The sequence below is a fragment of the Bidens hawaiensis genome, unplaced genomic scaffold (genome assembly GCF_021521415.1).
Source record: "Bidens hawaiensis isolate Kalapana, Puna unplaced genomic scaffold, B.hawaiensis_p1.1 tig00035432_1, whole genome shotgun sequence".
NCBI classification, from domain to species: domain Eukaryota; kingdom Viridiplantae; phylum Streptophyta; class Magnoliopsida; order Asterales; family Asteraceae; genus Bidens; species Bidens hawaiensis.
Genome location: NW_027496153.1, coordinates 64189 through 136277, shown reverse-complemented (window position 1 = coordinate 136277; position 72089 = coordinate 64189). Strand labels below are relative to the sequence as shown.

The following is a 72089-nucleotide window of genomic DNA, read 5'->3' as shown; positions in this document are numbered from 1 at the left end:
TTTGGGCCTTATCACCAATTAAGGTATTATTCAATGCCACCCAAGGTTTAAGGGGTTTTCACCTCTTCTTAAGATTGCCTGTAGCGCACGTTTATTCAGCCTTAGTTCGAGAGGCGGGGCCAGGACATGAAATATAGTGACTTGTTACCTCGTTATCCTCGGCTATTGGTTTGAATCCCAAGGTTTAAGGGGTTTTCACCTCTTCTCAAGATCGCCTGTAGCATGTTTATTCAGCCGTAGTTCGAGAGGCGGGGCCAGCACATGAAATATAGTGACTTGTTACCTTGCAATCCTCAGCTATTGGTTTGAATCTGGAGTTAATGGTAGACGTACCATCCCTAAGGGCCTCGTCGCCTGTTTATTTCTAAGGCTTAAGAGGTTTTCGCCTCTTCTAAGGTTTAAGGGGTTTTCGCCTCTTCTAAGGTTTAAGGGGTTTTCGCCTCTTCTAAGGGCCTTGTCGCCAGTTTATTTCTAAGGTTTAAGGGGTTTTCGCCTCTTCTAAGGGCCTTGTCGCCAGTTTGTTTAGGCCTTGTCGCCAGTTTATTTAGACCTTGTCGCCAGTTTATTTGGGCCTTTTCGTCAGAATTTCTGAATTTATTTTCAGGATTATTTTAACATTGCATGTCTATGAGTATATCCCCAGAATCGAAGGAACACCCTGAAAAATGATCTTATTACAAGGATAAAATGGTCTAGACATTATTAGGGTTAATTTCTATATGATTCTGGTATGATTTACTATTTGTGAATATTCTATATTTCATATTACTTGTCTTATTTATAAGATGAATTTTATGACTTGGTGTTGGTTTATGGAATTGAAACTTAAACTACTATTAAAGAACATTTTCATTTTTTTCTCTAAATATTTAATAACAGGGATTTCGAAGGACTGATCTATTCTCGTAATGATGTCAACTTTAGCCGGTGCTAAATCATAAAATTTTGGTGCTACATAGAAAACAGTTTATCATTGGAAAATTTAACAGCTGAATTTGGTAAAAAGCAACTGTCAAATTTTGGGGACAATTGTTAGGGCCCAAATTTTATAGTCGGATCTGTTGTCAGCTCAAGATCCTAAATTTGCTCAGGATCCCGAATATGTTCAGGATTCTCGAATAAGTTTAGTATCCTGAGTATTAATGCAAATAAATAGATATTTTTCTCTTGGTGTTGATTTATAATTGCAGATATTAGTTGGTGATTTACTCCATGCGAAATACACGGTTGGTGGTTACATAAAACATGTGGAATGAGTTATAACCGCTAGGATTAAGGGCCTAGTAATGGTTAATGGTTAAATATTGACTATTATGCTGAAATCTCGCATTTATAGTTAATATTAGCACGTGTGGGACCATGTTTGATGAGTAACTCCCATAAGAACCGGTCAAAGACGTGGGATGAACATTGATGAACGAGGATAGACTCAAAAGAAGAGTGCCCCAACGGCTATATTGGAAGACTCTTTCAGTTCCGGGATACTCGGAGAATTAGTCTAGGGTTTCCGGATTATTCGGGATTTCAGTTGTAACTTTTTCTTATTTAAAAAAGCTGATAGATACGTTTAGAAAACACACTCTCACGACTTAGCTACTAGCAATCACTGTAAACACTTAAGCACTCGATATTTTATCAGCTCCACCACTTGTAACCACCTTTTTGTTATTAATAAAAGTGACGGTGATAGTTTTCACCGACCGGGGGTTTTTTGGGCCGGAGATTATCATAATCAAGGGCTTTTTCTCTCGTAGTCACATCGCTGTGTTCAATTGTTTAATCATCAAGCACTCCACCTCACGCACTAATTTGATCAAAAGTTACGTTGTTAATTTTTGACCGAAACAATACCGTCATAAATCCCCAACTTCCTTTGTGGTATCATCTTTGTGTCTTGTGGTTTCAATATATAACACATACGGAATATTAGATGCGAACTATTTGGTTACTGACAAAATACCAATTGAAATGGGGAGGAAGTATCGTAACTTCTCGGCTTGATGTGAATTAGTTTAAAGACATGTAAAATCATATGTACTCAAATACAAACATGAACCTTTGCTCTCGTGATAATTGCCTTTGCAACAAATTACAAACGTTGAGTAATCGTCTTTAACAAAACAATTTATGTAAAAACATAATTTATTATAAAGTTCAACACTTATTCCAATGATCATTATTAACTTGGGAATCAAATTCATTATTATAACCAAATATAAATATACCAAGTTGGAATAATATGTTTGCTATCTTATTAGCTAAGCCATAGATCATGCAAACATCGAGTTGCGATCTTGATAACCATTTAGGCGATGCATCGATTTTGAAAACACTAAATGGTATTATGTTAGATTCCAGAATATAAAGGGATTCACACCCTATTTTAGTTAATAAATAAGTAATTTCCATTGAGAGCAAACTTTGCATGTTTAATCATCATGAAGAATCTCATGGTTTTTCAATATATTACACATCATTGACTCGGTGTGATCCAACCCGTCATGCCATTAGATAATCATGATTCATAAACTTCAGGTTTATGATCGTATATGTATTATGCTTTCTTAATACAAAATAGTAACATACGAGAGAACAATGTATAACCCTTTCAGATTATCATGTTACATAACTTTTATATATTCATACTTTTGTTCTCATTTGTGATCAATCCCTTTACCACTTCTTGTGGTCGATCTCATTATTTACATGAATACTCTTAATTCTGATGGTCGATCTCAATATTAACATGACCATCAATATAATTTTCTCACTTATGTCTGTTGTTAGGGCACGGAAATTTGACACTGTGGATACGTTATCCTGACATATGTTCTTGGATCAGTTATCCTTAGACAGATCCTGTCAGGATCAGTGGTCCTCAGTAATGGGTATCATTAACAATTGTTTCTTGTGTGTAGGTTGTTATTTAATTAATATAACAGCTCCTAGACTTGTTCCACCGGATATCTTGCTATTGGACTTGTCAAACACGTGGTCAAATGGCTGTAACATGTTTAGTGGGAGAAGTGGCGGATTTATAGGACTTCTTGTTGAGTCACAAATAACTGAGTGCTGAGGATATGTTATTATTGAAGACGTATCTGGATCAATTATCCTTCTGAAGAGTTCCAGAGCTATGTCAGGATCATGGATCCTCGCTATTTGGTGTTGTTAACGGTTGTTTCTCATATGAGTGTTGATATTTATCAACATTAACGGCTCCTAGACTTATTCTTCCACTTATTTCGCTACTGGACTTCTATGGCACATGGTCAAAGTTATGGGAGTGGCTAGTGGAAGACTTGCGGATTTTTAGGAGTTATTGTTAGTCAGTTATTATTATTTTTTGTATATAAAGAGATTGTGATCAGCTAGGGTTACACACTTATGACCTCACACACTTTAGCAGCTCTCATAATTCTCTCCAGCAGCATACACATACACACATAGCAACTATTGTATTTCTGATCATAATCTCCAACCCTTGTAACACCCTTTTTGTTATTAATAAACTTGACGGTGATAGTTTTCACCGTCCGGGGGTTTTTTGTGCCGGAGACCGAGATAACCATATACTCATCGACCAAAGGTTACCTTGTTGATCATTGACTAAACTACTTCAACCAAAGATTATCTTATTAATCATTGACCGGAGCTATTTTACCAACGATTGCCTTGATAAGTTTTGACCGAAGTAAGACTATCTTGGTTAAGGGCTTTTTCCCTCGTGTTCAAACCATTGTGTTCACTGATATCACACTTATACACTTGTTATTATGGAATTGGCACCTTACCTCATATAACAGATTTGGATACTTGATCCTTAGCCGATTTTTGTCCAAAACAATTTGGCGTCCACCGTGGGGCAATTGGTGCTATAATCCAGAAAATACCATATCAATATTCAACCTTTCATACCCATATCACCATCAATGGCCTCTCAATCAACCTCTGCTTCATCAACCATGCAATTCTCGGTTTCTCTCTCATCAAGAACTTTTCCGCCGATGCCTCCTCCAATTACGGGAGCACCAAGGACCACCGCGGCTGAAAACAAGACACAAACTCCAGTCTTCCAAAGCTCAAAAACCGTTGCTGCCGCGCCGGTGGTTAATACTAACAATGATGTTTCATCTATGTTTTCGCTGGTTAAAGCATATATGGAGTAGCAGAACAAGACCAACCAGAGGATCCTTCGTGAGATAGAAGATCTCAAGAAGACTAAGAGGCCAGCGGAGGATCACACTCCTCTGATGCCCAGGATGCTGGATTTCACCAGTCCAGGATCCATGGCTCAGTTATCGCAAGGATCATCTATCCTCCAACAATGGTCCATGGGCCAACAAACTCAGGGATCCTCATTCTTCCCACAAGGATCCTTTATCTTTCAGCATGGATCCATGGGTCAACAGACTCAAGGATCCTCGATCTTTCACTCAGGATCATCCATCCTAGATCAGAGATCCATGGGTCAGCAGATTCAAGGATCCTCGATGTTTCAGCAAGGATCCTCAGTCCTTAATCCAGGATCGATGGGTCAGCAGATCTAAGGATCCTCCATGTTTCAGAGAGGATTATCAACCCTTCAACAAGGATCCTCTGGGGGTGTCACCAAGGATCCTACAACTTCCAGCCTCAAGGATCCTCCTATCAGGGTCAAGGATCCTTAGGAGTTCAACATCAACGGTCTTCAGAAGTCCATGAAGGAGATATAATCCCCATGCAGACCACAGCTTCTGGTGGACCAACGCCTGTAGCAGACGCTTCTTACATCAGCCACTCTTCTGGAATGCCGACGTTCACGCAACAAACAGGTAACTTGTATGATCCTATATCCTTAGATGCTAACCATGGTTCCATTCAGGATGCAGGTATCAACCAAGCTATAGCCAAGGAACTACAAAAGCTCAAGGATATGATATCCAGTATTCCCGGGGTGATACATCCAATCCCCGAGATACCGGAGGGAAGCCACAAGTTATCAGGATTTGCTCCACCCATCTATTATGCTGAAATCCCTAAGCGATTCAAGACACCCAACATGAAGATATATGATGGGACCACCAATCCTGAGGAGCACGTTGCACAATACAGAGAAAGAATGGAGATCAATCCAATTCCTGAAAGGCTCAAGGAGGCTTGTCTATGCAAGGGTTTCGGATCCACACTAACAGGATCTGCACTTAAATGGTTGCTAAGTCTTCCTCCCTATTCTGTTATTTCTTTTTCACATTTAGTTAACTTGTTCAACAGCCAGTTTTCTTGTAGTAGGAAATTTGAAAAGTTAACTAGTGATTTATATAGAGTTACCCAACCTTATGATGAGTCCCTTAGGGATTTTGTTACAAGGTTTGGCAGGGATGCCCTAGAGATTTCTAATCTTGATATTGCTACAGCTGTTGAAGCATTCAAGATGGGACTTCAAAGGGGCTCCCTATTTTATGACGATCTTGTGATGACTCCATGCAGGACTTTAGATGAAGTCAGAAACAGGGCACTCAGATTTATAAGACTAGAGGATGATAAAAAGGATATAGGAAAGACTGGGTACTTCAACAAAATAGGAGTCACCCGGTAAGAAATCAAGGATCCAGGATCCTGAAGAAGCCCCTTAGAAAGCATCACCACCACCACAAGATGCGCACGTGATCAACTTCGTCTCCGGAGGCGCAGATATATTTCGAAGTTCCTCTCCGACAGCAGAGACCCTCGTTGAGAAGACCGAATTGAATAATGGGGAAAGACCGCTTATCCCCACTACATCAATAACTGACAAAAGAATCTTTTTCGATGAAGAAGATAAATCAAGCATATATGATCCTCACCAGGACGGTTTGATTATTACTTTATTTATAGCTAACTATTATGTTCGCAGGATCCTAGTTGACGGTGGTAGCTCGGTCAATATCATCCAACATGATGTACTTCAGAAGATGAATATACCAGATTTAAAAATCATCCCAAGAACATCGGTGCTATTTGGTTTTAGTGGAGAAACCAAGAAAACATTGGGGGACATCAACCTCCCGATATACATCGAAGGGTTAAATTCTTATCAAAGATTTTGTGTAATTGGTAACCTTTCTTGTTGCAATGTTATTTTAGGCAGGCCTTGGCTACATGGAATGAAAGCAATGGCTTCTACATACCATCAGTGCATCAAGCTTCCTACCCCATGGGGAGTAATAAGGATAGATGGCGATCAAGTGGAAGCCAAGAACTATTATTCGTCATCGATGAAGCCAACAACCAAGCAAACTGTATCATAGCAACCACAACAACATCTTGGGGACGTTCTGGAAGCTCGGTAGAAAGACGTTAAAAAAAGTATCCTTGGATCCCGAGGATCCAGATGTAAAGGTGTTCCTAGAATCCAGTATCCCCAGCAAAATTGAGAAGGATATAGTATCCTTACTAGGGCGAAGAAAATCCACCTTTGCCTTTAAGCATTCAGACATGACAGGGGCAACATGTCAAAGACTGGTCAATATGATGTTCAAAAACCAATTAGGCAAGACCATGGAAGTTTGAATGGACTCAAAAGCATGAAGATGCGCTGAAGGCTCTTAAGGATTATCTATCCTCAACAATAGTCTTGATGAAGCCAATTTATGGTGAGTCGTTGTCTCTATACTTAGACGTTTCAGGTAATGCTGGCAGTGCTGTTCTGGCGAAGGATCATGAAGGTCCACATCATCCGGTATATTATGTAAGTAAAAGCCTCTTAGACGCAGAGGTCAGGTATTCTCACATTGAGAATTTAATTCTTGCTTTGATTATTGCCTCAACCAAGTTGAGACATTATTTTTAAACACCATACTATTATTTTGAGAACTAACTATTATGTTAAGGATGTGCTTAGAAAGACAGAGTTGTCAGGAAGGATGGCCAAGTGGGTTGTGAAGTTGAGTGCATATGACATTCAGTATGAGCTTAGAACAACCATTAAGTCACTAGAGCTTGCAGACTTTGTGGCTGATTTCAGTAGCGACATGTAGAAGGAAGCTGATTTGGAAGTTCAGCAACTAGAAGAAACAAAGGATCCTTGGACCCTCTTCACAGATGGAGCATCCAACGTAGGAGGAACAGGATTGGGTATCCTACTGAAATCGCCACAGGGGGGCATAATACCCCAGTCCATTGCATATGCATTCCAAGCCACCAACAATGAGGCAGAATACGAAGCACTTATCGCAGGTTTACTTTTAGCCAAAAAAAATGAGGATCAGGTATCTTCAAGTTTATATAGACTCTTTACTTATAACTAATCGCTTTAACGGTTCTTACACCGTAAAAGGTGAGAATATGGTCAAATATTTAGAAATTATGAAGGAATTAGCAAAATCCTTCGAGTTGTTTAGTATATCACAGGTACCTAGAGAAGAAAATACTGGGGCAGATGCCTTAGCAAACTTAGCATCACCATTGAAGATCCCGGATGATGTAAAGATACCTATCATCACATATTGTCTCCGGCAAGTGGAGAACAAAAAGCTGTGGAAGTAACTATGGAATGCACAGAAGAACCTAAGGATCCCTCATCCTTACTAAAATTAGGATCTTGGATCCTCCCAATCAAGAAATTCCTCCAGGATGGAGAAATCCCTACCACAGAAAATCCAAGTCCTTCAAACTCAAGGTATCCCAATATATTTTATTAGATGATATGGTATATAGAAAATCTCTTGCAAGCCCATATCTGAGGTGCATCGAGGATCCTGAGATCCAAGAAGTACTCAAGGATTTTCACGAAGGAGATTGCGGTAATCACACAGGTGGAAGAGCGTTATTTTCGAGGATATTCAGAACTGGATACTTCTGGCCAACAATGAAGAAGGATGCAGTGAAGTATTCAAGGAAATGTGATGCTTGCCAAAGACACGCGAACATCCTTCATCAATTGACGGAGCCTCTGTATCCTATATCCTCTTCATGGCCCTTCATGAAATGGGGTATGGATATTGTGGGCAAGCTACCAAAAGCACCCGGTGGAAAGGTCTTTATGCTTGCTATGACTGATTACTTCTCCAAATGGATTGAGGCAGAAGCATTTGTACAAGTCCAAGAAAGGGAAGTAATATCTTTTATTAAACGAAATATTATAACTAGATTTGGTATTCCTGCTGAAATTGTTTGTGATAATGGTTCTCAATTTATTGGGAATAGAACCACTAACTTTTGTGACAGTTGGGGCATCAAAATGATTACTTCCACTACAGTTCATCCTCAGGCCAATGGCCAAGCAGAGTCTAGCAACAATATCATCATCAACAATCTAAAGAAAAAGCTATGATCCAAGAAGGGAAAATGGGCTGAAGAACTTCCTTATGTTCTTTGAGCAGACAGAACTACACCCAAAAATGCATCAGGCCAGACACCCTTCTCTTTGGTGTTTGGATTAGAAGCAGTAATTTCAATAGAAATGGTGGTTCCTACTGCGAGAACCAGCATCCGTGATCCTGAAGCCAATGAAGAAACCCTTCTTGAAGACTTGGATACTATAGAAGAACTCAGAGACCTAGCAAAAATCAGAACGGAAGCTTATCAACAAAGGGTAGCTGGGGCATACAACAAAAATATCAGAATCAGAAGATTTCAAGAAGGAGATCTAGTGTTAAGGAAAGCCTTTCAAAACACAACAAATCCGACTGATGGGAAGCTAGCGCCCAAATGGGAAGGACCTTATCAAATTGAATCGGAAGCAGGAAAGGGGGCATACCATTTGCTCACAATGGAAGGCAACGGGTTACCAAGAGCATGGAATGCCATCCACCTCAAGAAATATTTTTTCTGATCAGGATCCACTATCCTGAGTGGATATATTATCCAAAAAAGGATCTAGGATCCCGATATCGGTAATATCTATCTGATCTCTTATTCTTTACAATTTTCTATTATTAATTCAAGGATAACATATTCTTAACAATTTATCATTTCCAAGTTTTTAAGTAACAATGCAGATTTCAACAAGAGGTTCAATGTCTAAGAGGTTGGTCACCTCACCTTTACATTTAAGGTACTATACTATTTCCCTTGGCCTTGCCCACGATTGGGTATGACCCCCGATGTTCATATCCCCTACGGTTTAAAGGTTTTCACCTTTCTCACGATCGCCAGTTGCGCACGTTATCTGATGTATAGTCCGGGGCAGTGGGACCAGTACACGCTTAGTGGCTGACAATTTCGTTGTTTCCGGCTATATGGAGGATCCTACGATTTATGGTAGACGTACCATACCACCGGTTTATAAAGTTTTCACGTTATCTCACGTTTGGGCTAAATCCCGGTTTGGGCGAGTCCCCAGTTGACATCCGTATCTTTGGGCCAGTCCCCAGTTTGGGCTTGTCCCCAGTATTTGTGCTTGTCCCCAGTTTAACACCAGTATTTGGGCTTGTCTCCAGTTTAACACCAGTTCACGAGCTTGTCCCCAAATTACACGGGCTTGTCCCCAGTTGCACGGGCTTGTCCCCAGTTTATTTTATGGGCTTGTCCCCAGTTTATTTTATGGGCTTATCTCCAGTTTATTTTATGGGCTTGTCCCCAGTTTGTTGGGCTTGTCCCCGGTTTATTTTATGGGCTTGTCCCCAGTTTGTTGGGCTTGTCCCCAATTTATTTTGTGGCTTGTCCCCGGTTTATTGGGTTTAATCCCAGATAATATCATAAGTTATTTGCATCAGGTATCATAAATTAGATTCTAAGGATCATCGAAGGATCAATACTTATGGATTCAAAATCATTTAATTCAGTTTTATAAGGATTGCAAATGATCAATACTTATGGTAAATTAGGTCTAACCAGACCTTACGGTATGATTTTTGTTTATCGGTTTACACTTACTTGATTTCAGTTTATATCTTCATAGATATAAGGATTCATTATTCTCAATCTATTTTTATAAGGATTTGAGATCCTGGTTTATTTTTGCAAGGATATTTTATCCTAAAAACTTTTTACTAAAGTATATTATTTCTTAAAACTTCCAATGAGACTTAAGCTATATCAAACAAACTTTCAAAATAACAAGTAACAAGTAAGTAGTCAAAAGATTTATATATTAATTAAGATAAGCCACGAGGACTTATCCAAAATTCTTAACCCGGACTTCACCATACGAAAGATGGACCATCTATCCTGGTTAAACATGTGTTACTAGCTGTTCATGATTTGCAGGAAGAATAAGAGGTTTCGGATATATAGCTTGAAGGGAAGTTCTCAAGGAAACTCTATATATATATATATATATATGATAATTATATCTAGCTTGTCAAATCTCATATGTTTTTGCAAGAAGTCTGAATTCAAAGGCAAAATGACAGCTGCGATATTATCACAACCGCCATTTTGGGGGCAATTGTTAGGGCACGGAAATTTGACACTGTGGATACGTTATCCTGACATATGTTCTTGGATCAGTTATCCTTAGACAGATCCTGTCAGGATCGGTGGTCCTCAGTAATTGGTATCATTAACAATTATTTCTTGTGTGTAGGTTGTTATTTAATAAATATAACATCTCCAAGACTTATTCCACCGGATATCTCGCTATTGGACTTGTCAAACACGTGGTCAAATGGCTGTAACACGTTTATTGGGAGAAGTGGCGGATTTATAGGACTTCTTGTTGAGTCACAAATAACTAAGTGCTGAGGATATGTTATTATTGAAGACGTGTCTGGATCAATTATCCTTCTGAAGAGTTTCAGAGCTATGTCAGGATCATGGATCCTCGCTATTTGGTGTTGTTAACGGTTGTTTCTCATATGAGTGTTGATATTTATCAACATTAACGGCTCCTAGACTTATTCTTCCACTTATTTCGCTACTGGACTTCTATGGCACGTGGTTAAAGTGATGGGAGTGGCTAGTGGAGGACTTGCGGATTTTTAGGAGTTATTGTTAGTTAGTTATTATTATTTTTTGTATATAAAGAGATTGTGATCAGCTAGGGTTACACACTTATGACCTCACACACTTTAGCAGCTCTCATAATTCTCTCCAGCAGCATACACACACACATAGCAACTATTGTATTTCTGATCATAATATCCAACCCTTGTAACACCCTTTTTGTTATTAATAAACTTGACGGTGATAGTTTTCACCGTCCGGGGGTTTTTTGTGCCGGAGACCGAGATAACCATATACTCATCGACCAAAGGTTACCTTGTTGATCATTGACTAAAGTGCTTCGACCAAAGATTATCTTATTAATAATTGACCGGGGCTATTTTACCAACGATTGCCTTGATAAGTTTTGACCGAAGTAAAACTATCTTTGTTAAGGGCTTTTTCCCTCGTGATCAAACCATTGTGTTCACTGATATCACGCTTATACACTTGTTATTATCGAATTGGCACCTTACATCACATAACAGATTTGGATACTTGATCCTTAGCCGATTTTTGTCCAAAACATCTGTCATCAAAGCGATCAATACATAGTCACATTCACTTTAGGAGTAGAGTAAAACCAGAAAATTTCATAGTTTTTGTTATTTTCTCAAACTCATGAATGTGAAAGTCATCTCAAACACTTCATATTCCTTAAATAATATACTTTAGGAGCATAATTGAGGTGTGACAAATAAGAATTGTCTTATCTAAATTTTCTTATAAACAATCTTGTCTTCACATAACATTAATTGTGAAATAATTACTTGACCGTGTGTTCGTGTTATGTAAAGTTCATGAGACGAATACTTTATAGCATTCAATTATGAGATTCTTGGAGAATATCATTTTGGGTATCATAAAACTATATGCAAACTCTTTCATAAGAGTAATAATAAACCCAACTTCTGTTTAGTTGTTGATCCACATAAATATATAAATAATAGAATATAAAATACAAGGTATATGTAAACTCATATGACACATAAAAATACATGATCTAATATATCATCATGTAAACTAGTTATAATAAAACTTTATGATTTCAAAAATGCTCAAATCATTCACATATACTAGGATCTTACATATAAATATATTATATATTTGTTTTACTTGCATTAACCAATATCCTCGTCAAGTTCATGTGATTAAATAAAATTTGTCTATAATAATAAATTATGTTATTGCGGAAAACATAAAATATTACTCACAATAAGTTAATTTACAAAACCATGTTTGTCTAGAAAGTAAATAGAATAAATTCAAATTCTATTAAAAATACTATTTAAGAAGTTGATGTTTGTTACCAAACACTCAAAAAATAATTAAGAAAAACTGATTATTTTTTTTTAGAGATTACAAAATAAGCTAGTCAACCAGAGGGTCACATAAAAAAATATCAATAGACAAATTCATAAAACATAATAAAGGATTTATAAATTTTGTACATTTTAACGATGATTATCAATATAATAAAATCTCGTAACAAAATAGTTTCCAAAACAAGCGAATGTTTATAACTCTTGTTTAAATCTTTTAAGTCATATCACTTTTATTAGCACAAAACCTCTATCAAAATAACCATAGAATTTAACAAGCTTAATTAATTATGAAAATATATCACTAAGAACCATGATGTATTTATACCCGTATGTAATTTACCTATTTGGATGATATTAATTTATATTAGATTCAAATGATAATTCATGTTACCTTATTCATATTAGCGTTAATGTACGATAAAATATTAAATTATCTTCCAAATAATACTTTTTTTATAGTATATGCCATATCTTCACAAATCAAAATAAATATCAATACTAATTAAAAATATAATATAAAAATACACGACAGATTGATTTGTAAAATATGTGAAGCCGGAATAGTGTAAATCATGTTTTTATTTTAAATTTTGAGATGTTTACATAAATTTTCAAATATAATCCTTTGGAATTTGGATGATCATATTATTAAAACTTATGTAAACAAATATATATCATAAAAATCAATATTAAATCTAGAACTAATACACACGGAAAGCACCAAATAACCTAACATGAATAATATTAAAATAATTATTTTAATCATTGATAATTTGTATAAAGCATAGGGCCGTTCAAACCGCTCGCCGATCGAACTCGTTCGCCGCTCGCTCGGAAATTGCTCGGAAACTGCTCGCTCGTTTTTTCGCTCGATTGTAAACGAGCCGCTCTGCTCGGTTCGTTCTGTAAACGAGCCAAGCAACGAGCAAGAGTTCGCTCGGTTCGGCTCGAATATTTTTAGTTTGTTTTATTATATATATATATCATTATATATACACTTAGAATTATATATGTACAAACATATATTTAATTTTATAAGTAATATTAAGATATTGAATTCTATTTAATTTAATTATATATATTTAAAATATCTAAAAAATAAAAAATAATAATACAGCACAACACCATCACAACATCAGGCCTTCACCGTCTATCCACACCGTCGCACGTCACTGTATCGGAAAACCATAATCGCTCGTTAATGGCTAATCACAAGCTTCTCTCCGTCCTAAAGTTTAGTTGTCTCGTATTCTTCATTTCAATCTGAGCGAGCCGAGCCCCTCGGTTTCAATTCGATCCGAGTTCGAGCAACGTTTTCCCGCTCGTTTACTTAAATTCGAACCGATCCGAGCCGCTCGGTTTCAATTCGAGCCGAGTTCGAGCAGACGCTTGCTCGGTTCGGCTCGGTTCGTGGACAGCCCTAATAAAGCATGCAAAGCAATCAATATAATAAATGTTGTGAAAGAAATTATTCACACGTGTTGAACTTAACCAAAAATTTTGGATTAATTTTGAGATTAACAATGACGCCCAAAATAAGTGGTTTCACCGTTTAAAAGATTAGTCCCTTAATTCAACCCAACCCAACCCAACCCAACCCAACATATAAAATGATTAATGAATATTAGAGATTTTACTTGCTCACCTGATTCGCATATAACCCATAAGGCCAATGTCTTCGAGTGTTCTGAGTGGGGATTAGCATTAAGACTTGAGAGACTTGTGTTGATAACGTGTTTTGAAACAAGACTAATAGCATAAACATGACAAAGAGATGTAGGAAGAAAGACTAAGATTTTATTAATTATATTTTTTATTACAAATAGGTACATGAGATTTATATATAGGGTAGGAAAACTTGAGAAGAAAGTTAATCTATATTAGGTATTGATAACCACAATATTATATATTTATAACAATCGCAACACTTTTAGACTATATTATATTTTCCCTTATTAATAATCAATAATGAATTATTTCTTCTTTACTTTATTATCATTTTATATCAGGTATGTATTACGTGCAAAAGAACTTAATAGCATCAAGCAATTCTAGATGGCTTAGGATCCTTATACATCTTCACACAGTCATATACCACTTTTTGCCTATACGGTTCGTATAGGACTATACGAGTCGACAGGTCGTATAGCATCTGAGTTGTGTCAGTTTGTGTCAAACGTTCTCGGTCATTAATGTGTTTATCTCGTATAGCCCAATACAGTCTGTATAGGCCTATACGGACCCAATACAGGCTGTATAGGCCTATACGAACCGTATAGACTGATTCTTTTTATATTGTTGTAGACACTTTTATAATGTGTTTTGTTATCTTTATTCTGAAAGTTAGAGAGAGTTTAAATGCATAGTCTTACGAGGATATATTTACATAAAGACTTGAAGATAGGTAAAGTATTGAAAGTTTGAAAAAATAATAGGAGAAAGTGAATTTAAATTTACATAACATACTTCGCTAAGTAATTTGTAGTTGCACCCCGAGAATCTTCGTTTAAGATTATATTATAAAGTTTTATTGCAAAAGTTTTATATACAGCCGTATAACCCTATGCGACCCATATATGTTTTATCGTGTACCAGGTGCTATACGAGCAAGTAAATATCTATATGGCTCGTATAGGTTGCAAAAGTTGTTTTTTTTGTCTCTCCGTACACTTGTCAGCCATGCGTAGCCTATACGGCCTTTATAGGCCTATACGATCCGCATAGGCATGTCAGTAAGCATGGAGGTGGTGTATGAAGATCGCATCCCTTCCAGATTTGGTGAGTTCGGTCAAGAAAACGACAAGAGACATAGATCACTCGCCTATCAACAAACAAAGTTGTCCTCTTTGTCTCCCGAAACAAACTTTAGAACTCCGTTATCAGGCATTACAATTGGTATGTTTGGCTCATTCAGATCGGAATGAGTCATATCTGAATGAGCCTCTGTCCCATTCACCAACAACAATAAGTCTGAATGATTCAGACCTAATTTTAACCATTCAAATGTTTTTCTGTTTGAAACCAACCAGTCTGAAGTCTGAATGAATCAGATGTAAACATCTGAATGGTTTCATTCAGATGTAAACAAACAGCCCCTAAGATTATACATGCTAAAATATCAAGTCTTTATAAATTTATTTACTCCTAATGTTAACTCCCTTTTTTCCTTCTTTTTTTTTCTCTTTTTTACGGATACAACTAACTACAATTGTAATTATAAGACACCAACACCGACATCTTTGAACAAACTACCTTCTGGAAAGCGTAGTTAAAAAAGGAAACGTTTAAGAGTATCTGACATACCTAATTGATTCGACACAAGATCCAAAGCCGGATGATTCTAAGATATTAACATCAATGTTTAAGTAATTTCAAAAGGTAATGAGAATTTAGCCTAACCCATGAATCTATAATGTTCCTTGTATAACATCTTACCATTCAATATGATTAGAGTGTTAAATCATAAATGTATATCAAGGAAAAGGTTTTGAATCATGGTGATTAGAGTGTTAAATCATAAATGTATATCAAGGAAAAGGTTGGCGTCCCAGTGAAGTTACAAAGATGTTATTAGTGGAGTTAAATTATCAGGTTCGTCGAATCATCAATTGATACTAAAAGTTGGCAACCCAGTGATGGTATAAAAGTGGAGATAATATCTGACAATAATATTGGAAAACGTACTTTTTATCCCTAGAATAACTATGACGCCTTCATACCAAAGGATTTCTGTCGAATTCCAAAGAAGACAATTTGCACTTATTGTATGTTTTGAGGTGAAAATAAATACGAGTCAATGACACAGTCATCTAGAGTTTGTTTCTAAGATATCTGGTTTTTACACATGGTTTGCAATATGTCGCATTATCAAGAGTAAAAATAAGACGTCCTGAAACTATTTATTTTTTATAAACATTGAAAAGTGTTACGGATAGAATATTTAACTACTAATCAGACTAGTATATAATTATTATATTTGGCGTGCATTTTATTAAAACACAAATTGACGACAAGCTAAGACAACAACCAAAATGCTAATGTAGCACACAAAGTCTAGAAAACAAAATTCCACCAACTGCCATATAGACATGGTAACTTGTTAAATAGGTATAAAACCCTAAGCTTAAAGCATTAGGTGATCGAAACTTAAGTGCGACTTAACTGGAACAGTAATGATACTTTATTACTATTCCATGAAATTTTCCCTCAAATATATCTATACTATATATAATACACCAAACAAGGGTAAATTAAGACACCTATTTTTAAGTAATTTACAACATTTAAAGCATGAGGTACATGTGTTAGTAAGGGTAAACATGTCTTTTAAACACAATCCATTCAACTTACAAGTTTGGTCCCTCATCTTTAATCATATTATGTTTTTAATTTAACTTGTAAACTAACTTTCCACCCATGATTTTTAAACGACTATAACATTTTCATACATTAATATTTTTATAAACAAATTGCACCATAAAAACGAGCATTTTATTCTCTTTAATTTGGATATGATATTGTTGTAATTTTTTTCATTATAAATAAATTAATATGTTACGTATGGGTGTTCAGTGTCAGTTTTGATGGTTTTTAAGTTAAACTTGTGAGTCCAATCGTTAATACTGATTTTTTGTCGCCCAAAACCAAACTCAACCATTGAAAGTTGAAACCGAATCATTACTAACGGCATGGTTCCAGTTTGGTTTCACAATTTAAACTTTAATAATAAATTTAGTTTAAAATAATTAATAATTTAACTGTACCATCAATTTTAATTAAAAACCAACATAATATGATACTTGAGACGATCATAAATAAAAAATGATAATTTTAGCTACATAAATGGTAAATATTAATGGAAGATCTAGGACGTGAAATAATAACAACAAAGATTACAAAAGAAATCATATTGCAATTAGGTTAATTTACAGTCTTTTCTGATTTCATATGGCCGGTTGCCGATATAAACCGCGAACCAACCATCACTACGTTTTGAAAAATTTGAAACCGACCAACAAACCAAAAGTAAAAAAGAAAAAGAAAAAAGAAGTCAAACCAATTACCGATTTAAACGATTTCAAGGTTTTAACCGAACCATAAACACTTATATTTGTACGTGATTAACATGTTCAAACACCTGCTGCATCGCGCGGGCACCCGTCTAGTATTGATCATACACGCGCACTGTTGGTGATTTTAACATTTTTCACAGCCAACCCGCGTCCCAAATGTATGATTCACAAATTATTACCTAATAAAGGCCATATTGTCTCACATTTTCTCTCACCATTAAGAGGTTTTTGTTACATATTACCATCAACTAAGACAAGGAATTGCGGTGAATGTTAAAACAGGAAGAGTAGCATAAAATATGAGGCTTACAAAAAGTTTAAAAAAAAAATCATTTTACATGCACATTTCTTCTACCTTACCAACTGCCTGTAGTCTCCGCATCACTGGACTGGTAAAAATCATCAGGTTTCACTATATTCACATCCTCGAATTCATTGTCGTCTGAAAGTTGAAAAAAAACAAATAAATAACACACTATCTTAAAACAATACTTAACTAAGAAATTATTGTAATAAAAAATAACGCATTAATCGTTTATGAAAAGAAGAAAAGTGTTAATGGATCACTGGAACTTAAAAGGTGAACAGTTTCAACTATGTCTGTAAACGAACTGAACGTTCAGTGAACAGTTCGACGGGAAGTTCATTTATTTAATAAACGAACAAACATGAACAAAAAATTGTATTTGTTTAATTAAGCGAATGAATATGAACACATGTTTCGTTCGTTATGTTCATTTATGACAGTTTGCATTCGTTTACATATTAATAGAAAATAATTAAATATTATATGGATAAGTCATCTACTTAATGGCTTTATAGTTGTCCGTACGTCATATTTGTTTATTTAAGTGTGTTCAATTATGTTTGTTTGTGTTCATTTACGTTTGTTCATATATGCTCATTTATGTTCGTTTTTCTTTGTTCATTTATGTTCGTGAACTGGTCATTTAAATTTTAAACAAACACGAACATGTTCATTTTTTAAACGAACGAATATGAACACAAATATTTGTTTGATAAGTGTTTGTGTTCGTGTTCGTTTAAAGTCAAATTAACGAACACGAACATGCCCTTGTTCATGTTTGTTCGATTTGTTTACACGCCTAGACTTTCAACCAAGCCCATTTTGACTTGTCATCCATTCCACTTGACCCGATCATATCGCCACCAACAAACCAAATATATCCATAAGATGCTGAATAAAGAAAACAACAAGAAACTCAAAAAAAGTTTAAAAAAAAAAATAACCTTTTCGCAAGACGAGTGCCACAACAGCATCATTCTCAACCTATAAAAAAATATTAAACAGATTAAGAGTTTCTAGTTATGCCCTTTGGAGGCGCTAAAGTTGAGTATTTGGGTCACAGGATCTCAGCCCAAAGAGTTGCAGCTTGCAACATCCTTAAATATTAAACAGATTAGAAGGTTTCTAGGTTTGACGGGATCCTATTCATTCATAGATTTGGAATTCTTACAAAATCTCTTAACCGAATTCCTAAAAAGGATGCTTTTCATTAGACTACAATAGCGCCAGATGCATTTGAAAGACTCGGAACATTTCAGAGTCAAGACCGATGCATCTGAATGGGCATAGTTGTTAATAGCGAATAGTGGTCAATAAGGGCAAGCTACCCATACACTATGTAGCGATAGCGATGAAATAGCGGCCGCTATTTGATGTTTAGCAATAACGTAATAGAAAATTCTTTTAAAAAAAATTAGGGTTTTATTCATGAATTTAAGTTTTTACGATGCAATTGGTGAAGATTGGTGTTGTTTGGTCAATTAAAATGCCTAAAAAAAATTCGGTTTTTAATAGTTAAAAAAAGAAAAAAAAAACAACCTAATTGTCACTATTAGACGCTATTGAGAGCCAAAGATCAGATAGCGCCGGATCATCGCTTCGGTATTCGCAATAGCGCTCGTTATGAGCGCTGTTAAAAACTATGTGCATGAATATAGTATAGAGGACTGTTTAATCTAAGATCAACACCCTATTGCATTTATCAGCAAATATTTATCTGCTAGACAGAGCACACTCTATCTGACTACTCATTATTAATAAAGATCATCACAACACCTTTACAACACACCTGGCTTTCTAAACTTATAGGCTATGACTACTAAACAGCCTATAAACAAGGCAAGGAGAATATTGCTGTTCATGACAAATAAGATTCAGCATAAAAAGAAAAAGACTCAACACCTTTCGATCTGCCAATGTCTTTGAATCATCCAACAGTTCTCCGCTTGACACTAAAATGAGACGCTGATCGTTAATCGGTTGATCAATGAGGTTATGCAACTTTTGCTTAATGTCTAGAATCTTCTCAGTAGCATCACACTGGAGGAAATAAGTTGTCTTATTGCGCTTAACACGAATATACATCGCCTGCATTAAAGTCAAAAAACATTCATAAAATTTGTAGCTAAGAAAACAGAACGAACAGTTATTCATAACATTATAACAACTTCTTGCATTACAAAAGACAGAAGCTTTGCCATAATAATTACATAATAATTTATTAACGAACGAGCAAATAATTTTGTTAAACACGAGAAAACAATATTACTGGTATGACCAGTGTTCTAAACATCGCTAGGCGCTAGTCATGCGATGGGTTACCGACTAGTGATTAACAGGGATTAATCAAATTGGACTTTTTATATGTAATTTTTCGAAATTATATATGAAGTTCATATATTATGGTTCAAACATAAACAATTAAACGTAAACAAAACAAAGAAAATAAATTCATCCTTTAACATACTAGCTCATGGATCTGGTCAGGTCGGGAACATGGGTAAAATACCAGGGTCCGGTTTTGAACCCCTTTGCCCGATTACCTATTTGTTGGTTCGATTAGGTGAGATCGCATCACCGAACCGAAATTAGCGGACAGCTGAATTAACTGACAAGTGGTTATTGGTTACTTTGTGTACCCTCAGTTAATCTAACCGAACCGAACCAAACAATTCATTTTTTTATTATATATTTCTAGCTTTTATACCTCCATTTTATGTATTTATACCACCATTTATGTATTTATTACTCCATTTCATGTATACATAAGTAAAAATATTAGCCCATATCTGATTTGGTTATTAACCAAGCAAACCAAAACCAAAAAAATAAATATATAAATAAACCGAACCGATTAACCGATCAGTTAATTTGGTCGAGTCTATTAACCTAACCTAACCTAACCAAACCGAAACGAACCGAACCACACACACCCCTAAATTTACAATCAACACCACTTTACCAATTGCTTTCTTACACCCAATTCGACAATCAAACTAACAATGTAACTGAAAAAGATCAAAACTTTATAACAATTTAACAATCCAATTGCAATCAAAGAAAACCCATTTAACAATTTTAACAAATTGAACTTTAATCAGATTTGAAACCCTAGTTTTTTCTTGATAACAATTGGAGCTAATATTATTAATATTAATCGAATTGAACAAAGAGTGAAAGTTAATGAAGAGAATATAACGAACCATTATTGAATGAATTGAAGCTCCGCCGTTGATCTTACACTGCAATCGGTAACTCGCCGGAATTAATTTAGGGCTTCTGGTTTTTATTTTTAATTTTATATTGAAATAATACACAAAAAAAATAAAAAGATAATTATAATGTGAGTTTGATATGTAACCCTTTAACATATATTAAACCTTGTTTTGGTCCCTATAATAAAAGTAATAGTTTTTTTTAACAATGTTTGAAACCACCTCCAATACATTAGTAAGCATTTCTGAGACGTGAGACGGGATATCAACATTCTTTTTTTTTTCAAGTGCGTTTGGAACTACCTCCGGTACTTGAGTAAATTTTCTGAAACTGGATGTCAACCGTCCATACTGATTTTGACGCTCCATGTTCAACTCACACAAGAACACTATCAAAGAGGAAACCTACATTTGTGGAAAATCCCATTGAATTAGGTTTTAAACCGAAGACCATAAGATCTCAAGTCTTAACCATCATCTACATTCTAGTGAACCAGGAGGCTATAACAGTTCCGAAGTATTAAAGATTATTGGTGCTAACGTGTTGATATATTTGGAAGGCTTGAGACGATAAGATTTTCAATAGTAATTGCTTTTCATGTCATGGAATTTTGAGAAAAAAACTTAAGTTATTTGGTTTTCTTTGAATGAAAAATAGGTTATAGTCTGAATCGCTATAATGGTTCGAATGGTTTGAGTTTTGCATGCTTTGTGATTATATTGGCAGGGTGTGTATTGTTCTGACATCATGTTAGTTGTTAGGATGTTTTGTTTTGGTTCTAGTCCAGTAGTTTTTTGTAAAAGAAAATAAAAACTACAAGGCTATATTTTGAATGAAAATTTCTATATAAATCGTGTCTTGTGTTTTCAAGGGGCCACAAAACAAACACAACTTTAGAACTATTTATAGCGTGTATGTGCCATCATACAAGTCCATACAAGTCATTTGTTGTATGGTCATATCATTCAAACTCCTTATACGAGGTCGTATGTGTAAGTCCTACCCTTTAAAACCACACCTAACTCGGTTTCCACCTTTCTTCTTAGTTGAACAAGACCATTGGCGACCAATGAATATAAGTCCTCAAGCTAGGATCCGTGGAATAAAGGATTCATCTTTTATTTCCCCATGCAAGTACGCAACTACGACATCAGGTCACCAACATCAACAACCCTTGTTCAAGAAACTACCTCCAAAACCCAAATTCTGCTACACATAAAGCAAAATCCATTAAAAACACATCTAAAATATATCATTAGTACATGCGTGATATAAACAGAATTTTACGGTGTTCTCTACTAGTTTCATATTTTGAAAGCATCTATTACATCTTTTAGACAAAAATATATAATTGTATTCTTTTATGATGCAACAAATAATGGAAGTGTAATGGGTTTAAAGTTGTGGTGGACTCAAACGTGGGCTCAAGTATGGGCCTTATGTTTTAGTGGGCAGTGCATTTGATAATTTGTTTACTAGTTTTTTAATAGGTTAAGTTTTTTAAAATTAAAACGTCTTAACTAACTTTTTTTCACTCATTGGGACAAAATTTTGTCATGCGTGTTGGGGTTAAAATAAAAAATAAAAAATCTTAGGTATCACTTGTATTTAAATTATGGGAAAATTCCCTAAATAACCTAAATGAAAAGAGAGAAAAATAAAAAGATCCAAAAAGTCTCAACTTTTCCAATATGACCCAAGTAATTTGTACTGGGGCGACGCTTTGGAAATATAACCGAGATTCAAAAACCATTTAAAAGCTGACACGTGGCAAAATTCTAACAAATCCGACCATATTTTTGAAAATCTTGGGGGTTTCGTCCAAATCTTTTTTTTAAATCTTTTTGTAAAAAGCAGTCTCTCCAGACGGTTTTTTTATGTTCTTATCTGGTTCGTTCAAATTATTATTATCCCTAACTTATTTCACATCTTCATCATCTTTATCATCTTCATCTACATCTACATCTACATCTACATCTTCATCATCATCATCATCATCATCTTTAGTTAAAATGTGTACCTGCCATCAAGAGAAGATCGATGGATATTGAGGGAGTCAAAGGGTTGCTTGCATTGTGGACATGTGGGTTCCTTCTTATATGTAGCACATTGGAGGATACACATCACACTAAAGAGTAAACAAATTAAGAAAATCAAATTTAATTTTGTTTGTATTTCCCTCAATCAAGTAGCAACTATCAAACAATATCCTGGCTTACTACCGTTACAGCAAACCTTCCAGTAGCCATTGATGGAGGCTTTAATAACAACACACTGGATAGATTCCGGCACACAGTCACTAGGGTTTCTTCCATCATCTTCATCTTCATATCTTTCCTTAACCTCTCTCCGGCAGCCGTATTCACATCTTTTGTGCACTAACTTAAACCACAACAGTTTTCGTAAACCGGTAGTGACGTCAGCGAAGGGGAAGGATTGTAACAATCGCCAAAAAGTTTCGTTAATAAATCATGTTTAGCAATAAAATTTCGTCATTTTGAGAAAAATCTTCTTTATTAGTGATCTATACGTTTCAAAGTCAACAAAAAGTGCAAAAATCACCACGTAACAAATCTGACATGAAACGACCCCGGGTAACAAATCAGAAAGTGAATAATTCATTAAAAGGGTTAAATGATCTCGAAAAATTTAAATACATATTAAAGTAGTCGAGATAATATATAAACGTAATTTAGGAAGGCTCGAATCGCGAAAACTGGAAAATAATTATGCACGAGCCAGTACAAGACCCGGAAAGGACCCAACCCCAACTATTTTCAAGAAAATAGTTTTTATAGTCCATACTGCCAGGAATTTGATTTCGTTCAAAGACTGACAAAAATTATTAAAAACGGGATCCGTTTGAATATCTAAATCACACAATACGTTAAACAGTTAATCGAAAACAACCCGTTTATAACCCAACCCTTTCATATATACCCCCCCCCCCTTCTCCTAGTCGTCCCCCACCCTCCCCATGACACCTCACCTCACCAACTCATCCTCCTAATTATTATCCTTGATGTGTTGTAATCAAATTAAATAACACATCTGCCCTCTACAACTCCCACTCATCAAACCTATACTCTCCATCCCTCTGTCTTAAAAACCATCGACTGAACACTCTCACCCCACACCTTCAATTCAAAATCAAACAATAACACACACATAAACAATAAATCATGGAAGGTTAGATCAAGAATAAGAAGATTAAGATATTAAGAAGGGTATAGGAAGGAAGAACACCAATATCACACCATAACATCATCAATCACATCTTCCAAATCTCCAAGAACAAGTAAGTTTGATTTAAGATTGATTATTATGGTTGAAAGTATTAGGTTTGTTGTTCTTGATTGAAGCTTGAAAGTTTGATTTAAGTGTTAATGATCTTTTAATTATTTGATAAAAACTTGAATAAACTTGATGTTAGGGTTTGATGTTAGAATGGATTTAGGATAATTATTGATCATTAGTTTGTTACTATAAACTTGAATCATTGAAAAATTGTTGTTAGGGATGAACAAAACAAGAACTTGTTCATAAGTGAAAAATTGGGGATTTTTGTATATGGGTTTAATTAAGGGATTTTAGATGGATTGATGAATCAATAAGTGTTATGAAATAATAAAAATTGAGAATGAAATAGGATATATGCTAGTAAAATCATTAAAACCTTTTATTAGTTCTTGAAGATTGTTAAAGTTGCTAAATAGGGAAACTTTGTTGAATGATATATTAAAAGATCAAAAATTGGGATAGAACACATAGGATGCATGAGACCATATAAACTAGTTGAATGAATTAAACCTAGAATTACATTTAATCAAAGTGGAAGAATTAGATTAAATAGAATTATCAAATATTAAAGGTTACTAAAATGGGAAACTTTGTTAGAACAACACTTAGAAAATTTATAAAAATCCAAGATCCTTTGATTGAAAGATTGATTAAAAGATTGATAAAGATGGGAATAATATAAAAGTGATTAGTATAAAGGAATAGAATCATCTAAAAGCTAAAACTTGAATATGTTGAAAAAGACATTGTTTAAAATCATGAAATTTAGATTCTTCTAAAAGAGAATAAGAACATTTACTTAAAAGTGAAATTTTGGATTATTGTGAACTTATAAAATAAGTTAAAGATCTGGACTTTTAAAAATATTTAATAGTAATTGTATATATAAAAATAACAAGCTTAACTAGTAACATTGTTAATGAAACCTAAACTACGAACTAGGAACCTAAAACTCGATTAAACGTGTCTTATGGATTTAACTGGACAAAACTGCAATTTATGGTAAATTATATGTTATTATATGTGTGTTTAGTTCATAAGATGATTAGTATAGACTTGTGTAATTTATTTGACTCGTCGGTAACTTAAACGGTCGAAAAATCGGCTTTTTAAACAAAACCGACACAACTATTAGGGACTGCTTTAGAACAGCCCCTAAAGTGTTAAAATACCCATGTATAACATAACTTAATACATGAGAAAATGACAAGATGATAAAACTTAGTCCTAAACGGTTCGTGTCGCGAAAACCGACACGAAAACGTTAAAAAGTTGTTATTTTAAGAAAATATTAACAAAAATGAAAACAATATATTTTCACAAGTTAACTTGTAAAACTTGACTAATATTTATGTAACAAGTTTTTTCTATAATGTAAAAGGTACATTTTACACGAAAAACTAAAACGAGTCGTTTTAAGCATAAAACCGACAAAACCGACAAGTTTTGTGCAAAATAAAAGATTAATATTTTCTTAAAAATTTCCAGCAACTGAAACTTAAAATATTTTATTATATTTTAATTGTTTATTAATTAATTTAATTAATTAAATAATAGTTAACGGAAAACCGAACTATGGGTGCTCGCTTATGTGCTTATGTGTTTATGTGCTTATGTGTAGACTAGAGTAGGATTAATAAATTAAAAAGAGTTTTGTATAAAAACTAAAATCAAGTTTTTATTAACAAAACGTGTTCTAATATAGGACACGAGATTTTTGGGAAAAGTTTCAAGACAGTGAGTTTCTCTATCGAACCCCCCTTGTTTTTAAATGAAATCGTTTTTAATGGGTTTTATAAATGTTTTTGGGGGAAAAGCATATACTTTGTTTATAATATTGATTTCATCAAGATTTTACTTGTTAAAGCATTTTATTTTACAAACTGTGTCAAATACGGGATGAGTCTAGTTGGCTAAATAACGGTTAACCCTAGAAAGAGGCATAAAAATATTGGTAGATCTATCGGGGTGACGCCCCCCACTTCCAATCGCGTTGGGTTAAAAGTGGGAATATTTTGAGTCTGGTATGTATCGTGTTATCAACTATGATAGTCATACGCATGTTGTATTCTTTGCTCGTCTACAACAACACGATTTGTTTAAGAAATAAAATACTATTGTTTTGTGATATAATGACGGTAGATCATTATACACGGGTTTTTTTATATGATTTGTATGAAGTAATGACGGTAGATCATTACACACGGTATTGATGTTATTATATAATGACGAGAGATCATTATATGGATGTTGCTTTCTATATATATATATATATATATATATATATATATATGGACTATTTTGTTATAAAGGGAAACTCACCAACACATTGTGTTGATCGATATTTTTATGTGCTTTTCAGGTAAATAATGGCTTCGTGACAATGGAGGAAAAGAGGCAACGGTGTTTGAATATGGGAATAAACTGGGATGTGTAATAACCGTGTTTTTATATACGTGTAAACTTTCGTTTTTAATAATAATAAAGTTTTTTTGAAAAGTCAAACTTCGATTATTATTTTACTATACTTTATTATGATTGGCTATCGACGACTGTCACAACCCAAACGACTTGGTCAAAAGTCTTCCGCTGTTTAAATTAAGGTTTTCGGGGTGTGACAAGGATAGCGTTTGGAGCATCGATAACGATAACGCCAACGGAAGTCGTGGAGACAATACACGAAGGAGGAAAGCACCGAAGAATTCGACGGTGAAGAGATGGAGAAATAGCGCGAGTGATGACGGATGAGTGTTGGTTTCTGGACCGATGTTTATTATTATATTATAAATAAAGAAGATGAATATGAATATGAATATGAAAATGAATATGAATATGTTGATGAAGAAGATGTAGATGAAGATGTGGAAGAAGTAAGGATTATAATAATTTGAATGGACCAGATAAGAAACATAAAAAAACCGTCTATAAAGACTGCTTTTTACCAAAAGATTTAAAAAACAAGTTTGGACGAAACCCCCAAGATTTTCAAAATTATGGTCGGATTTATTAGAATGCTGCCACGTGTCAGTTTTTAAATGGTTCTTGAATCCTGTCGGTTATATTTCCAAAGCGTCGTCCCAGTACAAATTACTTGGGCCATATTGAGAAAGTTGAAACTTTTTGGATCTTTTTATTTCTCTCTCTCTTTATTTGGGTTATTTAGAGAATTTTCCCTTAAATTATAGTGTGCATTTAGGTGGATCTATGCTGGTATGTTGGATTTATAAAAACAATTGAAGTATATGCATTTTATATTTTGAAAATTTATTTTGATGTGACCCAATTAACCTGCAGCGAACCGTCTTTAAAAATTTATATTTTGATGTGCATTTTATATTTTGAAAATTTATATTTTGTAAACAACCAATCCTTAAATATACCGTCCCATGTGAAAGAATTTTTTGGATCCGTCAATTTATGTATATATATCATAAAACTTCATGGGTGTCAGCTGACACCGATCTCCGACAGTTCATCCCTGGTTATAGACATGGTTCTTGGGATAACCGAAATAGCTTATGTAAAACCACTAAGATGTGTCGTTTAAGTAAATCAAACACACTTTATTTCTGATCGATTCAAATATAAATTTTTAATAAAATCAGTAAGCGACTACAAATAGTCTCTAGTGACACTTCATAGAATAAAATAAGCAAATTCACTCGATAATAAAGCTAACCATTGACTTTAAAACGAAGGCCGAAAAAAGGCCCCACTGGGAACTACAAAACCGGTTAAAAGATTTAGACCAAATTGACAAACCGATTGTTGGGTTAAAAAGTCAACATATGCTCATGTTAATGATTGTTGGGTCGAGAAGTGAACAAATGGCTACATGTTTGATTTCGGTTGACCGAGTTATTTGATTTCGGTTGACCGAGTTAATCAAATAAAATAACTGACCCATCCTTCGATAACTGATTTAACATATAAGGATCGGTTACGCTTCTTTAGACTATATGTTATGTTTTGATTAGTTAAAGCGTCACATCACAACTACATACATAATAAGCTTTAACTAACCAACCATTTAATAATGATGTTGTGGTATAACTGGATATTAAAAATAAATAATGACCGGCTGAATTGGGGGGTGAACCCACATTTTTAAGCCTCTTGGGCGTCACCGGGTTGAGAAGGGGGGGGGGGGGGGGCTTGGGAAAGAGCTGTGCTTTGATGATGGTTAATGAGTGAAGTAGGAGGTGAACGGCGCCCCATCCTTACTTACAACACTTAGTCTTAAAAACTTAGTTCTTTTATTCTTTATTTCTTTGTGGTTCGATGTAACTTAGTCTTAAAAATTAAGTTCTTTTATTCTTTATTTCGTTCGATATAGACATCCACCAAGACGGACTCTATATGGGCTTTGAGTTTTAGGGGGTAGTTTCATGGTAGTGCAATAACTTAACTAAATCTAGAAATCTTTAAAAACCACTAAAATTACGTAACTAAATTTAGACATTTTATGGGTCTAGTGTATTCACGTGATCTTTCTATATATCCGTCTCTATAACTTAACTAAATAATACATTTATTTTTAAATTTTATATTTAAAAAACCGTTAAAATCTCACCTCTTATATGTATGCATATTTAGTTATAAGACCATGTGTAGTGGTCTTGGAGCATAACGCCCCCACCTCATATACTATCAGTTGAAAGAATTTTTTGTCCGAAAAGGGGTACTTCACACATAGCGACTAAACCCGATTTGCCCCAAAAAAAACCCATAGCACCCTACACCCCCCCGGGAGGGTGGGGGGGGGGGGTGCTATGGGGCACTTTGAGCCCATGAAGGTGCCCACAACGTTGGATCTAAGACTATCTTCAACGCTACATCCACCTTAATTGTCACATCATCTACCGCATTATATTTTTACAAATCCTTAAAAACCTCAATTTCATCTCTGACTCTACAAATATTCTTACCCTTTTGATTTCCATCTCATCACCTACTCATTACACACAATATATAAATAATTTTTTTAACTTTAGGCCCACATTTTCACATGAATAAATACAAGCACATGCCCTTGTATAAGAGCACTTTACCTAAGGATGGCAACCTCCGAGGGTAAGGACGTCCAAAGGTCTCCAAGTATTATCTCCTAAGTGCCCATTAAAGATAGTCTAATACTTTTATTAGTTTTTCTTTTTTTTTCCTCCTCACACACATTCGTAAAAAGAAAATATTATATATAATAAACTAGTTTTTATCCCCCGTATTACGGGGTTGTTTAATATGATTTGTTTCTAATATTTATTTATTTTTTGAATTTCTATTTTTTTATTGTATGAAAGTTAATAATATACTTATGGTTTGATTATAAATTGTTTCACAAATAAATGAGATTTTATAACCCGGTTTAAAAGTTATATGGGTTTGATGAGACCTAAGACTCGTTTACTTTTTTTACTATAAAATTGGTTTTTTAATTATAAATAATATATATCTTTTTCTTAAATAAATCAGATATTAGTTTTTAGTATATCTCTACTTTATAGGATTTTATATCAAATATTTGGTGAGATTAGTTTTTAATTTAATGAGATGCTATAATCCGTTTAAAAAAATATGAGTTTGATGAGACCCATACCCATGAATTCGGGTAAAATGCATGAGAAGTCTCCATTTAAAAATCAAACAAATCTGGTGACTCCAAAAAAGGGGGAGCGACCACATCGTGACACATATGATTTTTAAGGTTTCTGTCACAGCCCCAGACCCCTATACCCCGAGAGGGAAGCCGTGAACATTGATTGGTGGTATCGGTGTTAATTATTTTGCAACAGAAAGTTTCATCAGAACCGTAGTTAGGAAAAATGATCAGAGTTATAAAAAAACACCACGATTGTCATAATAAACTGGGAATTTAATCCTATATCCTATTTTATAGGATTTTCACATGAATAATTTGGTGAGAATAATTTTTAATTTAATGAGATGTTATAACCCGTTAAGGAATATCTGGATTTGGTAAGACACATACCCGTGAATTCGGGTCAAATGCATGGGAAACCTCCATTTAAAAATTAAACAAATCTGGTGACTCGAAAAAAAGGGGGAACGACCACATCGCAACACGTAGGATTTTTATGGTTTCGTTTATATATATTACTAGTTTTTATCCCACGTATTACGGGGGCTATTTTACATTACTCGTTTTTAATATTTATGTACTTTTTTAGGTTTAATTTTATTTATTGTAATGAAATTTATAATATACTTAGAGTTTGATGATAAAAAGGTTTCACAAATAACTAAGATGTTATAATCCGGTTTAAAAGTTATCTGTGTTTGTAAGACCCAAAACCCGCTTATTTTTTTTACTATAAAATTGTTTCTTAATTATAAATATTATTTTTTTTTTAAATTATATAATAATTTTTAGTATATCCTATTTTATAGGATTTTCACATTAATAATTTAGTGAGAATAATTTTTAATTTAGTGAGATGTTATAACCTGTTTAAGGAATATTTGGATTTGGTAAGACCCATACCCGTGAATTCGGGTCAAATGCATGAGAAACCTCCATTTAAAAATCAAGTAAATCTGATGACTCCAAAAAAGGGGGAGCGACCACATCGCGGCACGTAGGATTTTTATGTTTTCGTTTATATAAAAGCTATATGGTTTTGATGAGACCCAAGACACGTTTATTTTTTTACTATAAAATTGGTTTTTTAATTATAAATAATATTTATGAAAGTTAATAATATACTTATAGTTTGATGAGACCTAAGACCCGTTTATTTTTTTACTATCAAATTGGTTTTTTAATTTAATCAATCTATATATCTTTTTTAAAATAAATAAGATATTAACTTTTATTATATCCTATTTTATAGGATTTTTACATCAATAATTTGGTGAGAATAATTTTTAATTTAATGAGATGTTATAACCCGTTTAAGGAATATATGCGTTTGGTAGACCCATACCCATGAATTCGGGTCAAATGCATGAGAAGCCTCCATTTAAAAATCAAGCAAATCTGGTGACTCAAAAAAAAAGATAGCAACCACATCGCGACACGTAAGATTTGATGTCTTCATTTATATATATTATAGATAGATAGATAGATAGATAGAGAGATAATTATAGATGATAAAGAGTGGAACCTTATATTTGGGGCTTTACTATTCTTCTCCCATTAAATTTGGAGACGAGGAACAGTAATAGTGGTAAAAAAAATCGTGATTTTTATTAAAACTTAAAAATTAGGACATATGCAAGGATGCTCTTAAGACACCCAAATTATATGGCTCAATATTCTTTATGTATAGTTAATGCTTGTATCCAATGTTACAACACTAAACTTTTGTTAGAGCAGCTAGCGAAACCACCTCAAGATGCGTTGGTGGTTCTGAGTGTGAGACCAGACAACCCTATTATTTATCGCTTGATTCTATTTCATTTATCCTCATCTCTCGTCTCACACCGTCATTGTTTTTATGCCACATCTTCATTTCTTCCTTTAAAAAACTGCCTCACGTCCGGTGGCGAAGCTTGGATGAGAACGTCGAGGAGCCGAATTCAAAATGTATAAGTTTATTTCTTGGTTTTTGCATTGGAAACATGTCACGGGTTCTGACTTCGCTTTCCCACCACGTCTCATATAGTACTGGAATGGTTTTGGCCCCCCTTAATTGGTGGACCGCCCCTAACATTAATCATATCGAACTGAATCATGCTCACCCCTAGACTATATGGCCCTCCTGATTTATATAATTAATATCATATCTACAGAAAATCCTGTACAACATAACTACGGAATATGTAACTTTATGTGAGTGATTTTAGATATGTTTGATTGGCAAGATATGGTGACGGAAACCACTCAACCAAATGATTTGGACACTTCTAAAAGCCACTATAATTTCCAGCTTCATTCTTCTTCTCGATAACGACATAAAGATGACACGATAGTTCTAAAATATAAGTTTAATTAACCAATGGATTAAGTTATTAAACTTGGATTAGCCAATGTGGTAGGTACAGAAAATATGCTCTTTTTTTTTCTACTTCTATTGGTCCTAACTTATCTCATGTAAAGATCATAATTTATTAGGTCAAGTGAGTACCCAAATTTTTAATATGTAATTTATAATATTAAAAGCCGAGTTATTATGTAAGTTTTTGCATAATGACTCTTGTAAGTAACAAATGTACCTAGTAAATTTCACTAATAACAACACAATTGTAAGGTCTAAAGAGGGTGTGGTGGTGAAAACCATACATATATCTCAGTGATGATAGACATATTGCTTCCGTAAATACCCTCAGGTTCAAAATTTATTTACTTTTTTTTTCTAAAGTACGGTATATAACCCTAGAAAAGGATAACAAAATGAAAAGAAATGGATACAATACTTAGCTTTTATGTATATAACCCTATAAAAGGATAACAAAATGGTAAACCGAAGATGTAACAAATGTTTTAGAGAATTAGAGCTGACAATCATACACGAGTGCTAATAATGCAGGATGCAAGGTACTAACATACAATGATAACGGATGATATTTACGAATACAAGAGCAAACAGATACGTACAAGGAGCACTAACCCCTATCCGAAAATCTATACCAAAAATAAAAGATGTCTAAAGCAAACAAAAGTGTAAGAAAAGCTATGCCTCAAAAACAAATCTAAGGCCAATCTTAGTAGTGTCTAATAACTCCTATCCCGATTATGTTCTCCGTAAAAAGTTTGTGTAATGGAAATGATAGAAGACATATAATTGTTGGACTGGTAACGTCTCTTTTCATCGAAACGACTCGTATTAAAATCACATATTCCTCAGTTTTAGAAAAATCTAAACATGATTACCTCAAATAAACTTCTAGACCCATTACTGTTCTTAATATTTATCAATATATATAAAATTAACCCCATTGAATAAACTATGTAAATACATTTAATCATTGTTTATTAAGTTGGGTAGTCATGCCTCCCACTATATATATCTAATACTATATAATCCCCAAATAAGACTTTAAAAGTGTTAGGTTTAAGGGAAGAAAAGGATTGTAAGTGCGTGACTACTATGCAATGCATAACATATAGTTTAATTAGCACTAATTCAATGTATTAGTTGCTTATGATGATTATGTAGCACACCCTCTTTCCGGTTTCTTTTTTCTAATTCATACCTATATTGTCTTAATTTTAAGTAGATATACATCGTGTCTTTAAACATGTCTTAAACAGGCCTTGTCGTGTAACATGTAAATTGTAATCATTTCTTATCTTGTCGTGTTTATCATATCATGTAATGTCTGGTGCACAATTATGTGGAATGTGGGTAGTGGTTAAGATTGATTCAATACAAAACACGGTGTAGTTTGTATATTTCTTTGGGGATTTCCTGAAAAAATCGTCGAGACTTCCTTTGATTTCTTATAAAAGATATTCAATCTTTCTTTGGCGTGTCCTTTATATGTCTCATTGGTTATGTACTTATGTCAGCCCTACGACCTCGAACACTTTTTAGCTAAGTAGGTCATATTTGGGTCGACCTGATGGGTGTATGAGTTGACACGATTAACATCTATATTTATTTATGAGAAAATTCCAATTTGACTCCCTGAAATATATCGTCGGGAGACAGAATAGCCCCTGAAAACTAATTTGCGCATTTTGGACGTCTGTGATATTTGGGCGGGGCAATATGTGCCCTTCCGTCAGTTGACCAAGCGTTGACATGTTAAAAAATGTTGAAATTACGTTTTTACCCTTAACCCTTTAACTCATTTTAAAAACCCATGTGGCTACAACCACCACCACCACCGGCGGCTGTCGGCGTTGGGTCACAATGGGTTCCAGTGCAGTACCCGGCAGCGGCTATGGTTATGCAACATCCCATGATGACACCATCTTCTGGACATTATCCGATGGCTCCACACCACCACCTTCCTCATCTGGTGCCGCCGGTGGTGGTGGTGGGTCCGGTGAGAACTGGGCTGTTTGGGTTGGTGACCTTCATAATTGGATGGATGAAGATTACCTTTGTAGCTGTCGTGACTTTGATGATCGAAAAAACAAGATGGTCGAAATCCATGGCGGTGGTGGCTGTCGTGGCGACGGCGTGGTGCCGGAGGTTAGGGGTTTTGATCGGAATGATTTATGGGTGCGGTGGTTGAATTATTGAAGCGATTGGTGGTGGGATTTGAGAGATTTGAGGGTTTGAGTGATGAAATCTAGGGTTTGAGGATTTGAGAGATTTGATTACTTGTTATGAAATTGATGATGAAGATGATGATGTTAAGAGGGATTACTCGGTGGTGGGTTTGGGGATGTGAGGTTGATGATGATGAAGATGAGATGATGTTGTTGTTGATGTTATGAAGATGTTGATGAAGCTGCTGTTCTACGATTATTATTATTATTATTTATTATTATTATATTATTATATTATTATTATTATTAGAAGATTACTAAAATACCATTAATATGTTGGTATTATTACTAAAATACCAACAGTCAACTGACGGTTGGAGTCAGAAGAACCCGCCGGAGAAATACAGGTGCACAACATGCGGAAATTAGTTTTCAGGGGCTATTCCATCTCCCGACAATATATTTCAGGGAGTTAAATTGGAATTTTCTCTTTATTTATTAAAGTATTTTACGCCATAACATAAACTAGTCGGGTATTTTATGTTATAATTTAGTATTTCAAAGAGGATTCAACATCAAGTTTTATAATTTACAGTATTGTTGTGTAAAAATAATAAATAACATAAAAATATCGGGTTACACTAGTGTTCATGTCAACGTGTAAATTTCTGTATCATATTTGTGTTCGTTTCTATGACATGATTTGGGATCCTTTTTCTTATTCAGGTATGTATCAAATTTTTGGGTTTGTGCCGGATTTAACCTACCGATCAATGAGCAAACTCATTTAGCAATCGTATATCTATGGTATATGTATTTTGAACTAGTTATACATAAACCAAAAACAAATCACAACCCATGTATTCTCTATCAACATTTTTTTTGTGAATCAATTAGTGAGATGTTTCCTAGATATCATATGGTTTCACTATTTTGTATCTCTACATCTCTTCTCGACGATATAATAATTAGCTTCACAATAAGCACACGTTTATTTAAGCTAATAAATGAAATGTGTCAAAGGGTGTGATCTAACCAATGTTTTCATAACCGAATCAAACAGTTAATCATACGAGTTACTGGATCATCGGTTTAACCAGTCGAACCGGCTGAACAAATTCGGTCTCAAAATTGCGATTAGGATTGATAGAACTTTAAAGAAACACAAAACCTAAAGATTTTTTAATATTCTATAGATTACTGGATCAACCACAAACCAGTTATCCTGTCTGACAGTGAGACCACTTCAAACGGACCAAATCCTGGTCGGACCAACGGGACCAATCTGGTCTCTAAAGCATTGGACTCACGGTATTAAAGAGTTACATAAGACTTTCTTTTAAGGGGGTTCAAGTCTCGCCCTCAAAAAAATGTAGTACGTAAAAATCGAAATATATTAAGGAGTGGGTGTTGTAATCTATATGGAATGTATCATCTTTTTTTTAACAGCGAAACATATCATCTAGTTAATTAGTAAACAAATGTATTTACACTTTTATCTAGAGCATCTTTAATGTTAAAACTACAACCTTCCAAACTCACCATCCATATCAACACTTACTTATTTAATATAAACCATAATACTTTTAATATTCTTTCTAGATTTTGTATATTTAAATAGTAGTATATATTTAGCAAATTGGATTTTAATATTATCAGCTTTGTGCGGTTAACCGATAATAATTCTAAATGAGAATAATTTGCTGGAGGCCCACCTTTTATTTTTTTTCCTCATTGGACCTACGTTAAAAAAACGTAATTACATTAAGTTTTATTCGAATTTCAAGCTTGTGTTTTAGGGCTTTTGACAGGAAAGAGGATAAAAGTCGATTGACGCAATACGTGTCTCTAAACGAAGTTTCAAACGACTTGATTTTTGTTAATTGGAAGTTCAGCACCTGCATCGAAGCACTAATTCATCGTTTGTAACACCATTTAAATGTAAGTTTTACATCAATCGACTTGCATCCTCATTCGATCAAAAGCATTAATGCATTAGTTTGAAAATTTGGATAAAACTTAAAGCCGTTAAAATTTTTTGAACGAAGGTCTACTGAGAAAATAATTCTTAAAAGGTGAGACATTCAACAGGATTATTCTCAGCAGAAATTACTATCGGCCTAACAAAAATGTGTTCCTAATAAAATTTAATTAAAATTTCTTTAAATTAAAGATATTCAAAACAAACATTTAATTTAACAAGATATGTTAGAAGCTAAATCGAAAATTACATTTGATGATAATAAAAAACCTACATCATATTTAAAAACATACATTAAGGCGGGCAAGCGAAATCGAAAACACATTAAGCTAAATCGAAAAAACCTGCACAAACTATATAAAAAAACATACATCAAATAAAAAAAACACATTTAAAGATGGGCAAGCGAATCAAACGAGCAATTCTAATCCGCTGACGCTTGTCTCCCCATGGATTATGAAATCTTAAACGTCATTCAAGGTCGCTGTTATACTCCTCTAGTGGATCATCTCTCCAGGATCATTGACGTATTTGTCCTCTAACTTAGGGACATGCTCGTCTTCGGCCAAGGGAATGTGCACTTCCCCAGCTTCTTGAAGTTAATTAAAAATATGATCAAAGGCCCATTTCTCCGTCTTAATTAGTCCACGTTACTGTTTTTTATCAACGGAAGGTGATGGTTTTGGAGTGTGTACGACTTCAACAACGGGATGCGGCGGGTTTAGAGGACGTATCCGCAAGGTGGCGAGTTAGCAGGGCGTACACGTACAACTGGATGTCTCCCGTTTGCAAGACGTAAATGATCGAAAACAGGAAAAGGATATCCTACACTCATATTAGACATCGAGTGTGTATAGTTTAAGTTTGAGATGAAATCGTTTGAACGAGAGTGAGGTGTTGTTTTTTCTAGAAAATGTCTTCGCGGCCTATTTTGTTCGCGCCTCACAGACCACGCGCAGACATTGCCATCTGCAAACTATTTGTTTTCTCAAAGAAGTTTCATTAAAAAACGTCTGCGTAAGCTCTTCTTGGTGCGAACTTGGACCAACACTTCTGAGATCTTTAAGATCTGCAGAAGGTTAAAACACTACACCATACCAACACACAATGTCCACCACCACCATCCACCGTTCGCCACCCCAACCATCCACCACCCACCACCACTCACTACAAGAAATTTCATCTGATATGACGAACCCGTCGTTGCTATAGATCATCTATAGCGGCGACTTGTTGTTGCTATAGGGCTTAACAAAAATTTTCCACGGCTTAGCATATAGCTAAAGGCTATGGTGACGACAAGTCGTCGCTATAGATGGTGAAATCTTCGTCATATCAGACAGAATTTCTTGTAGTGACTGTCCACCACCACCGTCTGCCTTCTACCACCACCACTGTCCACCACTACCATTATCACAATCTAGCCCACCACCATCCATTACCACAGTTCGTACACCACCACCAGTTTATTTTAACAATTTATAGATGTTAAAAAACAAACAGTCTTCTTAATGCAGAGGTTTTGTCCACCTCTTCTTCTGCAAATGTTTGCAGATATGACGCGCAGACTACAAACATTTTACATTTTCAAAAACAAACAGCACCTAAGGTTTCAAGTTTAAAAATTTTTATTAACTTAAAAAAACCATATAGCCCGGCTATTTGTTTTAAAGTTAAATATCATAGTCGCTACATTGGGACCCACCTCACTCGTCCTTCATTTGTTCAGTTATACAAACCCATGTTGCAGACTTCAGCCCCACAATGAACCCATGTCCGTCCCGGCCCCTCTTGTCTGGCCCTACCACCTCTTCCATACCTTAGGAATTGTTGTCCGCATTTCATTATAGGTGCCCTAAAATTTTAAACCAATCTGCCACTAACGTTTGTGTTTGGTTGCCATTTCGCCATTGTTAAAACCAAAGCACATGAGAATAGTCTTTTAACACTTGGTATTAAAGTTATAAAAAAAAACACGTGAGTTTATGACCTATTCACCTCAATTCATTTTTTTAGAACAGTGACTTTTTTGTATTTAGGATACCGTATTTTTTAAATTTGGAGAGCCTCGTTGCTCACTTTGGCATGAAAACCAAATACTAGATCATATATTCAAACACTTTCCCGGCACAAATCCAATAACCAAAAACAAACAGCACCACAAATTGAAGCAACCGGAAAGTGTTGCTGCAATATTTTCAAAATAATTTATGCTTAAATCTGAGATGGGTAACTGACGGAAGTGTACGTCGCAAATGGACTTCGTAGGCAGAAGACCGAAAAGTCTGGGCGAGAATTTTATTTGAAATCTCTTCCTCAAATTAACGATGAATTATCAACGAGTCTTCCATTGGCAAATAATTTCTATGGACTACGACCATATCCGAAGCTCCAAACCTATCCATGTTGGGTGTTTGTCGTGGATATATTATTTTTCCCCCGGATTACGTATTCGTTGATAATCTGTCGGTAATTAGCGAGGATTACTAATGGTTTTTTTTCAACTTTATTTTCTTTTGGTTTGTTATTTGATGGAGATGTCTTGATTTTCTCTTCATCAATATGTTGGGATAATTAAAAATATGATTGGAAATTTAGTAGTACAATATATACGTACACAACTTGTAGTGTCATTGAATTGTAAGCATTTAAAAAATATGGGCAAAATTCCATTAGTCTTTCTTGGCATGCAATCACTCGGCAAACAAAAAGGTCCATGATGTGATCAAATCATGCAACTCACTAAAATCTGTGTACAACTCTTTTTTCACAAGTTACAAGTAAATTAATTCACACCCTAAAATAATTGAATTGTACAAAAATGAACACAAACCGGATCTCACTAAGAATGTTAGCTGTTTATACGACTACGAGTTAAGATACTCTTTCCATGTAGCGATCTCGTGTGCCACATCCAACATGGTCGGTCTAGTTGACGGGTTGTTTTGAGTACAAATCAACCCAAGTTCAACGAGCTCCAAAACAATGTCGTGCAATAGGTTACTATTGCACGATGTGGTATTAGTAGTAATGGTTGGATAGTTCTTAAGCGTCTCTTTTATTATCGGTTCAAGCTTGTGTGGATATTGGGTCTTTACCCAGTCATGCAAGCTTAAATTTTCATAACAAAATACATCCGTAGGCCGTTTTCTTGTGACCATTTCCAACAACAAAACCCCAAAACTGTAGACGTCTCCTTGTGATGATGCTCGTCTACCCATGCCGTATTCTGTATTTAAAAATATAAGTTGTTAGCGAAAATTATATAATTAGAAAATAAACTTAAAAGATTTATTCTTATTAAATATATCTATTATATGTATTGACTAATTTATAAGTAAATGTGTCAAAATTATCACCCATTAGTCGAGTTATGTGTTACTTACCAGGAGGAATGTAACCTATAGACCCGCAAAGCAAACCGTCTGTCGAGCTAACCGAAGGGGACCCACCGGCAGTCGGAATCTTCTCAACCTCCTCTTTCACCAATTTAGCAATACCAAAATCAGAAAGTACTGCATGCATATCATCATCAAGAAGAATATTGCTTGGTTTGAGATCACAATGAGCCACCTTAACAGGTGCATAGTGATGCAAATAAGCTAAACCTTCAGCCACATCGCTTAAAATGCGAACCAACCGAACCAAGTCGACACGGATCACCCCGTCACGTGGGTACAAATGATCCTCAAGGCTCCCGTTCTGCATTAATGGTAGAACGAGAGCCTTGAAGTCAGACCTGCTACAGATCGTGATGATCCGTATCAGGTTCCTATGCCGAATATTCTTCAATACTTCACATTCTTTATTAAAACTCGATGTGATTTCTTCGGCTTTCACGTAACTTATAACCTTGACTGCGATCTTTGTGTTGTCTTTGAGAATACCCTTGTAAACTTGCCCGAACCGGCCGGATCCTATCAAACTTGAGCTGTTGAATCCTCCTGTTGCTTCCATGAGTTCTTGATAAGAGATTTTCGGGTAGTTTTGTTCTTTTCTTTCGTCGTCTTCTTCATATACGCTTTTCCGGCTAAACATTTTTACAAACTTCCTCTTCGATTTCGACTTGAAAACAAATGGAACCAAAAACATGAAGAGAGTTGCCATAGCAAGTAAGGTAAGCAAAACCGGCAATGGAATCAAGTGTTTCTTCCGAATGTTTTTGCAGATTGACATCCCCGGGATCGAACTGCTACACAGTTTGGGATTCCCGAGGAAAGAATCAATCTGCAAAAAAGGAAACGATATGTTTCCGGAGAAATTATTAAAAGAAAAGTTAAGATGCTTTAACGTCGAAGATGTCTGGAAAGATTCCGAAATCTTTTCAGACAATCTATTTCTGGAAACATCTAATGTTTCCAGAAACGGCAGTTTTCCAACTGAACTTGGAAGTTGACCTTCCAGCGCGTTATCCGAGAGATTTAGGAGTTCCAGTGCAATGCAGCTTCCGAGTTGTGTCGGAATTACACCTGAAAAGTTGTTGGATGATAAATCCATGGCAATTACCATGCTCATCTTGCTGAGTTCCGAAGGTAACGGTCCGGTCAGGTGGTTATGTGAAATGTTTAAGTACAACTTCAAGGTGTTCAATCTTGCGAATTCGGTTGGAATCGAACCCGAAATTTGATTATATGAAAGATCAAGACTCTCCAGGTTTACACATTGTGCAAGGCTTGTTGGAATCATTCCATTGAGCTTGTTGTTATGAAGCAAGAGTTTCCGCAACTGAGAAAGGCTCGAAAACGTGTCGGGAATCGTGTTCGAAAGTCGGTTTATGGATAAATCAAGAAGACCCAACTTGGAAACATTCCCGAAACACAATGGTATTTCGCCCGAAAGCATGTTGTCCGTTATGTATAGCCGCTCGAGTCTCGCCATTTGGCATAGTTCCTTCGGGATCGTCCCGTAGAGAGAGTTGCTAGATAAGTTGAGCAGGGTGAGGTTCAAAAGATTACTGATATTGGGAGGTATCCCTCCCGATATCTGATTCTCATCCAGATGTAACTGGACCAGACTCTGTGAAATATTCCCGATAATATCAGGAATCTTTCCAGAGAGTCTGTTTCCAGCTAACTCGAGCTCTTGTAAATGTGGAGAGTTCGTTAAACCCGAAAAGAACCTCTCAAGTGGACCCGAAAACCGATTGTAAGACAAATAAACAAACTGCAAGTTTGACAAATTTTTAACAATCTCAAATGGTAATTCCCCTTCGAAAAAATTCGACTCGAAATCTAACCATTTAAGCTTTGAGGAATTAGCAAGTGCACGTGGTATCTGACCCGTAAGTTTATTTGACCAAACAAGTAGAAACCGTAGCTCTTTAGCGTCACATTCTTCATTCAACGGTATATTCCCGCTAATCAAGTTATTTGAAATATCAACATACTCCAAAGAAGACGACCCGTTACAAAAAAGTCCGGGTGGGATACCGCCTTCGAGCTTATTACTTCCCATATCAAGATATTGCAAACCCCGAAGAAACCCTAACTCGAACGGGATTCTCCCGCGTAAAAGATTGGACGATAAACTCAACTGTTTAAGTTTCGAAAGATACCCAATCTCTTTCGGAATGCCACCCTCGAAAAAATTTCTAGAAAGATCTAAGACCGTTAACCGGGTAAGTTTAGAAATAGCCGGAGATATTGAACCGTGGAGCGAGGCTCCACTAAGGTCTAACTCGAGAACAGAATCACCATTTTCATTACACGTGATTCCGGTCCAGTTACAGAAATGAACTTGTGAAGAGTTGTGCCAGTTTTCTAGTACGTTTCCAGGGTCAGAAGTGACCCTTGAAACAAACGTGAGGAGAGACGCTCGATCGTTAAAATTTTGAGCGTTTTCGTTTCCCAAGACAAATGAAAACAAAACTAGAAAGATAAAAAAGGAAATCATGTTGTTCTTTTGAGATTGATGAGAGAGATTAAAAAGATGAGGAAATAGGAAGGGAACAGGAGATTGTTATATATATAGGTCAAGTGGAATAAAGAATGTGATTATTGACTATTAATTAATCTTTGTTTGTGGCCTAACTACGGTGCTTAATATTTGGTAGCATTGATATTTGAAGGTCAATGAATGAGAGTTGGCCGCGTGGGAAAACCTGGTACGCTGTATCAGCCGTTATCAACTTATGTTTATGAGTGAAAGTAAACTAAAGAATTATAGTATATTAAATTAAGGTGGTCGGATAACAACTTGTTCGGATAGGTTAAGGTATGGCTGTAAGACCACCTGAAAGGACAACATTAGACAAAGATTGTATTTGCTATAGATGCGTAATTGTATAACTTAGGTTCGTCCTTTGAATTTTAGGGTCTTTTATCCATAGTTTTCATATTGCATTAATGCTTAGGTTCGTTCTATGAATTTTAAGGTCTTTTAAGTTTCAACCATACCGATAGGTGGTTTTTATATTGCTTAAGTCCGTCCTATGAACTAAAGGGTCTTTCAACCATACCAATAGGTGGTTTTCATGTTGCTTAGGTCCGTCCTATGAACTAAAATGTCTTTCAACCATACCGATAGGTGGTTTCCATATTGCTTAGGCCCGTCCTATGAATTTTAGGGTCTTTCATCCCTACCGATAGGTGGTTTCCATATTGTCTAGGTCTGACCTATGAGTTTTAGAAACTTTTATAGATACAAACACATAATAAGCATATTGCTTAGGTCCGTGCTATGAATTTTTTAGGGTCTTTTTATAGTTTTTTTCAATGTGAACGGACAATGGATAGTATATTGCTTTGGTCCGTCCTATGAACTTTTAGGGGCTTGGTCCATGCCGTTAACGATGATGGTCCACTACATTAGATGTCATGAACCTTTCGCCGTTACCGATGATGGTCCACTACATTAGATGTCATGAACCTTTCCACGGATGATCATCCACTTTAAAACAATCTACAAAATATTAATCTACAAGATATTATATTGGCTGGAGCCTCTCATGTTTGAAACTTGGAACCTAAAATATATCTTATTTATAAAGACAACTCGAATGTACTAATTTGCTTCTCAATTGAGTACCCCAATATACCAAACTTTCACCATATATGACATTAATTGCCAAGGTATTAAAAACTTTAAGAAATGAAGTGGGTATTATGTCATTGTGCCTAGCCTTCTTAATTTGTTTGGAGTTGTATTAGTGGATGCTGAGTAATACACAAGATAATGAACGAGAGATGATTTACATCCAACCTTGATCATAGGAAGAAAAAGGCACTTCACGGAATAATTTTCACGGTATGTTGGTGTATTTAGAAAACTCGAAATGAAGTGAGCTTTGATAATAAGCCCACGAACATAACTAAAACTTTGGAAGATATAAAGTCTTTGGGTATCTTTGGATTAGGGATGAGATTGGGACAATACATGTATTCGTACCCGTACCAACAATCAATAAAAACATGTCCCAATACTCGTACCAAAATTTTCGTTATGGTACAGTTACGGGTACGAGTATTTTGTACGGTACCCGTTTTTGTACTACTTTGCTTTTTTATTTCCAAATCTTTGACGATTTTGAAACCGGTACTGCTACGAGTAAAAAATAACCTGAATTAGTCCGAGTATCAGTACTTGCACAGGTACGTGACGTGTGCCAAAATGGTCGCCGATTTAATGATAAGATAGTATTTAAACTCTAACTCGATCGCCATCTTTTAGTGATTCGTTTGTTGGTTCGAGTCTTGGATGTTATATTATTGAATATTGAAGAAACGTTTGGTACTTGTTCAATAAAAACATGGTTGGGGAATTTATTTTATATATTAAATATGAATACTCCCAATTAAACCCCTATATATTCCAAACAAATACAAAATATCAAGCGTACCCGTATCGTACCCGATTGTTCTTGTACCGAAATTCAACAAAATGAGTACCAATACCCGTACCTAATAGGCTAAATCGGTAAGGGTATAGATACATGAACAAGTACTGTTCATGTATTTGAGATAAAATGCTAATCCCTATTTTGGATCAAGAACTGAACACCTTAAAGAAACATTTCTTGGCAAGACTAGATTAAGTTTTTTTTGTTGTAATTCTTTGTTTCTCCTTGTTGTTTTGTTTCTCTCTAGCTTCTTGTTAGTGGGTTTTAATGAAATTTGTAGTTAAAAAAAGAGATGATTTACGTTCATATTCATGTTTATTTAGGTGTATGAAAATAAAATTTATAAAATTATATGGTGTTTAACAAATAAAAAATGTTATTATGACAAAAATCTCTTTAAAGGTTTTAATTTTTTAAAAGAATTTTATTTACACACTTAAAAGAATATTGTATTAATGGTGAGATTGGTAGTTGTTTTCTTGGCTCAAGTGATTGCATAATGATGTCATTATCATGGTGTCCAATTGCGTATTTTAGGTCCAATGTTCTTCTAATTTTAACACGTAACACTTTATGGTGTGTAAATTCAATACCATTCTACTGTTATTTGACTTTTAGATATTCAATTGTTATTTGTTAACACGTAACGTTTTAGGTTCGGTAAGATAACAGCTTATTTTTTTATTTCCATGAAGATAATCTTATTAGATTGGAAGTTTTATTTAGGTAGGGTTTTAGCTAATTATTTTTTATTACCTTAAAATACGTGACTAGTTATATATATATATATATATCCACATGATTTGTTGAAAGTTCACATCTTATTCTTAAGTTAAGAAACTACACTTATGATTTAAATTATAGACTCGAGTCTCTACACTTTGAGCGTAGAATTGAAGAGAAAATGAGTGTATTTGAAAGATGGGCGAAAATATGATGTAACAACTATACGCTTAATCATTTGATAGGACGCATTGGAGGTTCTTTAAGATAATGGTTAATTAATATACACTGTTTATTCACTGGTGATGAAATTCAATATATATATATATATATATATATATATATATATATATATATGATCAGGATTATAAGAGAACTTTTTGAAATTGAAAACTATGAGAACCATTTGAACCATAAAAAACCTAAAAATAAAAATATCAGACGGGGTCCGATATTTTGAGAACCGGATTTGGGTTCCACGGTTCGGAGAGTTGAGAACTCTGGTGATGGACGAAGCACACAAGTCCCGATATTCTATCCACCATGGCTCAGATAAAATGTATCATGATTTAAAGGCATTTTACTGGTGGCCGAACATGAAAGCCGACATTGCCACCTACGTGAGAAAATGCTTGACTTGTGCCAGAGTCAAAATAGAATACCAGAAACCATCTGGTCTACTGCAGCAACCGGAACTCCCAATGTGGAAATGGGAACACATCTCAATGGATTTTATCACGGGTTTACCTAAGACACCGACGGGATGCGATACCATTTGGGTGATCGTTGACCGGTTGACTAAGTCTGCACACTTCTTAGCGATTAAGGAATCGGACAAAATGGAAAGACTGACTCACGTCTACATGAAGGAAGTAGTGTCTAGACACGGAGTGCCTGTCTCAATCATTTCTGATCGAGATTCTCGTTTCACTTCGCACTTTTGGAAGTCGCTGCAAAGCGCACTAGGCACCCGTCTTGATACGAGCACAGCATACCATCCTCAGACGGATGGGCAAAGTGAACGAACTATTCAGACCCTGGAGGATATGTTGCGTGCATGCGTGTTGGATTTCGGAAAAAGTTGGGAACCTCACTTACCTTTGGTAGAGTTTTCGTATAATAACAGCTACCACGCAAGTATTAAAGCAGCGCCGTTTGAAGCGCTGTACGGACGGAAGTGTCGATCACCACTCTGCTGGGCAGAGGTGGGTGACAGCCAAATCACTGGTCCAGAACTGGTACTCAAAACTTCGGAAAAGATTGTTCAAATCCGAAATCGCAAGGCAGCAGCACGAGATCGCCAAAAGAGTTACGCCGACAAGCGCCGAAAACCTCTCGAATTTCAAGTGAACGATCGAGTGTTACTCAAAGTCTCACCTTGGAAAGGTGTGGTTCGCTTTGGTAAGCGAAACAAACTCAACCCACGATATGTTGGTCCCTATCGAATAACTGAGCGCATTGGTCCGGTGGCGTACCGACTGGACCTACCAACGGAACTCAGTGGCGTACACAATGTATTCCACGTGTCCAATTTGAAGAAATGCCTACCTGATGAAACCCAAGTAGTCCCTTTGGAGGAACTGCAAGTTGATGAACAGTTACGTTTCATTGAGGAACCAGTCGAGATTTTAGATTGGGAAACCAAAACGCTCAAGCACAGCAAAATTCCAATCGTTAAGGTTCGTTGGAACTCGAGACGTGGACCAGAGTTCACGTGGGAACGCGAGGATCAAATGATGAAAAAGTATCCTCATCTTTTTGAAGGGCTGACCAAACACAGAAAACCGCGAAACCCGGCAAACCGTCAGAAATCACCGGAGGTATGAATTAAATTTCGGGACGAAATTTCTTTCAACTAGGGGATGATATGACAAACTGAAAATTTTTCTTACTTTTTCAGACACTCATCACGACTTGACTCAAATTTTCGGGACGAAAATTCTTTAACATGGGAATGATGTGACAATCGTCAATTTCAGGTTAACTCCGTTAACTCAACTCCGTCAATTCAAACTTAAGATCACTGAATCTATAACGCACACCTCATTACATTTAAACTAGGGTTTAAATGACGCTTAACACTTACTACATGTGTAGTCTTTCGGGAATTACACCAAAACGCAAACGAGTTGACGCAAACAATTGGTGAATAAACGAAAAACGTCAAAACAGTAATTATGTGATAATTATGTGTTAGACTTATGTGTTGTGTGATAACATCGTTATAAACACTAACTCAAGATGTAAACAAGTTAGTTTAAGCTAGATAAGTAATACTTAGAAGTGGAGGGGCCAAAGTGTAACATAGTATTATTATAAATAATAATAATAATAATAAACCCTAACTTATTATTTCTCTCCCCACACAATCCCGATCGGACCTTCTTCCCTTGGCTCCCTTGGCTGCCGCCACTCATACACACACATACAACCAAGATTTCAAGCCTTTGATTGAAGATTAAGGTGCTAGGAAGGTATAAACGACTATCCTATGCATCCTTTATACTTAATTTCGATGTTTAATGGGTTAATTGAAAACCCTAGAGGCCGATTTATGTGTGTATGTAATTCATATGATTGTTGTTGATTTGATGATGATTTGATAACTAGATTGGATATTGTTACATGTTAATTGCTTGTGTCTTTGATTTGAGTTCAAACAAAAACCCTAATCATGTATGTAATGTGTAATTGATGTGTATGGATAGTGATTATGGAGTCTAGAGTGTTATATGAATGAATGATGGTCCGTAGATAGTTAATATGTTGAGTTTGGATGCAAACAGTTTCTGGACAGATTGTGTTATTGATGTTTAATTGACTGTAACGAGGTGTAAATGTGAAAATTGGTTGAGATTATTGATACTACAGTAAACTAGGTTGAGTCTAGTTTCTAAAGAATATAAATTTGCAATTTTGGACGTGTAAAAGTTAACTTTTATGATTTTACAAAACGTTGTGCAAAGCTGAGTTGTTAGACCTGCTGTTAGGTTGTTTTGTAAATATTACATCTCATGAACTACGAGACCAATTGGGTTGGTTCCACTTCTGGAAGTTGACTTATTGAGTTAGGAACCTAACCCAAGTGGTCTTGCATTTATTGGATTTTTCGTTTAACGGAAATTTCAAATAACATTCTGTTGCGCATGAATTTGACTGTTATGAGTTTGCTGTAATGATTTGATGATTGTGAGAAACTTATGTGGAATAAAATATAATAAAATATGTTCTGGAAACCTAAGACATATATGCTTTTGTGATGATTTTTGGTAAATTAATTGTGATGCTATGATCGGTGAGATAGTACAATCTTTCAAGTAGAATTTCTGTCTCGGTGAAACTAGCTGCTGAATTTTGTGAAAATGCATGAAACATGATACTTGCTATATAATTGTTATGTTTTGACCAAATTGCCCTTGCGGGTAATAATTGCTAATTGATTGTCATGATTCGACCAAATTTCCCTCGTGGGGAATAATGGCAAGTTAATTGTTATGTGTTGACCAAATTGCCCTTACGGGAGTAATTGCTAGTGATGTACTTTATGAATACATGACACGTAAATAATTGCTTACACATGTAACGTATCACAAATACATTTGTTAAAGTCACACACGATTCACAAACGAAACACGAAACATGTTATGTGCATAGGTATTATGTGCCGGGTCTAGAGACTCGATAATATTCCGACACTTAGAAAAATCTCTTTTTTGTTTTAGAACGCTAGAGAGAGTTTTTCTGTGACGCGCATCTTGGTGAATTATTTTGGGAATACTTCGCAAACAGTGAGTTTCACTTTCCCCTTTTTAACTTTTTAAACGCTTTTCACTTGGGGGAGATAACATACTCCGAAACGCATTTAAGATTTTGTTAATATAGATTATATATCACTTGTAAAGACTAAGTGGCAAACCAATAACTAAAGTCCTTCATTCACATCGAACCGTTTAATATTGGATAATAGCGAGTCATTGTTGAGTAGTACTACTGGGTTTGACAAACCCCACCCAACGCTTAACTCGACTAGAGGTCGAGTGGGTGTAATCTTGGCTAAACACATACCATGGTCGGGATAGACCTGGTGGCAAGGCAAATGATAAACAGTCAGCTTCGGTGTCGAACACTTAGTGATACTTGTTTTATAGGCTAGCTACCTATAGATATATAATTGACATAACACTATCTGGTAACGCAAAACGCTGTAACGCAAAACGCTTAACGCAAAACGCTGAACGCAAACGCTAAACGCTTTATTTTATATAAACTTGTGAACTCACCAACCTTGTGTTGACACTTTTAGTATGTTATTCTCAGGTAGCCGAGGCGGGCGCGCGGTTTAGGATCATGCATTGCTTGAAACACTTTTAATTATGCAAACTTATTTTAAACTGTTATCATTGGGTTTTAAGTCGTCCTGCGTGACGCAACATTGGTTTCTATGGTTTTTACGCTTCCGCATTTAATTACTCGTAAACGTTTTCATGGTTTTGAAACTTTGTTTTATGATTTGATTATAACTAATGATTCCGATCCTGTTAGTTCACACCCTCTGACGGTAAAATTCCGTTAGTGGATTTTGAGGATATGACAGTTTGAGTAGGTGAGGGTATAACGTTGATGTGTTAGGTTTCGTTTATATTTGAGGAAAATATTTGAGTGCTCGGGAAACTTTTGAAATGGAATGGTGGTAGTTTGAGATGGGATATGGGTGTTTGGGAACTTGTGGTTGCGTTTAGTGAGATTTTTGTCTCATAATAAGTATTAAACTGAAGATATCATAATTTATAAATAATGTTTGAAGCATCCATGAAAATTTTGATAATTAAAATTAAAAGTTAATATATGTATAAGTATATATATTATATAAATAGAAATGTTTTGAGATCCGAGTGTGTGAATCACACACCTTTTTTTTATAAAGATTAAAATAATTTTTTTTTGCTTATGAGGAAATTTAAAATAAGTAAATTGAATGTCAAAATTTGTTATGAGGTTTCAATATTAAATGATGAATGTCGTCTTTGGGAAAAACAAAGTTGCGAAATGAGATTTTTTTTGCCAAGTTCGTTATTTAATATCGTGTAACAAAAATATCATGGTAAATTAAATGACCGGCATTGTAAATCGAGAAATCATAAGTAAACTATTTTGATCTTTAAAGTAAAATTTCTATAAAGTTTTGCATGAGAGTTTCAAGAAGATTACAAACTATAAGTTTGTGACTTTCTTGAAAGATAATGACAAAACTATCATAAAAATTTTAAAACGCGTAAAATCGTATGATGTAAATTTTTTTTATTTGCGAAAATTTATAACGAACCAAATGTTGCATGATGAAAGTTGTTATGAAAATAAATTTGGATAGCGAAAATTTTACCACGGGTATTATATAATATAATTAAAACGTTGTGAAAAGTTTCAAAAAAATTAATATTGTGAAAGGATCGTTCAAAATAAACGGAATAGTTATAAAAATGAAATTTTTATACAAATTTTTTTGTACAAGGACTTTAAATAAATTTAAAGTTTATTTAATAGAAGATTTACTTGAAAAGTTGAGGTGAATTTATCATAAAACCTTCTTAATATGATGAAATTTATATAATAAGATTTTCGTTTGTAAATCGTCTTAATGAAAATAAATGGCATATTAAAAATTATTATGAACAGATCAAACTCTATATATACATATATTTATTTATTTAATTCCCTTTTTATAACGAAGAGATTTTAATGAACGTAATTGTAATAAAAATCCTTGTGAAATCAAAATGAGAAAATTGGTGTAAAACTTTACCATATAAAATCGAGATATAAAAGAATTATTAACAATAAAAAAAATATAACATTCATAAATGAAGACTTGTGATAAGGATTTATAATAAAATAAAGGGAAAAATAGTTTAAATTTTGAAACATAATAATAATGTTTTAAGATTTAAAGGTGAGAAAAATCGTGCATGAACCACCATGACTTGATATTTCGACACTGAAAACCTTTTTACAAAACTACTATGTTGGAGTCTAAATATGTGCACGTACCACCGCGTCTTCTTCATGTTTTCGACTCAAATAACAATGATAACACAATAAATCGAGATACAACGTCATGCCATAGCACTAGTCCACGAAATCACCGTAGTCCTATTGTTTTAACACCAAAAATTAGGATGGCGAGCGGAACGCTCGCATTCGACAACTTAATGTGGTCATCTCATATGAGACAATCTTTAAGGAGATTTGAAACAACGGGATCCAAGTTAAGCTTGTGATCCATAAAACACAATAAAAATCTAATGTTTTTGCGTTTTAAGGTAAGGATACCTTGGAGTACTATGAAAGTGTGTGTATGTGTATATTTATGATTTGATAAAATAAATAAGTATATAAAAAAACAAGTGCATTGAACAATCAAGTAGGGTAAACACGAATAGGCAACACGTATAAGGACCCTAAAGTAAAGACTATACTAGGTCGTTACGTCTAACCACCTATCCTATAGTCTTGTGGCTCTGATACCAATCTGTCACACCCCGACCAAAGGCGGCGGAACATGCCGGGGTGCAACGTGATTGGACAAATACACAAGACACTATTTAAAGTGACAATATTTATTTAACTCATTTTATTTCAACAAATCAAATAAACAACACATCTCGTTCACACAAACAAGTTGAATACAAGTAACATTTATATTGTTCGTTTTGCTAATATCCTAAAGGTCTTGGTAACGTTTTCATCAAGTCCTCGAGTCAAGTCAAGCCTGTAACATTTCATAAAATAAAGTTTGTCAACACAAAGGTTGGTGAGCAATTCATAAGTTTGAGCATATAAGTATATAGTAATAAAAAGCCACAAAACTTGTATACAAAACAATAAATAAAAGCAACAACTTGGATAAATTGACAATCGCTAATAGAATTACGTTAGCGCCACCTAGCTACAAGGGGTTGCCATGTAGTCTAGGATTTAATAGAATATCGTTAATCGCATTACGTTAACGACACCTTGCTACAAGGGGATGCCAAGTAGTCTAGGATTTAAAGATTCAACCAACCGAAAGCGATAAACACATAGACATATAGCATAGAACACCAAATCAAGCAAGTACTTAAGTAATGTATACAATCACGTTTGTGGGTTTAAGATTAAAGTAAATAAAGCATTTAGTTTGATAAGTATGAAATGTCACCCCAAAACGGAAGATGGAAAAAGGGGTATGAAAGTACTCACTTCGATTGATGAACCGAGAAATAAATAGATAAATAAATGAAGCTCGAACGGTAAACGAACAGATCCGACTTGAAACGATAAACACCTTAGCTAAAATAAATAATGTAATATATATTAATGAGCTTGAAACCATGATGAAACTATATTGAAAACAATAAACGATGAGGTGCGGTTGTAAATCGGATTACCGGTTAATTTGTTAACGATTATGGTCTCGTACTTAATTGATAATTTAAAATAAAATATTATTATTTTATTGGGCTTTTGAATAACTAAACAAATATCAAAATAGAAACAAGACGGGCTTAATTTAAGAGTTCGGTTTTATAAAAAGAATAGGTAATAAAGTTTATAATATTATTGATAATAAGGATAGTAATGATAATAATAACTTTAGAACGTGTTATATATATATATATATACGTGTGTGTGTGTGTGTATTTAAATATGTATATATAGATATGTATAAGATAAAGATGATAATAGTAATAACAATAATTATTATTAATAATACAAGTAATAATAGTTATAGAATAAAAGCCTTGGTATTAATTAAAGTGTTGTTAGTAAAGATAATAATAATAATAATAATAATAATAATAATAACAATAAAAATAATAATAATAAATAATAAATAATATTCATGGTAAATAATGATACCACCCTCGATGTCGGTTCGAGTTCTAAACGAGTTCACAAAAATAAATATAATAATGTTATTGTTAATAATTTATGATAGAAATATGGTTTTAATAGATAATAATAATAATAATAATAATATGACTTTTAATAATATTAATAACCACTTTAATATTTATAATAATGATAATAATAATAACATTAATAAGGAATACATATATTAGTAAGTTTAACATAATAATACTAATAATAATTTTTGTATAAAATATTAACACTAGTAGTAACCGAGATTTGTTAAGTGTAAAAATAACATTAAAAACCGGTCTAAGTGAGACCCGAACCCGAGATCTCTAGTTTAACAATTTATGGACAAAACTCAACCGAAACCAAGGTAAACAATTGTTAATAAAACCCATAAGAGACTTGGTATATCTATTACCCGATCGTTCATCTTTTACCCAAATCAAGACAACTCAATACCCAAATCAACCCGTTTCAAATAATATAGCCAACAATAAAACCGATTTTTAACGGTTTAAATCTGACAATCTCTATACGAAAATAAACAATACCAAAACTCGAATTAACTTTATCTATTATATGTTCACGTGTCGTGGTTCTGTTTCGGGAAGGAATCGAGTCAAAAATGCCGGAGATTTGAAGACGACATCCGGAGAGGGAGAGAGAGCAGTGAAAGAGATGGCGCGAGAGAGAGATAGAGAGAGAGAGAGAGAGAGAGAGAGCCGTCGTGAGAGAGAGAGAGAGAGACGGAGAGAGAGAGAGAGCTGTCGTGAGAGAGAGACAGTGAGAGAGATCGACGGAGAGAGAGAAGAGAGACAGAGAGAGAGCTGCTGTGAGAGAGAGAGACAGCAAGAGAGATCGACGGAGAGAGAGAGGAGAGAGGGACGGAGCAGCGAGGGAGAGAGAGAGCACGGCTGCGGGAGAGAGGGAGAGACGAAGGGTGGCCGAAATCTTGGGCTTGCCGGAAAAACGTCCACAAGGGGGTGGCGGCTGTGTGTGGTGTGTGTGGCTGGAATGATGGCTGCGGTGGAGTTGGTGATGGTGGTTGTGCTCGCCGGAGGTCGTGGCCGGCGGGTGGCGGCGGCGGGTGGCGGCTGCCGGAAGTAGGGAGGAAGAAGAGGGTGATGGGTGATAATAATAATGTTAGGGTTAGGTTATATTTTTCTTTTTATATGCATAACATATTTTCAAAGCCGTCCCCTCAAGTTTCAATCGTTGTTTAACACGAGTTTAAAGGTTTTCAAAGTTTACAACAAGTTTACGAAATCCGTTTGAACCTCTTATGTTTTTCTTATCCACACTATATTATGACAAACATCGGTTTATTTAAGATTGAGGTCTATAATAATATTATATAATAATGTAATAAAGTTCTAAAAAAAGTTGAGTCGGTTTTACAAAATAAAAGTTTACAAAACGAAAACAACTCGATACTCGAATTTGACGAATGTCACATTGAGCCCCCCCCCCCCTCCCGGATTTTTTTTATACATATTAAGCCCCCCCCCCCCCCCCCCCGAAATACTTTTTCCAAAGAATAATACTGGTTTGTGGTTCCACTGATTTTTGTTATATAAGAACCCAACGTTTGGTTTTTATTTTATATAAAATCTATTTGTTATTATAATTTTCTTTTTTTAAAAGAATTCCCAAACTTTAAGGACTTGATTGTAACCAAACTAAAGTTGTTAAAACCAATCTAATAAATGAAAAAATTGATAATAACAAATTCACAATCGACGTTTCATATTACTAGGGTGGCCGGCTCCAATCTGGCAATCTCCATCTTTAATCTTCATCAATCATCTGCGCCTTCTTCATCTACGCCTTCATCGTCATCAGCTGCTAGCGCGGCCGCTGTGTTTCGCCGCCAAACCTGCACCCTGCACGGCTGCACCCCACTGAATCAGTCTGTCACCCGACACCCGAGTCATGGTAATAGTTTATTTGGGTTATAATTACTTAATTAGGGTGTATTTATTTGAACTTAGGGTTGATTTTGGTTAAAATTAGGGTCGGAAATAGTATTGTAATTTAACTAAAGCGTACTGTTGTTGTTTTGTTAGTAGTTATATCATGAAAAAGACGAAAACTCCTCATTCTTTTTACAAAAAAATTGATGATGGATAAGAGAGTAAAGGTCACAAAGCTTCAACAAGTGAGTCGAACCAGCCGGTTAATTCTTCTACCAGGTACTCACCCAATCACCCTTCATTGCAATGTCATTCTTAGATCGTCTTAAGTATTTTAGGTCTTTTGTTGTTAACAAAATATGTATTTGGTTTTTTTGTAAGAACGGTGTTTTGAATGAATGAAGAAAAAGTATTTATTTAGATTTTATATTGTTAGACCCGCCCCGCCCCGCCGACTTGAAAATTTTTTATTGTTTGATTTTGACCCGACCCAAACCGAACTGATGACCCGAAATTTTCTAGATCCATAACTTCGCCCACACCCCCCCCCTCACCCCCCGATGATTTTGGTCAAGCTTCGCCACTGTGTAAATAATTGGTGAGGATAAAAATCAAAGCTAATATATTAGTTGCTAACTTTGTTTTCTCTGTTATGGGTTTAAACTTTAAACCCCAAGCATTTTGTCATTTTCTTTTGGATTAAATACCCATGTTGAGGACCATATGTCCATATCTTTATGAGCTAGTAAGCTTACATGGAAAAGTCATAAAGTTGATTTTATATAAGCAAATCATATTCAATGTGTAATATCACTTGGTGCAAAAAACTTGACTTTGGCCAAACTTGTATCAGTTTAGAAACCGGCATATAAGAGCACACGGAGTGGTTTATGGTTTCTTTCTAAGGCTATTTAGTGTATGGGCTACAAAATAGGACGTTTTATACCATGTGGCGCCTAATCAGTAAAAAGAGAGTTTTTGTTTTAGAGGTGTAATGATGTTGTAGCCCAATATGTATGTGTATATATATATATATAAAAGAAAACATAAAAATCCTATGTGTCGCGATGTGGTCGCTCCCCCTTTTTTTGGAGTCACCAGATTTGCTTGATTTTAAATGGAGGCTTCCCATACATTTGACCCGAATTCATGGGTATGAGTTTTACCAAACCCAGATATTCCTTAAATAGACTATAATATCTCATTAAATTAAAAATTATTCTCACCAAATTATTGATGTAAAAATCCTATAAAATAGGATATACTAAAAATTAATATCTTATTTAGTTTAAAAAAGATATATATAATATTTAAATTAAAAAGCCAATTTTATAGTAAAAAAAATAAACGAGCCTTGGGTCTCATCAAACCATAAGTATATTATTAACAATTATATATATTATTTATAATTAAAAAACTAATTTTATAGGAAAAAAAACGGGTCTTGGGTCTCATCAAAACCATATAACTTTTAAACCGGGTTATAACATATCATTTATTTGTAAAAAAATTATCATCAAACCATAAGTATATTATTAACTTTCATACAATAAAAAAATATATATATTCAAAAAATAAATAAATATTAGAAAAAACAATATAAAACAACCCCCGTAATACGGGGGATAAAAACTAGTATATATATAAATATATGAGAAAGTGAATATGGGGCTGTTAAGCATCCAAACTTACATGTGAAACCACCAAAATTACGTAGTTTTGATTAACAATTCTTAAAAAGTTGATTTTATTCATTTCTTATTTTAGTTTTCTCTCAATTAAAAAGAGGCTAAATCCCTAATTCAACATCATCGAGTATTAATTCTTCAAATCTAAAGCAACTCATATTCACAATCTTTAATCACAATTTTCATATCAAAAGGTTTCTAAGCCCATTTTATTCAAAGACGTCCTACTATTCTCATTATTGATACTTCTCCTTGATGTGTCGACGACCACTCCTTTTCTCAAGTCTTATTATTCCGATTTACAAATATGAATCATTTTTGTTGCCAAAGTAAAGAATAAAAAAATCTATTATTAAAGAAATTGTGTGTGGGTTCTCATGGCAGCACGTCCAGAACTTGTGCTCCAAAGATTAATTTTGTTTTAAAACTTTTTTTTAAGAGAGTAGTTTTAAATGAATTGGAGGTATTTAATCTAAGAATTATGATTGAAGATTGAGAAAGATAATTTGCTTGCAGATGAAAGATTGATCCAATGATAGATTATAAGTTAAGGATTTAACCTAAATTTGCCAAACTGATTGAAATAAAACAAATATAAGAAAGGAATAAAATCATATTTTTTAGGAATTGTTAATCAAACTACGTAGTTTTGATGGTTTCACATGTAAGTTTGGATGCTTAACATATAATATTTCCAAACAAACAAGCCGAAGACAAAAACTAGTCGCCCAGCCCTTTGTCGCCCATCTTGTCGCCCCCGGGGGCGTTGTTCTCGCTCCTAGTCGCCCAAAATTGTAGCCCACTACACATGGCCTAATGGGTCAAATGGGTTAGCTAAAAGATATATGCAAAAAGAAAACGAGTCATATGAGTCGAGCTCTGCCTGGATCAAAATGGCCTACTCATCTAGACCTACATGCATAGCTAGAGGTGGCAATTGAGTTGACCGGTTGGGCATGTCAAACGGGTTGGATAATGTGTCAGAGATGGGTATAGGTCAAAATAAACCAGGTTGGGTTGGGCTAACCCGTCAAGACCTTTTGTCCTTTATTCTATAATTTAGTAAAACTAATGTATTATAAAAAAATATGTTGTTAAAACAATGATATAGTTTTTCTTAAAGTGTACAGCATTTCAAAACATTTTTGGTGACTTGACCCTTCAATCCATTTGACCTGTTTCTTTTTAACCAAGTTTGAAAAAAAATATACATATACCTTTAGCTAATTTAAAAAAAGTTACCCTATAGAGATTAAATGCAACCCAGATGAACTCATATGACCTGTTTAACATCTTTTTGCCCATTTTGAATAATATAATAAATAATTAGTGTATTAGAAAAAAACAAAAATAAATAAATAAAAACTATATTGTGAAAATAATTTTACAGATTTTTTTTAAATAAAATGATTTTGAAGGTTTAAAGCATTACCAAAAACGTAGTCATTTTTGACACCATTAACCCATTTGCTCCGTTTCAACTCAAATCGACTCAATTGTATGTTAATAATGGGTCAAAATTGCAACATCCAGCCACGCAGTTCAAGTCGCAGTAAGACTGCATTTTGCTATCAGCATTAGTTCAATTGCATACATGATATAAACAAACATATAAAAAGCTGTAAACAATAACAAGAAATCCTATTACTATGTAAATGCCTCCACATTACGAACAAAAAGTCAAAGACCACAGCTAGCACTCAAAGGACACTCGAGCAAAGGTGTTAACGAGCCGAGCTGCTTATGAGCCACTGAAGATTGGTTCACTAAAAGCTCGAACGGAGTCGAGCTTAAAGGAGCTCAAGTCTGGGCCTAAACTGAAGCTCATAATATATATGAGCTCGAGTTAGAGCTTCATATCCACGTCTTGCGAGCCTAAATCCAGTTATTTATGTAAATATAATAACTATAATTTAAAATAAACAAATAATAAGTATCTAATAAATATTTTTATTTATAATTATAATACAAAATAACCAAATAATATGATGCATTGTATATATGCATAATTATAATTACATGGATTTAAAAAAAATAACTATATGTGTATATAAATTAGTGAATTTGGGATAAGATCGTTGAACTTCATTCCTTGAGTCATTAATAATTACTACAACCCGCAACCACCATCATAAGTACATAATTGCGTAACGTTACTTTTAAAAAGCAAAAGGCCACCGCTTCACTAATAAGGACACCCGGGGAGAGGTGTAAACGAGTCAAGCTGCTTATTATCTACTCGAGATTGGGCTGCTAAAAGCTCGAATGGCGTAAAGCCTAAAAGAGCTCAAGCCGGAACTTAAACTGAAGTTCATAAATATAAATTAGCTCCAGCCAGGGCTTCTTATACTGAGCTTGACTAGGCTCCTAAGACTAAATCCTATTATTTATGTAACTTTTTTATATATACTAAATGCATAAGTACTCAAAAAAGATTATTATATATAATTACAATAAAAAATAACTAAATAATATGTATGATGTTATATATTTATAATTATAAGTAAATATAAATTAGCTATATATGCAAACAATTAGTAAATTTGGGATAAGATTGTTGAAAATCACTCCCTGAGTTATTACATGCATGACGCATACTATAATCCGCAACCACCTTCATTAAATTTCATAATTGCCTAACAGATATGCTTCATGTTACTTACAAAAAGCAAAGGCCACCGCTTCACTGGTAAGCACACCGACTAGGGGCATAACCAAGCCAAGGCGCTTGTGAGCTACTCAAGATCTAGCCGTTAAAAGCTTGAATGAAGCCTAGCTTAAATGAGTTTGAGTTCGAGCCTATAAAAACAACATGATCTTGAGCCAGAGCTTTATATAACGAGCTTGACTAGGCTCCGCGAGCCTAAAGTCTACTATTTATGTAACTATAATACAATTTTGTAATACAATTGTCATATAAGTGCATAATATAATTATAATATAGTTACAAGTATAAGTCTATATAGAAGAACTATACGTGTATCACAAACAAACAAACGTGCCAAGTAATACAAGCCTTACCTGCATCTTAGAATATAGAGAGGTTAAATTTGCGATAAGATTGTTCAACTTCTGTCAATTGGTTATTACATAATTACTATAACCCATAGACACTGCCATTAAATTTCATAATTACGTAACAAAAATGCGTTCACGTTACTTTAAAAAAGCTAGAGGCCATCGGTTTAGTCAAGGAAACCTGACTAGAGATGTAAACGAGCCAGGTCACTTGTGAGCTACCACAGTATCGTAAAAACTATACTATTAATATAACAACAATGAAAGCAATTTTGCTTAAAGAAAGCAAATGTGGTTGAAAATACTTTGGCAAAACCCAAGCCCGATGGGTATACCACATGGGAATGGTATACCCACAACAGGACGGGTATTGGGCCGGGTAGGGATTGGTTTTTACAAAATTTTCGTGGGATTAGTTGATACCGGGCCGATTACCCGAAATCACATACCCGCTTACCTAAACCTTATGCCCGAATACAAATTAGATACAAAAATTTATTTATATTTTCTCTTAATCCTTGTATATTTATGCTTCATTAGATAAAAATTCTAGTTTTCTTTTGGGATATCTACTTATTGATATTATTTATACTTTGTATGTTGTGAAGTATATATATAAAATTATATAAAAATTTATAATTATATTATTAATTTATGATAACATTTATGTATGTAATGTATCATATATAATTTGTAATAATTGTATAAACTAAAATTATACATTAATCATAATGGTAAAAAATGTACTTGGAAATCCAATGAGTATATATTAACAAACTAACGGGTATACCCAATACCCGCGAGTATGCCCAACACCATCGTTATTGGGCCGGGTATGGGACTCAGATTACCAATACCCTGCCCGAACCCGACTGACTGCCATCCCTGCCCATTCGACTTGTTTCTTTTCAGCTAAGCTAAATGCAACCAAATCGACCCATTTGCATGTTAATTGGGTCAAAACTGTAAAGGGTGCGTTCGCTTCGTGGAATTTATTTTTTTACAGGAATTGTAATTGGGTTTTAAATTGGAAATGGAATGGAATGCTTGAAAAATCTATAATGTGTTCAGTTAACTTGTTAATGGAATTGAAATTTACCTCCTTTCAACTCACCCAGCCCGCCCACCCAAGCCCAAGCCCAACACCCTCCCCCCCTCCCAACCACCCCAAAAAGATGCTTAAAATTAAATCACACCACTTAAATTCTAATTCCTTTGATTTATACGATTTTGTGAAACGAACACACCCTAAGGTTTCATTTAACATATATAGTTTACATATCACATGAAAAGGAAGAAAAAGAGAGACGACAAAACACAAAGAAAGAAATATTAACAGCATATCATTTTTCACTTAAGCTACTAGCTCATTTCTGACCAAAGGCACAAGGCTCTCTTGATAAACAAACATGCTAATAAGAGGAGTATCACCCATCCACATTTCTATGGTGCGCTTCTCTTGAAGATCATAATCTACGAGCCATTTTCCGTCAACTTCCAAGAGCACGTCCCTGACTTTTTTTTGTATAGATGAGTGGTTTTACAGTCGGGTACGGCCAGGGTGTCATATCCCTTATTGTCAGAGCAGCCAACTTGCTCCATGATTCCTTGACATCATATTCACCCATCACCCAAATATCAGCATTGTACACCTCATGAATACAAATCACACAAAGACGTCCTTCTAATATTCCCAAATCGGTAGCCGTAATATTGTTAGGATATTGAGGTTGTGGCACCGTATGAAAGCTTTGGGTAGCAAGGTCAAAGGCATATATCAAATAATCCTTATATGGAAAGGGCATTTGATTTACAAGCCAGTGGACCGAACCATTGACAAACACACCTTGACCATAACAATTCACCGGGATAAAACTTGAGGGTAAAGCCTGCTCCACTGATTCCCATGTGTCCAATTTCAGACTGTAAACGGCAACTCTGTAAACCATACTTTCACTAGTAAAATGTGATAATCTTACCACCTGATAGTCGTCGGTTACATGATCATAACCTAGTTGGTCATAGGTAATTATGTCTAAGTCATCAAGTGGCTCGTAAATTGATCTTGGTATCAGTTTATACTTTCTGGTGGACGGGTTCCATAACAAAATTGACCTTTCGTCTGGACCGTTCGATAAACATACCAACCCATGGCACGAGCCGAGAATCAGAGGGTAAGCAGTCAATTCAAAAGGAATTTCTAACGTGACACCACTTGGATTACGCAAGGTAACTGGGAAATGGGCGTGTCCAGAAAAATAAAGAATTTTGTTTGTTTCCATTGATTTTTGCATGTGAAGATTCACAAAATAAGGGCCGTCAATCAGGGCACGCAAAGATTTTGAAACAGATCTGCACTGAAGCAGAGACTTCACCGGCAAGCGTAAAAGCATATCTTCTAGCACTCCTGCTGGAAACGGAACGTCTGACATTTTACTGAGAAATTGGGATATTTGATTTGATGGAGGAACTAAATAACTGATTGGGATTTTTGATTTGATGGAGGAGATGAAATCTTGATGGTGCATATATAGCACTTCAGAAATGGCAAATAAGTAAATTTTGAATAAGTCTACGTAATCGCACTCGGTGATTTTTGACTTAATTACTATAATCCCCAACCGCCACCTAATTTGATATAGCAAAAGACCACCGCTTCAATCATAATGACACCCGACTAGAATAACTGATTGGGGTGTAAACGACCCGAGTCACTCGAGATCGGCACAATAAAAGATGGAATTGAATCGAGCTTAAAACAAACTCGAGCTCGAGCCCAAGCCTAATATGAAGCTCAGTAAATATATGAGCTCGAGCCTCAACTTCATATATCGTGACTAGGGCTCGCGAGCCTATATGAGCCTATTTTTTACATAAAAATTATAAACTTTAATTAGAATAATAAATATATAACTACATAATATATATTATTACATATAGCTATGCTAAATATAGCTAAATAATATATAATACGCATATAAACAAAACAATTAAATAATTAACAAATAGTCAAGCTCAAGCTTGAATATTGCTCGTAACCCGAGCTCAAGCTCTCTTAAGTTAATGTTGGGTGTGTAGGCTTAGACTAAAGGGCAGCCGATCTATTGTCTAATGGGATTTTAGTAGGTTGCCATATTTACGGTTTTCTTGTAATTCCGGATCACCTCAATAATGGGTCAACTTAGACCGAACCAAGCTAAACTCTTGTGCATTATATTTTCTGTTTTCTCATTTGGGCTCGTGTGTGTGTTTGTTTCCCTAAACCACCACCAGAAATATTATAATGAAATGTTATGAATTGATTAAGTTCTTAAAACAACTGTAACACCCCGACCAAAGGCGGATTATACATCGGGGCGCCACATATTGTTTCATTACTCGTGACACTATTGGGTGTCAATATTTAATAAATACATTCATTCGCGCACACGCAAAGTAGACAGAAGATAACATAAATCAACATAAATCATTATATTATAAGGCAAAATATTCGAACAACAATAACATGTCTTGATACATTTTAATCTAGGTCCAAAAGTAAAAACGTCCTACGTGTCCACAAGCTCCAAATGTAGCTACAACAAACCTGAACATGTGTTAAAATAAAACGTCAAACACTTGCGTGTTGGTGAGAAATCAAGTTTAATACAATACATAGATAACAATAAATCTGCGCGCAACACGTGTATGTCTGGTGTTTAACAAGGGTGTAATCAGATTGTGATCAAGCCTAAATAGATCATAGCTCATAGTTCATAGTTCAATCCGTGCTCCCAAATGAGCACAAAAACAAGAAAACATCTGTGCAAGTGTAAACAAAGAAAACCGTAAACGATAGGTCTCCCGTGTTCATCTAATGGATCCATGAAAACTGCGGAATAGGCCGAACAAAGCGGTTAATGATACACACATACAAATAAACAGCCAAGTAAACGTCCTCAACACATGGGATACTGCGCGACTAAAGTTCATAAACAAGTTTAAGACTCAAGTTTGTACGAACACATGAACATCCCAAAACATTAAAAATAAAAAGGGATTAGGTACGAGATTACTCACTTGATAAACGATGCGGTGTAAGATAAAGCAAGAACCAACTTTAAACAAGCACAAGTTAACCTATAATTAAGGGTTATTGTTTTAACGATTGGTTTTAAGTCTTGAATATAAGTTAGCATAATTAATAAGTAAATTATTATATATAATATATATTACCGGAAAAGCAGGGCAGAACAGGGAGGAAGACGGAGGCAGAGAGGGAGGCGGCAGAGAGAGCAAGGAGGAGGTTAAATTAAGTGTTTGTGTGTGTAGTGTTAGGAAATTAACATTATTATTTATAGAGAAACCCTAGGGAACACAATCCCTAGAAAAAGGGGAAAAGATCTCAAAAAGCAAAAGATTCCAAAAGTAAAAGATATCAAAAGATATGGCAGCTGCAGGGGAACAAGGAAAAGCTGACAGGTAACAGTAAACATGCATGGGCGGGTCAGATAAAGGTACTGGTCAAGCATGGAAAAGCAGATCTCAAAAGATAATGTCAGTCACTTTTTCTGTCAACCAATGGGGTTGGTGCGCATGCTGCGCCAAAAGTGGCTTTTCAGACATAGAATAGGTCAGGTCAACAGCACAGAAGATAAGACAACACAAAAGCAAACAGGCTGGATAAAACAGAAGAAAAGATAAGTCTAGCGCGAGAAAGCTGCGCGCGAGAAGGCTAAGGCGCGCCGCGGGAAGAATCACATTTCTTAGCGCGCTGCGAGAAGAGTTCGTCTCGCGAATCGCTGGAACAGCTGGTCATCACGCAGGCTTCCTTGTAAGGAGTCTGGCGCGTGGAACTGCGCAGACAACCTTAGGCGGGAAGAAACAAAGGACAAGGAGAGAGTTAGGAGAAAAAGAGGGAAACAAGGCTGAGGGGTTAAACAGGAGGGCGGGACGGCGACAAGAGAAAAGGAAGGCGGAAAGAAAGAGAGAGAAAGAGGCGGGAAGGAAAATATATTATTATTATTAAAAGTAAAATATAAGTATAAATAAATATTAAATCATAAAAGAAAGAGATCGGATAAGGGAAACGGGTACCTGGGTCGGGTCGGATTCGGGCAGATGTCACAGTCTCCCCTACTTTAAGAAATTTCGTCCCGAAATTTATCTCGAAGTAGGTTGCGCAGAGAACATGTGCGGGTACTTGATCTTCATTTGATCTTCCCTTTCCCATGTAAACTCGGCTCCGCGCTTGGACTCCCAGCGAACTTTCACGATAGGGATGCGACTGCGCTTGGTTTGCTTAACCTCGCGATCCAAAATCTCAACAGGCTTCTCAACGAAATGCATGGATTCGTCAACTTGAACTTCATCAAGTGGAATGTGAAGGTTCTCGTCAGCTAAACACTTCTTGAGATTGGATACATGGAACGTTGGATGCACATTACTGAGCGCGGGCGGCAGGTCAAGTCTGTAGGCAACTTTTCCCACACGCGCGAGAATCTTAAATGGTCCAACATATCGGGGAGCAAGCTTACCTTTCTTCCCAAAGCGGACAACACCCCTCCAGAGCGACACTTTGAGGAGAACAAGATCACCAACTTGAAATTCGAGAGGCTTTCGCCTGCGATCTGCGTAACTCTTCTGTCGGCTTCTGGCAGTCAGCAGATGATCACGGATCTTGGCGATTTTATCGGTTGTCTCTTGAACAAGTTCGGGTCCTGTGATTTGAGCTTCTCCCACTTCGCTCCAACAAATCGGGGAGCGGCACTTACGACCGTAAAGTGCTTCAAATGGGGCCATACCAATACTGGAATGATAGCTGTTATTATAAGAGAACTCGATCAAAGGCAGGTGTGAATCCCAATTACCTCCAAAATCAAGAACACAAGATCGGAGCATATCCTCAAGAGTTTGAATAGTTCGCTCAGACTGACCGTCAGTCTGAGGATGATATGCAGTACTCATGTCCAAGCGAGTTCCTAACGCAGCTTGGAGAGATTTCCAAAAGCGGGATATAAAACGGCCATCGCGATCGGATATGATGCTCAAAGGAGTACCATGGCGGCAGACAATTTCCTTGACATAAAGCTGCGCGAGTTGCTCAACACGGTAGTTTTCACGAATGGGCAGAAAGTGAGCAGACTTAGTCAAACGATCCACTATTACCCAAATGCTATCATGTTTGCTAGCTGTCAAAGGTAACTTGGTAATAAAGTCCATCGCTATACCTTCCCATTTCCACGTAGGAATTTCTGGTTGTTCGAGCAAACCAGATGGGCGTTGGTGTTCAGCTTTTACCTTAGAACAAGTCAGGCATCTAGCTACGAACACAGCAATATCCTTCTTCATACCGGGCCACCAATAAGTAATGCGCAAATCCTTGTACATCTTATCAGCGCCAGGATGAACGGAATACCGAGATTTGTGCGCTTCACTCAGGATATCAGTTCGAAGATTCTCATCAAAGGGAATCCAGATGCGATTAAGATAACAGAGAATTCCACTCAGATTGGGCACAAAATGCGCTTCCGCGCCACACGCTAACTCGGCGCGAAGGTTACCATTACTGATGGATGCGCGCTGCGCGTCACGAATGCGCGATTCAAGGTTGCTTTGGATCGGCGCGAAGTGAAGCTGCGTGCGCGGCAAAATACAGTTAAGCTGGCAGGGTTTTCGGCTGAGCGCATCGGCTACCACATTAGCCTTACCAGGATGATACCGGATCTCACAATCGTAATCGCTGATGAGTTCGTTCCATCGGCGTTGCCTCATGTTGAGTTCCTTTTGATCAAAGATATGCTGAAGGCTTTTATGGTCAGTGTAGAGGATACACTTAGTACCATAAAGGTAGTGTCTCCAGACCTTCAAGGCAAAAACAACTGCACCTAGTTCGAGGTCGTGAGTTGTATAATTCTTTTCATGAACCTTAAGTTGCCTTGATGCGTAAGCGATAACCTTGCCTCGTTGCATAAGAACACAACCGAGACCTTGGTTGGATGCATCGCAATACACGACAAAATCTTCATTACCCTCAGGTAGCGCAAGAACAGGAGCTTCACACAACAATCGCTTGAGCGTCAGAAAGGCTTCTTCTTGCTTCGAGCCCCAAATATACGGTTTACCTTTGTGTGTTAGAGCTGTTAAAGGCAAAGCGATCTTCGAGAAGTTCGAAATGAATCGCCGGTAGTAACCAGCTAAGCCTAAAAAGGAACGGATTTCGGTAGGAGTGGATGGCGTAATCCAGTTCTTGATTGCTTCAATTTTGGATGGGTCGACATGGATACCCATCTTGTTAACAACATGGCCAAGAAACTGTACTTCATCCGACCAAAATTCACACTTGGAGAGCTTGGCAAATAGCTGCTCGGCTCTAAGCTTTTGCAACACCAACTGAAGATGTTGCTCATGCTCGGCCTTGGTTTTGGAATAAATCAGAACGTCATCGATAAACACAATCACAAATTTATCCAAGAAAGGCCTACACACCCGATTCATTAGATCCATGAAAACGGCGGGTGCGTTGGTTAAACCGAAGGACATGACCAAGAATTCAAAATGGCCATAACGAGTTCGAAAAGCAGTCTTGGGAATATCTTCATCGCGGATGCGCAACTGGTGATAGCCAGAGCGGAGATCGATCTTGGAGAAACAAGAGGCACCTTGGAGTTGATCGAAGAGGTCGTCAATACGCGGTAAGGGATACCGGTTCTTAATGGTGAGTTTGTTCAACTCGCGGTAATCAATACACATGCGAAACGATCCATCTTTCTTTTTAACGAACAACACCGGAGCACCCCAGGGCGAAGAGCTAGGGCGAATGAATCCTTTAGCAGTCAACTCTTGAAGTTGGCTTGCCAATTCTTGCATCTCAGCGGGCGCAAGACGGTAAGGAGATTTAGCTACGGGGGAAGCACCAGGGACAAGATCAATACGGAACTCGACTTCACGAGCGGGAGGGATACCAGGAAGATCATCAGGAAAAACTTCAGGGAAATCACGCACAACAGGGATATCGCGAAGCTTCTTCTTTTCTTCAGCAGGTTTAACCACATGGGCTAAGAATGCAATACACTTCTTCCGCATGAGTCTTTGGGCTTCGGCGCAAGACATAAGTTTAAGACCGCGGGAGGGTTTCTCGCCGTAGATGTGAAGATCACCATTTTCTCGAGGTATGCGAATCATCTTCTTGGCGCAAATAACTTCGGCGCGATTATGCGTAAGCCAGTCCATACCAATGATAACATCAAAACTTCCAAGAGGCATGGGGATGAGGTTGATTAGAAAATCGTTTTCGTTAAGGTTAAGCGTGCAATCTTTAATCACGGAGTTAATTAAAACAGTTTCGCCATTAGCCAATTCAACTGAAAAATTTTCTTTTAAATCGTTGCGCGGTCGCGCAAGCTTCTGCTCAAACGCGCGAGAAATAAAACTTCGATCGGCGCCAGTATCAAAAAGTACAGAAGCATAAAATCCGTTAAGCAAAAATGTACCATTAACTACGTCATTATTCGCTTGCGCTTGGTGCGCGGTTATGTTAAAAGCTCGTCCGCGTGTCACTTGGTTCGAAATCTGGTTCACCGGATTCGCTTGCGTGATTTGCACTTGTAGTCTCGGGCACGCGTTCCGGAAATGACTGGGATCACCGCAGTTGAAGCACGATCTGGGTCGTGGGTTTTGGTAGGTTGGTTGTGGGTTCTGCGGGTAGACTGGTGGTGTTGGCGCGATTGGGTTGGCGGAAGGGACTCTACAGAACTCGGCAGAGTGACCAACGCGGCCACACCGGCTACATTGTCGACACGGAGTTTGGGTTGGGTGGTGAAGTCTACAGGTTGGGCAAAAGGGTTGGGTTCCTGTGTAAGGTTTCTTAGGTGGCGGGGCAGGGAGTGCGGGATTGGTTAAGGCATAGTTATGGACTACAGGAGGTGTTGGGTAGGCTGTCAGTGGGTTAGGCGTGTAAACTGGAGGTTGGTAGATGGGTTGCTGGACAATGGGCGGGTTGGTAAGCGCATAGGCTTTGCGCCTGCGCTTGAGGTTGTTACGGTTTGAGGTTTCTGGTTTGGTTTCTGTTGGTTCTGGGACAGTCTTGGTGGGTTTGGTCTTTTCTGTTCCCCGCAGGAACAGGGTTCCTGCTCTGACATGGTTGTCGCTGAGCACAGCGGCCAACTCGATGGCGTCAGAGAGGGTTACTGGGTTTCTGGCCCATACAGAATCTTGAATTTCCATGGGGAGACCCCCAAGGAATTTCTCGATGGCTCGGCGGGAAGGGGTAACAAGGTGAGGGACAAGCAGGCTTAGTTCATGGAAACGCGTCGCGTACTCGCGCGCTTCGCCACTGTACTGCTTAAGATTCCAAAATTCTTCCTCCAGGCGCTTTACCTCGTTGGGAGGGCAGAATTCTCGCGTCAGAATTTCTTTGAATTCCTCCAAGGGCATGCTAGAAGCAGTTTCTGCGCCACGCGCATGAGCTGCTCCATTCCACCATGTAAGCGCTCTAGATTCCAGGACACTAGAAGCATATAGGGTTCGTCTGTCTGAGGGGCATTGGGTGTGGAGGAAAGTGTTTTCAATTTTCTCAAGCCACTGGAGCATCACGGTGGCTCCTTCAAGACCTGTGAACTTTGGAGGGTTACCCGCGTTAAAGGACTTAATGTTGTAACCGGAGGTATTGTTTTGGCTCAAAGCTTGGGCTATTGCGGCGGCCATTTCCTGGGAACGTTGCAGCGAACGTCTTCGCGAGGCTTCTCTCCTCTGATGACGGCGGGATAGCGGAGGCATTCTATAAAAGTTTTAATTTTAGTTAATATCTTGGTTTTAGCGCAAAGTATCATCTTAATAAGCTTGGTTTCGCGGAGTCAGTTACTGTCAAAAGTTAAAGTAAAATAAATGACCCTAAATGCAGACTTAATAAAGGTAACAAATTCGAATCAAGAATCGACAATTCATGTATCACCATGACTTTCCGAATTCCCAATTTAAAATATACGAGCAAACGAGTATTGGGGATTGACGATTCATGTATCACCATGACTTTTCAATCCTCAATATAAAATATACAAGAAAATGAGTATTGGAGGTTGACAATTCATGTATCACCATGACTTTTCAAGTCTCCAACCTCAGAACATAATCGTAAATGGAAATTGAAAATCAACTATTCATGTATCACCATGACTTTTCGGATTTTCAAATCCAACAAACGAATATGTAAGTAAAATCAATAAAAATCGAAATTCAACAAAAATCGAAATATCGCGGAATAAAACATAAAATCATATACTGCGTCTGCGCAATCATATTCATAAATAACGAGTAATTAACAATAAGCGCGCAAACATGAGATTTCTCTCATGCGCGAGAAGGGACCCTTAGGTATACTAGGCCGTTACGTCTAACCACCTATCCTAAAGTCAACGAGCTCTGATACCAATCTGTAACACCCCGACCAAAGGCGGATTATACATCGGGGCGCCACATATTGTTTCATTACTCGTGACACTATTGGGTGTCAATATTTAATAAATACATTCATTCGCGCACACGCAAAGTAGACAGAAGATAACATAAATCAACATAAATCATTATATTATAAGGCAAAATATTCGAACAACAATAACATGTCTTGATACATTTTAATCTAGGTCCAAAAGTAAAAACGTCCTACGTGTCCACAAGCTCCAAATGTAGCTACAGCAAACCTGAACATGTGTTAAAATAAAACGTCAAACACTTGCGTGTTGGTGAGAAATCAAGTTTAATACAATACATAGATAACAATAAATCTGCGCGCAACACGTGTATGTCTGGTGTTTAACAAGGGTGTAATCAGATTGTGATCAAGCCTAAATAGATCATAGCTCATAGTTCATAGTTCAATCCGTGCTCCCAAATGAGCACAAAAACAAGAAAACATCTGTGCAAGTGTAAACAAAGAAAACCGTAAACGATAGGTCTCCCGTGTTCATCTAATGGATCCATGAAAACTGCGGAATAGGCCGAACAAAGCGGTTAATGATACACACATACAAATAAACAGCCAAGTAAACGTCCTCAACACATGGGATACTGCGCGACTAAAGTTCATAAACAAGTTTAAGACTCAAGTTTGTACGAACACATGAACATCCCAAGACATTAAAAATAAAAAGGGATTAGGTACGAGATTACTCACTTGATAAACGATGCGGTGTAAGATAAAGCAAGAACCAACTTTAAACAAGCACAAGTTAACCTATAATTAAGGGTTATTGTTTTAACGATTGGTTTTAAGTCTTGAATATAAGTTAGCATAATTAATAAGTAAATTATTATATATAATATATATTACTGGAAAAGCAGGGCAGAACAGGGAGGAAGACGGAGGCAGAGAGGGAGGCGGCAGAGAGAGCAAGGAGGAGGTTAAATTAAGTGTTTGTGTGTGTAGTGTTAGGAAATTAACATTATTATTTATAGAGAAACCCTAGGGAACACAATCCCTAGAAAAAGGGGAAAAGATCTCAAAAAGCAAAAGATTCCAAAAGTAAAAGATATCAAAAGATATGGCAGCTGCAGGGGAACAAGGAAAAGCTGACAGGTAACAGTAAACATGCATGGGCGGGTCAGATAAAGGTACTGGTCAAGCATGGAAAAGCAGATCTCAAAAGATAATGTCAGTCACTTTTTCTGTCAACCAATGGGGTTGGTGCGCATGCTGCGCCAAAAGTGGCTTTTCAGACATAGAATAGGTCAGGTCAACAGCACAGAAGATAAGACAACACAAAAGCAAACAGGCTGGATAAAACAGAAGAAAAGATAAGTCTAGCGCGAGAAAGCTGCGCGCGAGAAGGCTAAGGCGCGCCGCGGGAAGAATCACATTTCTTAGCGCGCTGCGAGAAGAGTTCGTCTCGCGAATCGCTGGAACAGCTGGTCATCACGCAGGCTTCCTTGTAAGGAGTCTGGCGCGTGGAACTGCGCAGACAACCTTAGGCGGGAAGAAACAAAGGACAAGGAGAGAGTTAGGAGAAAAAGAGGGAAACAAGGCTGAGGGGTTAAACAGGAGGGCGGGACGGCGACAAGAGAAAAGGAAGGCGGAAAGAAAGAGAGAGAAAGAGGCGGGAAGGAAAATATATTATTATTATTAAAAGTAAAATATAAGTATAAATAAATATTAAATCATAAAAGAAAGAGATCGGATAAGGGAAACGGGTACCTGGGTCGGGTCGGATTCGGGCAGATGTCACAACAACAAAGGTCAATACATATATTTCAATAAAATCCTGTTATTCAATTCTATACAATCAACCCAAGATTTCTTTAAGCCAATTACATTATCTTCAGTGAAAGTATAAATGGTTTTATTGATCCAAAACTTGTTTTTCCTTACAAGAATGTGCACAAGAGATAGTATTTAGAATGTAGATAAAAATATAAAAAATCTACACAGTTATCTATATAATTGAGACTGAAACTTTTATACTTAAGAACCTGGGATGGCAGCTTCTTTCAAAAGAAATAGATCTTCAAATCTTCCATTAGAAAACCAATTAAGGTAACCTGAAAGAAAAAGAAACATATTATCCATATAAGGACAATATATACAAATTATAAGAAATAGATGGGGGGTACGTTTAGCCTAACCAGATGGGTGTTGCTAAACGTACCCCCCTCCCCCTCATTTTTACTAAGCATACCCCCCCTCCCCCTCAAGTTATACATTAATACGATTCAAACCTTTGTTGTTTCTTTTTTATCATTTTGTTATCTTTTATTATTTTTATTTTTAAAACAGATTATTTAAGATTTTTTTGGTTTACTGTTTTTCTATAAAATGTTTTTTTTTTATTTTT

The 72089-nt window shown here is 35.8% G+C and overlaps 4 protein-coding genes across 4 annotated transcripts in view; all 4 read right to left on the bottom strand.

The window, feature by feature from the left end:
* Positions 1-17474: 17474 nt before the first annotated feature.
* Positions 17475-20893, bottom strand: LOC143587261 (uncharacterized). The gene is made up of 4 exons (XM_077068601.1): positions 20795-20893; positions 19494-19679; positions 18536-18575; positions 17475-17726 (listed from the first exon to the last, which is right to left on the bottom strand). The coding sequence occupies exons 1-4, from the start codon at positions 20795-20797 to the stop codon at positions 17641-17643; spliced, it is 315 nt and encodes a 104-aa protein (XP_076924716.1). The 5' UTR covers positions 20798-20893; the 3' UTR covers positions 17475-17640.
* An 18019-nt stretch (positions 20894-38912) lies between these two features.
* On the bottom strand, positions 38913-42529 carry LOC143587260 (putative leucine-rich repeat receptor-like serine/threonine-protein kinase At2g24130). The gene is made up of 2 exons (XM_077068600.1): positions 39598-42529; positions 38913-39440 (listed from the first exon to the last, which is right to left on the bottom strand). Exons 1-2 carry the CDS (start codon positions 42101-42103, stop codon positions 39079-39081), a joined length of 2868 nt encoding a protein of 955 aa, XP_076924715.1. The 5' UTR covers positions 42104-42529; the 3' UTR covers positions 38913-39078.
* Positions 42530-60541: 18012 nt separating this feature from the next.
* On the bottom strand, positions 60542-62591 carry LOC143587259 (F-box protein CPR1-like). The gene has a single exon (XM_077068599.1). It carries the CDS (start codon positions 61812-61814, stop codon positions 60777-60779), a length of 1038 nt encoding a protein of 345 aa, XP_076924714.1. The 5' UTR covers positions 61815-62591; the 3' UTR covers positions 60542-60776.
* Positions 62592-71551: 8960 nt separating this feature from the next.
* LOC143587254 (pentatricopeptide repeat-containing protein At4g30825, chloroplastic-like) overlaps positions 71552-72089 on the bottom strand; it is a 3422-nt gene continuing 2884 nt past the window's right edge. The window contains 1 exon segment of the mRNA XM_077068597.1: positions 71552-71796. Within this exon segment, the coding sequence (XP_076924712.1) occupies positions 71746-71796 (51 nt within the window). The 3' untranslated portion in view covers positions 71552-71745.

What these genes read in the sequence shown, in the direction of transcription:
- LOC143587259 (XM_077068599.1), bottom strand. Translation starts at nt 61,814, where the DNA reads ATGCACCATCAAGATTTCATCTCCTCCATCAAATCAAAAATCCCAATC.
- LOC143587260 (XM_077068600.1), bottom strand. Translation starts at nt 42,103, where the DNA reads ATGATTTCCTTTTTTATCTTTCTAGTTTTGTTTTCATTTGTCTTGGGA. An exon ending in TATAGGTTACATTCCTCCTG is followed by an intron (nt 39,441 to 39,597) that starts GTAAGTAACACA and finishes TTTTAAATACAG; the next exon opens with AATACGGCATGGGTAGACGA.
- LOC143587261 (XM_077068601.1), bottom strand. An exon ending in AGACATTGGCAGATCGAAAG is followed by an intron (nt 18,576 to 19,493) that starts GTGTTGAGTCTT and finishes ATTTTTTTATAG; the next exon opens with GTTGAGAATGATGCTGTTGT. An exon ending in GGCACTCGTCTTGCGAAAAG is followed by an intron (nt 17,727 to 18,535) that starts GTTATTTTTTTT and finishes TTCAACTTTCAG; the next exon opens with ACGACAATGAATTCGAGGAT.